This window comes from Stylophora pistillata, chromosome 4 (assembly GCF_964205215.1).
Source record: "Stylophora pistillata chromosome 4, jaStyPist1.2, whole genome shotgun sequence".
Taxonomy (NCBI): Eukaryota; Metazoa; Cnidaria; class Anthozoa; order Scleractinia; family Pocilloporidae; genus Stylophora; species Stylophora pistillata.
The window spans coordinates 7,074,676-7,146,220 of NC_142522.1; the positions used below are offsets into that span (position 1 = coordinate 7,074,676).

Genomic DNA, 71,545 nt, shown 5'->3' on the forward strand with positions numbered 1-71,545 from the left:
ATTTACTATGTAAAACAAACAAACAAACAAAAAAACAGCCAAAAGCATTTCCTTGATTAAGAATGACACTCCAATATTTGCGAAAATACAAAGCCACCAATCTGCTTTTGCAGAGTAGTTAAAGAGATCTGATTTCATCTTAACTTTGATTTTCTTCTTGGGTCACAAGCAACACTAAGGCCATTATAAGCCAGCAGTTGGTCAGTAAAAAAGGACCCTGAATTTTCAATGTTCCTAGCATGATGAAACCAGCAACCTTCCTCGGGTTATTTCTTGTGTTACTTTTCTCTGCAAACGTTGGTGCAAACCCAACTTGGTGGCCTGTTCCTTCTGGTGGCGTTACTAGTGGTGGTTGTTGTGGTGGTGGCAGTAGTGGTGGTAGCAGTAGTGGTGGTAGCAGTAGTGGTGGTAGCAGTAGTGGTGGTGTGGGAAGCCCAGGTGAGTCCTTGCTAGCTAGATGCAGTTCATACGAGCTTAACGGTACCAAAATTTTCCTTCACTTTACATGAAATATTGGTCCGTAAGTGTTACGTTTTTCTCGAACTTTTTACTGTAATTGAAAAAATGGCACTTTTAACTAAATTTGGGACTGCGGCTCAAAATTTTAGTCAACAAAAAAAAAAGTTTTAGTATTTTGGAAGCCAGACATAACATTACTATCAAAGCATTGGCTAAGAAAAATCTTCCCCGTACATGTAAACGTGATTTAGGTAAGAAGTGGATGCACTGCAATCTAATAAAGGATAATGTCTCGTCCCTGGTTGGAAAAGTATAAAAGTTTGAAATTTTGTTAATGAAGATATTTTGACCGATTTCTAGGTCAACACCAGAGCTTTGTTTGCGATAGGATTGTAATGAATAGAACAGGACAAGAGTTTATGTCGGGATAAATTTTGGGCACACAAAATGAAGACAAGTGAGACGAACGCACAGAAAATGCCACGCGTTATACTGATCGCTGAAGTCCTACTAGTTTTCAATCAAAACTTGTGACTCTTGCGCAAAGAACATTCTATTGTTATAAAAGTCAGCTGATAGTCTTGTGATTATTGCCCAATCAATTTCGGATGCTTCATGAATGAGCCTGTCCCACTTTAGTTCGATCCTTCAATATTCCCTGTCTTTCCACATTGACTTACTATCCCAGTTACAAATTAACTCTATTCCGAAGCATAGTAACTATTTCCAAAGGTAGGAGACATAAATAGCATTTGTCTTTTGTTCGTTTTTAATCTATTACCACAACAATCAGATTATTAACTACAACTGGGTAATGATGCGATAAAGACCGCGCCCTCTCAATCGACGCAAATCAATCATTCCTTTTTTGAAGTGAATGAAAGAATAACTTTATTAACGTGTCAATCGTTCTAGTTTTTACAAGTAAAAACTAACTGGGGACACCTACTACTTAGACTAAACTAATAATTATAATAAAAATAAGAAGAAAAACTATATGCAAACAATATAAAATTGATAAAATTAAGTTTTACATAACTCACAATTTTCACAATTATTTTTCGATATAACATTTGATAGGTCAAGGACTCTGACTTGATTTTTAAATGCAGTTAGAGAGTTAGCCATTTTGATTGACTTGTGGAGCTTCGACCAAATATAAGGTCCCATGTACCTTAAGCTATGTCTTCCGTATGTAACCGTGTTGTACCTTGGTAAGGAGAAATCGTCTGCATTCCTAAGATTGTACCTACTTATGCCGCAACTAAAAAGTTCAGAAATATATGGTGGGACTAACTTAGTCTTAACTTTATACATAAATATAGCCATGTCCTGGAGTTTGCGATTACATAACGTTGGAAGTCTTGCTTTATCTAGAAGTGCTTCATAAGTGCTAGCCCTGTCACAGTAAATAGCCCTCATTGCACGCTCCTGCAGCCTTTCAAGCTTTCTCTCGTCTGACGAGCGACAATGGTGCCATACTATATGACAATATGTAACTTGGGGTAAAATAAAAGCTTTAAAAATTCTTAATTTAGCTTCAGTAGGCATTAAATTCCTAAACCTCATAAGTACTCCTACTTTCATTGCCCCCTTAGTACAGACATTATTGATATGCTTAGTAAAGTTCAAATCATCATCAATTGACACTCCCAAAAGATCAATCCCGGAACTTGATTTTATGTTAATGTCCTTTATATTTAGGTTCATTCTCTTTTTCTTGTGTCTTGGTCCTAGACTCATACCTTGAAATTTATCTTGGTTACACTTAAGTAGGTTTTGTTGATACCATTCAGAGGTACGGGTTCCCACGTCGTTCAGGATTGTTTCTACATCCTCAATCTTCTCTCCAGCAGAGTACACTTGATGGTCTCATATCAAATGTTTCACTCAGTTGACTTAAATATGTTATTACGCTGGTTCTTCTGGTAACTAAATCTAATTGCTTTAAAAGTAACCAAACAGCGGGTGGTTTTGGACCATATATAACAAAAAGAAAAAAACGCTCAAAAATTGGCCTTTAATTTATTCAATTTTTAAGTCATATTTGATGGCGTGGGCAACTTGCCTTCTTCTGTTCCGTTGAATGACTGCAGCTGTAATTACTCGTCCTTAAGCCGAACGCTAGAGATTCTTCATAAGCAAGAGAGGCGTATCAGGCCGTCTTGTGATTTGTTAGTCGAGGGAAGCACAAAAACCCAAACGTGTGTTAGCTTTCAAATTTGACAGCCTTATCAAATCTGTAACAAGTGGCTCCTTAAATTGGAACAGTGACTTAACTGCTTAATGACTTCAAAATTATTCAACAGTTAGCGATTCGGAAAAATCAAACAATAGAGCTTGAGTTCGCGGGCTTAACTTAAACCTCGGGAGTCGGAATAATAAATCAAGGGAATTTATTTTCTTGGGTATAAGTATGTTAACTAATATCATCCCTTTGTGGGCATTGATAAATACACAACACAGCCTTAGTATTTTGGTTGCGAGACATAACATTACCATCAAAACGTTCGTTACGTACGCTAAAATAAATTTTCTCCCTATATGTGATGTTAATGTAGATAAAAAATGGACATAATGTAATCAAAGAAATATTTGTCTCCATCTTTTTTCGGAAATGTATAAAAGTATAAAATTATACCAACATCGATATTTTGGTCGATTTCAAAGTCAACAGTTGAGCTTTGTTTGTAATAGGACTGTAATGAATAGAAACCATGACCAGTTTGTTTCGAGATAAATTTTGGCCACGCAAGATAAAGACAAACAAGACAAATGCGCGAAAAATGCCACGCGTCATATTGATCGCTCATGACCTAATAGTTTTCAATCAAAACTGGTAAATCTTACTCGAAGAATATTCTGTTGTTTTGAAAGTCGGCAGATAGTCTTGTGATTATTGCCCAATCAATTTCGGATGCTACATGTATGAGCCTGTCTCCCTTTAGTTTGTGACAAATTAACACTATACCAAAGGAAGGAGACATAAATAGCATTTGCCTTTTGTTCATTTTCAATCTAATACCTCTTGATATTTTCACTGTAAATTCTACAACAATGAACAGATTAACTATAACTGGGCAATAAAGCAGTAAAGACCGCACCCTCTCTATCGACGCTAATCAAACATTCTTTTTTTGAAGTCACATATCAAAGTTCATGTTGGACTAAGTTGACTTAACTATGTCAAGAGGCTGTTACGAAAAGAGAAACATGAGCAATCATTGATGACGTGCGGTTTGAAGTACTGATAGGTAGTTCGGAAAATAAGGAATGCCAGAATTCGGAACCGGAACCGGAATACTCGGAATACCCGGAATTCCCGGAATGACCGAAACATAACAAATTAAAAAATAAATAAATAAAAGTAAATGAATAAATAAATAAGAACATTGATGATTAAAAATTAATGATAAATTCAGAACTTAATTAAAGAATTTAATACGAAAATTGTCACTGAGGGTCCCGAAAAAAAAAACACTCACCGGCACTGTTCATGGAGATGCACGCATTAGAATTAAAAAAAGTCTGCGTCAGGCCAGTAGCCCATACAGCCTAAGTGACGAAACATTTCTACTTTCCCTTCCCCCTGGATGGGATGCTAGTCCATCACATGGTTACTCCCCGTTTTAAATTCGCCTCCACCCATTTACACACCTATAGGATTTCTAGCCAGGGCGCCATGACCATTAGGCCTGGACGCTTTTCCAGCCGGAACAATTGCAGAAGATTAAACAAATGCAATATTTCCAATTAGTTTAAAAATCTCCGAACTATTACAAATTAATACTCTACCTCAAATAATTATTAACCACACATTGGGAGCAAGCAGCTACCATGAAGACCAGCCGTCTACAGTTAAAATTGAGAGATCGTCGGTTACTCGACACCTTTTCGCGTCTATTATAAATACCTTGAATTTATACCTTTGAATATAAACCTTGTTTAGAAGAATCCATCAGTACAAGATATATATTTAAAGTTATATATTCAAGGTATTTATAATAGACGCGAAAAGGTGTCGAGTAACTGACGATCTCTCAATTTTAACTGAAGACGGCTGGTCTTAATGGTAGCTGCTTTGAAAGCTCCCAATGTGTGGTAATAATTATATAAGATAGAGTATTAATTTGTAATAGTTCGGAGCTTTTTACAATTGAACTATTAAAATAATTGGAAATATTGCATTTGCTTAATCTTCTGCAATGATTCCGGCTGGAAGAGCGTGGCGGCCTGATGGTCACGGTGCCCTACACATCCTAGAGGTGTGTAAATGGGTGGAAGCGGATTTAAAACGGGGAGAAACCATGTGATGGACTAGCATCCCATCCAGGGGGAAGGGAGAGTACTAATATTTCGTCGCTTAGGCTGTATGGGTTACTGGCCTGACGCCAGTAACCCAGACTTTTTTTTACTTCTAATACGTGCATCTCCATGAACAGCACCGGTAAGTGTTTTTTTTTTTTTTGGTAATTGCTTGACAAAAAGGCGTGGGTTATCAGCATAACAGTACGCTTTCCAATGCTAAATTGTAGCCATAGGCGACATAACGCTACCGCTTCTCGCTTGTTTACAGGCCAGGGGATAGATCGGTGTAGTCTCGTGTCTCTCTTCGCCAACTTCGGGCCAACTCAAAAGTGCGCGTGAATTTTTTCTCCACCAACGAAATCGCCTTGCAAGAGGCTCTCGAACCAGAACCGAAACTGATTTCGCGGCCATGCCCACGCACGTCTCGCCTGCCTCATATCTTTTAAAGTAATTTCAAGTAAAACCACCTGTTTTCGCTTCGACCGTTTAAGGTTTTGTAACATTAACAGCTTGTGAAACGTGACGTTTCTGTTTGCGACTCACGAATAAAGAAATAAAAAGCAATGGCCACGAAAGCTATTACTTTTCTTCCTGAAGCGAGCATGTTTTTAGAATTTCCCACTGCTTCGATTTCATGACGTTGATAATGCAGCGGCCGCGAGTGTTGTCAGACGCACTTGAATTATTTGAACCAGTATAAACGCTGGACGAATGTACCAAGGTTAAAGTTACTTGCCCTTAGTAACTATTTTACCTCGGTAAAAGCTCAAAATGTAAAGACAACATTTATCGCGATATTTCTTAAACGGCAGACGCGCGCCAGGCCATCAATTAATCGATTTTAAAATTGAGTCTTACTAGTCATATCAGTGATCTATGCTCTAAGGCCACTCAAAAAGTAGGGGTCCTAATGTGGCTACGCAATTTGATACCCTGTAATGCTAAACTATCATTTTACAGGTATTCAATAGCGCTTTATACTATTACTAAAAATAGATTTTGTTACGTGATAACCTATGAGACCCCCCGCACAAACTCAGACAAACATTGCGACCAGCTTAAGGAAATGTATGAGCGAGAGCTCTAAAATTAAAACAAAACGACGGAAAATTTCGTCAAAAAATGACTTGGCGTTCTGAAAGGAAGGGGCATGGTTAGTACCAAACACTGTTGTTGGGGTGAGTGTAAGACAGACTCAAGATATGCAGATAAATGGCCAAAATCACTCAAAGAGTGAAAGGAATTAGGGAAGAAAGTATTCATTCCTTTCCCAAAACCTTCGCGAGACATGGCAAAGTGCAAGCGTTGGCTGGTGGCTTGTTCGCATGAGTTTTTTACGGAGAAAAACATAACAAGAAACACTTAAGTTATATTTGTGCTCTTCACTGGCCCGGCGGAAAAGGTCCAACAGCCGAATTTCCCGATCCACTAAAGGCAAATCTAAGACCAGCGCAAGTAAGTTGAGCACATGCTCCTTAGAGGAAAGCACCGAAAGAAAGAGAAAATTCAGCGTCAAAGAAACAGAAATTATTCAATGACAACTGCCTGAACATTAACTACATAAACTACATGAACTGGCATTTAATAGAAACACAATCAGTATTGAGCGAAATATACAAAAATCCGCCGCTCGTATCTTACAAGAGGGCGATCGCTCAAAAACATGCTCGTGAGAGCCAAACTTTGAATAGGCTATTCTAAACACGCGCTGGGGAGTCGTGTAGGCCTGTCAACCCCCTTTTTACATTGTTTACATCAGAATTTTCTTGAAAAACTTTGGCAGCAAACCATTTTCCATGATCGATTGCCGGATCAAGGGTGTGATAATTCCCGCATCTCACACAGTCTGTACAAGATCTTCTCGTTTACCGCTTAATTTTAAGCCCCTACATTTTAACCACCGTTTTAGCTGGTCTACAGTGTATTCTTCCGGTTCTCTTTCAAATTTGGAGCCAGAAACGCCGTCCTCTTCGGTCAGAACTGTAAGGGAATAAGCGAACTACTCGCCATTTCCCTTGTAGCTCTCAAAGAAGTGGAGTTTGTTTGTCTGAGTCACGCGGGGGGTCTAAAATTTCATGACGTCATTAGTATAAAGCGCTATTCTGCCCCATCTAACCTACTGTCATCTAGTATGGCACTTTTGTAATGCATCGGATCGGAGAAACCTTGAGCGGATTCAGGAGCGAGCACTTAGGGCGGTGTACAAAACTAGATCAGCGTCCTATCAAGAACTGCTAAGTCGCGCCAAACTACCGACGTTGTACAATCGGCGCCTACAAGACATTGCCACTTTGATGTTTAAAGTTAAGCACAGTCTCGTACCCGAGAATATTTCTGACTTATTTAATATAAAGAACACTCAGTATAATTTACGGAACAGTGACTTCGAACTGCCAAGATTCGAAACTGGAAGATTTGGTAGGAATTCTATTAAATATATGGGACCTCTCATCTGGTCGAAGTTACCAAGACACCTTATAAGAACGATAGAAACTCTAAATTCGTTCAAGAAGAACAAAAGAAAAGTCGACCTTTCAACTCTCGTTGAAATTTAAAACTTAACTAAATAACTTTATAATCTTTTTAATTATCTACTGTAAATAACTACTATCTACATATGTAAATGTATTTGACTTTTAAATTTTTTAGTGTCCCCCATTAGCTTATAGCTGAAAACATAGACACTTAAATTAAGTCTTTCATTCATTTCATTCATTCCTATAGTGTGGCTGCGTTTTCACGAGCGATCAGTTGAAGTCGCTTAGCTAGTGACAGCCGAAAATCGCTTAAAAACATCTATTTTTCCGACCCACTTAAATGTAAGTTAGTTCGAAAGAGGAATGCTTCTATTGGATAGATAAGACATGACTTTGACCATGATACTTCGCTAACCGAGGGAAGCACAAAAACAGAACATATGTTAGTTTTCAGATTTAATAGCCTTATCAAATCTGTACCTAACTGCTTGATGACTTAGTCATGTCAAAAGGCTGATAAGAAAAGAAAAACGTGGATAATCATTGATAACGTACAGGTTGACGTAATCAAACAAATATATTTAGAGTCAATAGCTATTTAACTACGCAAGATTTTACACGAGGTTCATACTCTATTGGGTAAAAGCGGCGGATGGTTTTCGAGTTATTTTTTAAACTTGATCGGCCATCGATCGATTAACGGATTGTGTTGCCGTGTGTGGGGAGAGATTTGGGAGAGTGAAACAAACAATTTCAAACGAGGCTAACCTACGAACACCCGTGAATACATCAAAGTTTAATTTTTATATAAGCGTTAGCCAACTGACATTAGACGTTGGCGAAGTGTTCGTTGGCGAATTGACGCGTTGGCGAAACGACCGGTTACCGGTTGAAGTACTGACGTGTGTACATTTGATTGTTCTTCTCTATTGTTTCAGCTACTTTAAGCGATCATTAAGTGCCCAATCGGTGGGGTTTTTTGTTTGACAACACATGAAAAAAAGGGGAAAAAAAACACTCAAAGATTGGCCTTTCAATTCATCCAATTTTTATGTCATATTTGACCACTTAGGACAACCTGCTTTCCTCTATCTCGTTAAACGGCTAAAGAAGGAGGGCAAGAACATTGCTATTACTTCTTGATTTTAATTGGCTGCTTTCAACGGAGGATTTTTTTACTATAACTTTTCATTGACTTGTATCAGTGGGCTGAAATGCGATATTTTTCATTTTAGTCCGCAAAATGCGTACCCGCGAGCAGAGGCACTTTGATCTTCCTAGATTAGTCGGGAAGAGAAAGGAGCCTCTGCTCGCCGCCTGGACTTTCCCTGTTGAGCATGCGTTAAATTCATGTAACCGAGCCTTGCTTAGCCTCGATTCCGTTAGCAATTAACTATTCACTTTGTTTCATTCCAAGTAAAGAAAGTTCTTTCACAACAAGAGGGCAGAGTTGGTAAATTAGCGACTTGCCATGACCGGTAGGCAAACAGACAAACGTATATTTACCGCACAGGAAATTAAGCAATGCCTTTGACTGATGTTTAGTAAGAGCATCTATTCCACGAGTATTTACCTTATCGAGAGCACTTCTCACAGCTTTATCAAACACATCCTTCGGAAGAGAAACTGCCGCCATTTTGTGAAAGTCATGAGCGTAAACAATGAACTGTGGGCGCCTATTTAGTCAGAAATTTCTAACAAAACGTATGCGCACTGAGCCGAAGAAGGGAAAACTGGCTTCCAACCGGACTGACTCATCCGCTTCGGTCGAAGAGCGGCTCCACAGGGAAGTCGAGGCGGCGTACAGAGGCTCCTTTCTCTTCCCGACTAATCTAGGAAGATCAAAGGGCCTCTGCTCGCAGTGTACAAAATGCACCAAAATGCTCGACAACAATGATAATAATAACCGTTTTAACGAGACTTTGGCTGTTTGAGAAATAGCTCGCGGAAGCGCGTCCCATGCGAGAACCGTTAGCGTAACCGTTAACGAAAAAGAAAATGGAAAATAAAAAAGGATTCCTTTAACGGGTAACGTACCGCGAGAAAAGAGAAGCATCCATCAGAACATCACGCGGCTTCACAAATGTTTTACTTCATCTAATTTTTGAACAGCCCTTTGCCCGACTCCAATATCCGCAGCTAAACGATGCAACATGAACCAGTTTTGAAACACCACATCCCAAATACCAGTTACGCGTGTGCTCTTATGACATATCTGCCGTGTTTAGACTTGAACGGTTTACTGAGGTACGAGAGTTTACTTACCTAGGTAAACATTTTCCGTGTGTAAACGCTAACTGATACTTTGGTAAATGCTGCAAAAGACAAAAGAAGTTTAACCAAGGTAAAAGTTGTAATTACCCTGTGATCAGGCATGGTTAGAGAGTTGGCAACCAAGGTCAAGATGACATATATCCGCTTGTGGCGGTGTAATATGTCACATCCCGCGGTGAGCAGATCGTGCGACTGCCACGTTTTCGGCCAAGCGTTGCTATCATGGCAGATAACAGAGAAGTCAGAGAGCGATTGGACAAACTTCTATCCTTCGTTGTGTAATAATGGTCGTGGTATTTTCCCACCAGGGAGGATGCTGCATATTCACAATATCCACGTATATGCAGATAGCGGGAGTGTTGACAGATCAACTTGAGTTATTTGAGCTAGTGTAAACACTGGACGAATGTACCAAGGTCAAGTAACTTGACCTTAGTAAATTTTTACCTTGGTAAAAGCTCAAATGTAAACACAGGGATAGTAGGTCGCCGAAGTTTTACTTTGGTTTTACCGAGCGACTGACAGTTTACCTCTCCGTCCGACTAACGCTTCAGCAAACAAAGCTGATTTCATCCTCAAACAAGGCCCTCAAAGAAAACGATTTGAAGTTGTTTTGTATTTTTGTCTAATGAGCTCTTCAGGCAGCTCAACTTTACACGGGAATTCCCGCCATTTTGGCGATCGATTGGCGAGCGATTAATACCGCTTCAATTCACCGACAAAAATCATTTTGCCAGTGCATCAGGCATGAAGTTAGTAAAGACCCCTATTATTTGGAGGGGGGGGAGAGCCTCTTGAAAAAGGTTGCCAAAGTAACATCTGTCGCCCAAAAAAGAATAAAACAAAAAAACATCAACAACTAAATCAAAACAGCAACACCCCGAAAACACTGCACTTACCTGTTGATATATTAGCTCCCTTACACATTTACTTTGTAATTTAGTTATGTATCTATTTATGCATTTTTCCTTTTTAAAGTCATTAATGGCAGTTGGACTGATTGGGGTCGATGGAGTCAGTGCAGCCAACTCTGTAATACTGGCACACAACACCGCACACGAAGTTGTACAGATCCACCTCCCAGTGGTGGTGGTAGTGATTGTTCTGGGCAACCTAAAGAAACCAAACTCTGCAACACATACAAATGCTCGGGTGAGTACAAATAACTAATTTGGTTCTTACTTTACAGTTGTTACAGTGTAATCCGTAGGAGAGCGAAAAAAGAAAGCTCAGTAGGTCGGGGGTATTCTTTTATTATCATTATCATTATTATTGTTATTTTTAAATTGACAATGCTATGGCAAATATAGGTTAGACATTTTTAAAATTTGTTTTTATAGTCTTTTAGAGTAGGAGTGTCATTTCCCTTTTCATATATTTTTTTAAATGTAATTTACTTTTATAAGGATAATTTCGATGCACGTTTTCGAAATTTTTGTATGTAGGTCGTTTTTGTTATCAAAGTTAGTTTGGGTCTGATACGAGTCTGATCCTAGAGAACCGAATTGAACAGATGTGTTCCGTGTCAATTAATTTGGAAATGTACGAGAGGAAAAACCATTACCCACGCGAAGTTATTGTAAAGTTTTAAGTTTTGAAGAAAGTTATTTTTAATCATTATTATTATTACTATTACTATTATTATTACTTTTATTGTTACTATCTGGGCAAAATCCTATCAGGATTAGGGCAGAAACTTCGTTTGCATGATTAAGATCGGCCCTAATCTGCCTGAGAGGATCTAGAACAATTTGAAGGCCCAAATTGGATTTTACTAATTAAAAGATCAGAGGCTGCCATTTGTTAGGATCTTATCAATAGGATTACTGCTATTATCACTATCAAATATTTTAATATTCCTCACTTTTGGTACTATTGTCAATTTCTTTCTTTTTTTTTTTTTTTTTTTCTCTCCTTCCTTAAAGTTCAACAAGTAAACGAAGCGTGCACCAGTTAGTTTTTTTTAGATCTTTTGTTAGTCGACATTTTTATGTATTTTTCGATTTTTAAGGATTTTATCTTAATTTGTTTGTAAATATATTTGATGATTAGAGCGAATAAAATATGTATTGTTAAAAAAATAATTATTACTATTATTATTACTATTATTATTACTATAATCATTTATTTCTTTTACTTTTTTACTATTTATTTATCTATTTTAATTTCCAAGACCGTTTAAATCAAGACATATGGTTCTTTTTAACGATTACTTCTATTATAGAAGGCCGACTTAGACCCTCTCTTTACTTGCGGAATATTTAACTCGATGCAAAGAAACTACTATAACCTTATTTGTTTATTTGCCATTTTCCCTTTTTCCCCTAATTTACTAACAACTTATCGAGAGTTTAATATACCGCGAGGTGACCTCTAGAAACCACCAGACGTATAGCTGAGGCCACCTCGTACGTAACAATAATTATGCTCACATGGATAGTGCTATTATCCTTGGCCAGAGAGCTATTCCCCTTCAGGGTTACCAATAATATATGCGCATTTGCGACAACTTTATCAGATATTGGACTATAAATTCGAAATTTCTATCGTGTGATAGCTGATGTGAATGAAGCCCGAATCAACTATGATGGATATAATCGAGATTGAATAATCTACTTGTTTAAATACAAATGTACTAGTGGTCAAGTGATTATAATCTGTTGTGTAGCGTAGCCAATCAGATTGCACCATTTGCCATGGAAAGCTAGTAAATTTACACTGAACCCATAAGATGTCAATCTATGCGCAGACAAACCTTTCTCTAATACGAACAAAACTCTTTGTTTCATTACCATTAATATAGCATTACTAATGATGTTTATGTATGCCCCATTCCCTCTTATTCTCGCAAAATGATAGTTTCGATGACAGATGCAGCCATTAAAGACTTTTCAGTAAAAGATCCTTTAAGGGTCAGTAGTCGCATTTTTCCAAAAATAATTGCTTAATTACTTGTTCAAAGCATTCTGATCTTACAACTAGGACTGTAGATGGTAAGAGCGCCACAAATGTTTACCTGGTGAAAATTTAAATTGTTTTAATGTACACAAAATAAATTGAGGAATTAAGTTTCTAATTTAAAAGTAAGCAAAAAGGTATAGGGTCCGAGACAGATTTGAAAGAAGGATTATAGAGTTTAGTCATCATAACTGCTATCTTCGTCACATTTTATGAGATAACCCTTCTTCCATCGCCATTTCCTTCCACACTCTTAGAGGTCTGCGTGAACCTGAAACCATGTCATCACATTTGCACCGACTTGAACAATGGGGGCTACATCTGCAGCTGCAATCCTTGTTATACCCCATCAGGAGGAACATGTAATTTGGAGCAGTGTAAAATAAACAACAAATGTTATCCTTTCAAATACATCAATCCAGGCAATCCCTGTCAGGTGAGAATAATAACCATCTCACTACTCAATGAATGAATGTTTTATAGGTAACATGGCTGATTTTTTTCAATTCAGGACACTATTGAAAAGTTAACGCCACTCGTCTCTTTCCATCAATTTACCATCTGTTGAACGTTGAAAAAAAATTGATTTAATAGCCCATGTAGCAAAATCCCAATTTTGTTCGTATCCCGGACATGATAAGTTATGATTGCATCTTGCCCGTGTGTTCAAATAACGTTATGAAAATTATGCTCTGGGTCTGTAATAAACCTGCTGAGAAATATTCAATTAACACATTGCATTACTGATTTCAAATGACTTTCCTGTAGAAATGTGATAGTTCCAGAAAGACATCATGGACAAACGATAATGCCTTGTCATGCGATGATGGCAATGCATGCACCAAAAATGATCGCTGCTCTGCTGGAAAATGCATTGGTACACCATTCAACTGCTTGTCGCCTTGTGAAGAGTGTTACAATGATGTCTGCCGAACGAAATCAGGATACTGCGTAATCTTTGAAAGAGGGACGAAAACATGTGTTAGCGATGGAAATTCAAGGTCGGGGCGTCCATGTCAGGTAATGTTGAATAAACAATAGCCTCCATCTGGCCCGAAAATATACATGTATATTTGTCCGCGGACATCTGCTCCGAGAACAGTTTTCCGAGAGCAAACCTTTTTCTTCTTGTTCCGTACACAAAATTCCAGCAAATTCTAGTTTGACCTAGACTCATCCACGATGTAAGAAGTTCTACTTTCTAGGGTTGCTGGTGCTAAGACCTAACTTCCTATATCTATTGATTAAAAGTATTAAATTTGATGTGATCGTAGAGAACTTAAAGTGTTGTATTTCAGAAATGTGACACCAGTAAAAGCGTAAGCACTTGGTCCGATAATGATGGGGCAGCTTGCGATGATGGTAACATATGTACTCGACGTGACAAGTGTAGCAATGGCCAATGTAAGGGTACACCTCTCACCTGTAACTCCATATGTCAGAACTGTAATGGGAACAGTTGTGGTCTGAAAACTGGGTATGGATTTTCCAACGGCAAATGCAAATGTAAAATCAACGGTGAGTCCTTTTTTTTTTACCATAAGAACGTAAAGAAGTTCAAAAGACGAAAAGGAAACAGCTTGGCTTTGTGTTCAGAGCACCAGTCTTTCAAGAAATGGAGTCTTCTCTTCTCCCGTTTAAAAACTGATCGTGCTCAGAATTTTCTTTTTTACCAGGCTTTTTAAGGTCATGAAAACGGTGTCCAGGCGCAATGCGGATAGTGTGGAAAGTCGCAAACGCTAAATCCAAAAGTTTTCTTAGTCATAGAATACAAAGTATAAACGTTCGAGACAATCCTTTACTTTTTATTCTTTCAGTACATCCAACATACTCCTACGTGCATAATGGTGAATCGTTGCTTCATTTCTAGTTTTTATATATATTTTTTTTCATCCACAATCTTCTTTAGATTACTTGCTTTGCTTAGCCAAGCAACATCAATTTCCATACGAAGTCAATGCAATGAAATGTTATATCCACACAACTAAGATGTTTTCCACTGCAACCATAATTTATTCATACCTATCCAATCTATGCCTGAGATATTGATAATGTTTAAGGCGATTACGGCTGTGACGACGGCGTTGTTGACGGTATAAAACATGATCGGAATAGATCGGAATAGCTCTGAAACGCTAAGTAAGTCCTTTATGAATAATAACAAAGATTTTGATAGTAATAAATCTTATTTTAAATTTCAGGCCGCGACTATGACCATCACATCCTTAATCCATCAAACCCGTGCGAGTGGTGTGATCTGTTAGATGTGACAGCCCGTGCTAGCAGCACATGGTCTAATCGCAACGGCGCTTATTGTGACGACAAAGACAAGTGTACCAAAAGGGACGTGTGTAACGCAGGAAGGTAACTATTTTAAAAAATAATCGTTTCGAGGGACCACGGTGAAGGTGCAAGACACCACACCCATCCATCGTCGCTATTCTAACCACTTAAGGGAAGTCTGTTGACAAACTTGCTATTTACTCCCAAGTCGAGATTCAGGGCGGGAACGAAATTAGACCTCTGCTCTCCTTTGCCTACTTGTAAAAAAAAAAATAGATAGATAGACTGAACAAGGTGCACCGTAGAGCAGCTTGTTATGCAATTTGTGGAAATATAGTATGAGAACTATTTCGCAAACGATGGGTATCCTCTGCCAAGCATTGCATAAAAAAATTATACCCATCGAGACTGAATTTTCCCCATGCTCATGCATTGTGCTGAGAGAGGAAGCAACAACTGTTTTGTACCTTATTGAAAACTCCACGAGATATTCTTCGATAAAAAATGCTTACAAAATTATTTTAAAACTCTTCACACCAGTAAAGGTTGAGCAGACTTTTGGTATTCTGTTTAAGTCTCTTAGTTGCCATTGCCTCCTTAATACACGTGTTGCAGGAATTTGTGGGTGTTGATCTTGCCTTGTTCACCAGCCGCGTTTTATTTCTAGTTCCCATCATGGCATGGTTCTCATTTCACAGAAATCACTTATTGCTAAGACTCTGATGTGTCAAATCATCTGTCTCTATCTTTCATCAAGATAGTTCCGTATGGATTTACCTTTTCTCTTCATTTCGTTAGTTGCAAAGGACAGAGTTACAGCTGCCAATCGTCTTACCCATCCTCAAGCTGCATTAGAACATCTGAATGTGTTGGAGATGGTAGTTGTAGAGATATCATGAGGACAAAAGGGACAGTATGTCGATCTGCTAATGACATGTGTGATCAAACAGAAAAGTGAGTACTTCAGTCTCATCACTTCATCAAACATGTGGACAACGAATTCTCCCTTGGCCTCCAAGCAGTTTGAGACTGCCGATTGCATGAAAACAAAAAAGTTTGTGTACGTGCAATATAGAAGGCACACGTAACATTCGTGTCACACAAGATTAGTTATCTTCAACACTTTCTGGAGACAACGGTGAATTAGAGTAATTTCTTGAACAATAATCGAAATATACGCTCTGCTCCAATGACGGTTGAAAGTTAAAACATCTAGATAGTACACTGCAGCAGCGTTTGGTCTGATAAAGTGAGTTTAAGTTTCGATCTGCTCGTAGAGAAGAAACGAAATAAAAAGAAATAGCCTATTTAAACGCACAATCCTCTATGCACTAATTTAAGCACCTACAACATTAATATCTTATTACACTTATAAATCTTTACCTCCATAGGTGTGACGGCAGGCTTGGGATTTGTGCTGCCTTTGTAGTTGATTCAGTTACCGTTACGACTGGCACTGTGAAAATCGTTGACCAGAATTTCCACAACACAATTTTCTACCAGCATGTCACCGATAAACTTTTCATTAGAATCTCTGGTTTCAATGTATCGTGTGGAAAAATGAATCTGAGATGGTTTCTTCTGCCAGGAGCGTCCAGTTGCTCCGGTTCTTCACTCGCAAACGGTATCATACAAAGCACCAACAACTTGCAAACTTTATCAGGGTTGACCTTGCAAGATGGTAAAAGCTACAAAATTTCCATTGCTGCATCTGACTTGAGGGACAAAATACAACATCGTGAATGCAGTTCGGCTGTAATCGTCGACACTTCAAAACCCACACATGGATGGGTTCACGATGGGGAAGCGGATGACTTGGATTATCAATCTTCTAAGCTTTTCCAAGTTAACTGGGGAGGATTTCAAACCAGAAATGGTATTGACAACTACGATTGGAAGGTTCTTCTTACCTCATATGGGAGTTCTCAGAACACAGAGTTAACCACTTTCTTTAGCGCGAACCTGAGTACTCATATGGACATCAGAATTAGCAATATAACAGATGGCTCAAAAGTCCAATTTGTCGTCCGTGCCTACACGAAAGCAGGACTTTATGGAGAAGTTAAGAGCAATGGAATAATTTTTGACAACACACCACCTGTAGCAGGAAAAGTCTTCGCAGGAACTGATAATAATGTCAAATACGCCACCTGGAGAAAGAAGTTTTACACAAATTGGAATCCATTCAATGATCCTCACACGACTATGTGGCGATACACATGCGCAATTAAAAAGCAAGGTAACCAGCTTAGCACTGCTTATAGGGACAACGCTCTCAATCGAAGTGCCACATTTAGTGAATTAGCCCTAATCTCCGGAGAAAAATACTGTGCAGTCGTGAGAGGCTACAACAACGCTGGTCTTTACACTGAAGCCACTTCTGATTGGGTGTTGATAGACTACGACGCTCCCCTGGCCGGCAACGTTAACGATGGAAGCTTCGATGATATAGACTACCAGTCAAACGACACCATGCTGACAGCAAACTGGAATGGTTTCACAGATGGAAACAGAGGAAGTGGAATTAAAGAGTATAAGTACAAGATTACACAAGAGAATGGAAACACCATTTTAAACTGGACATCAGCAGGGAATGCAACAAACTTCATCCTGTCTGGTCAGTCCTTGAAAGGTAATTTGAAATACTTTGTTACAATAAGTGCGATTGATGCTGTGGGCCTAAGCATCAATGCAACCAGTGATGGAGTCCTTGTTGACACCAGCCATCCACTGAAAGGACAGGTTAATGATGGTAGTAATCCAGGCTTAGACATGAGGTTTGCCTCATGGAATGACACATTCAGCGCGAACTGGGAACCTTTTACGGATGCACAATCTCCATTGTTCAAGTACTCGTGGGCCGTACAGCTACTGAACGGTACTTACGTCTCCTCTTTTAGCTCCACCGAACTTTTCCGCTCGGCAACAGTAGGTAAGCTAGATTTAGTTTCTGGAGAACATTACTGTGCGGTTGTTAGAGGCTACAACCAAGCTGGTTTATTTACAGAAGCCATGTCAGACTGCGTGCTCATAGATCACGATCCTCCACGAGCGAGTACTGTCAATGACGGGCATGGTGGTGACTTAGATTACCAGTCAGACGATACCACCATAGCAGCAAACTGGAATGGTTTCACCGATGGAATCAGAGGAAGTGGAATTGTTAAGTATGAGTACAAAGTATCAAATGGGGATGGAAACATCGTGGTTCCTTGGACAAATGTTGGAAATGCGAAAAACATAACTACCAACTGCTTGTCCCTAAGTAGTAACACCACGTACTTCGTCACCATTAAAGCCACAGATGCCGTTGGTCTAAGCTCTAGAGCGACCAGTGATGGGGTTCTAGTTGACACAAGTCCTCCGCAAGCAGGAAAAATCTACGACGGAGATCACCTCGGTTCAGATACAAAATATGAATCATGGACAGACACGTTCAGTGCCAACTGGGAACCTTTCACTGATGTACAGTCTTCTATACTAAAATATGCCTGGGCGGTGAAAGAGATGAACACTGGTTATATAACTTCCTTCTTAGAAATCGGACTAAGCTGCATTGCGAATACAACAGGACTGAAACTATTTTCAGGACAGACATACTGCGCAGTTGTAAGAGGATATAATAAGGCTGGTCTCTATACCGAAACTACATCAAATTGCGTATTAATTGACCGTAATGTTCCTCAAGCTGGCACAGTCAACGATGGATCCCTAAGTGATGTAGACTACCAATCGAATACCACCTTGATAGCAGCCAACTGGTATGGCTTCTCCGACGGTAAAAATGGAAGTGGTATTGTAGGCTACAAATACAAGGTTGTGACCGAGAACGGAAGCGTGTTTCTGGACTGGACATCTGTAGGGAACGCTACAAGTTTTTCCAAAGGGGGCTTGCTCCTGAGAAATAACACTAGGTACTTTGTAATTGTTAATGCAACTGATGGTGTTGGCTTGAGTACGACTGCAGCTAGTGATGGTGTTCTAATTGACACCAGCCACCCAATCATAGCTAAGATTTATGATGGAAGTCAAACCGGATCTGATGCTAAATATGCAACGTGGATCAATACCTTCAGTGCAAATTGGGAACCCTTCCTAGATATACACTCATTCATCTTGAAATACACTTGGGCAGTATATCATCTCAACGTCGGCTTCATAACACAATTTACCTTTACTGGTTTCAATCGATCTGGAACTGCAAAGAACCTTAAGCTTGTTTCTGGAGAAAAGTACTGCGCTGTTGTAAGAGGCTACAACAAAGCCATATTGTACTCTGAACGGTCCTCAGACTGTGTACTAATTGATCGTGACGCACCTCAAGCAGGGACTGTCAACGACGGAAGCTCTGGAGATGTGTCTTACCAAGTTGATTCTACCATGATTGCAGCAAATTGGCATGGTTTCACGGATGGCACAAAAGGTAGTGGAATTGTAGAATATAGGTACAACATAACAGACAGCTGTGGAAGGGCTATTGTTCCCTGGACATCTGCTGAGACCGCAAAAAGTATAATCCACACTGGTTTATCTCTGACGATGGCCGAAAAGTACTTCGTAAGTGTCATGGCAATTGACGCTGTAGGTCTCACGGCTGTTGCCACAAGTAATGGTGTTATCGTTGCTGTAGGTAAGGAGAGCAATTTAAGCCTTAGTAACATTTGAATAGTGCACGGGGCGTGGAAAAAAGAGTCATGAGTAAAAATCTATGCTACCCAAGAAAGTGTATTTCATAATTCTCAAACATCGTAACGCGACGGGAAAGGTCAAAACGAGAGCGCGCGCGGAACCCTCAGGGTGCTATTAAGGGAACAAGTTACCTTCCTAAACACCAAAACACAACGGCATTTTGTACGTTTTTACGTCCTATTAACAACGAAAAACGGCTTCCTTAGCTAATTACGTTTAACATTCACTCGAATAGTTTAATAATTTCATCTCTGCGTGGCTTTGGAAAGAATAGATAGCGCCCTGAAAAGATTAAGGCAATTCGCAATTTTCGAATTGGAAGACAACTGTTTATTTTCAGACTAAGCATTGTGACAGTCTAACTTCATCACAATGTTTGGCAATGGTTACGTTAATGACATTGAACATATATAATGTGAATGTCATACGTGACTGAATACATCCAATTTTATTTTATTCCGACTGGAATGTTATAAAACTGGGGAGGAAATCACGCTGGAAGACGTAGAAGCCAAAAAGTTATAAACAATCTTATAACGTGTTGGTATGTCAATAGATTTGAAATTTTACAGATAAGATTTCAAATTTTGTTATCAATCCCTCTACTTCTAGCATCTTATAAAGTTGAAATCGGAAAACATTTGTAGGATTCTAGCTAGGGTGGGACTGCTACATGGTGAAAAGAACCTTTTCACTTTCATGTTATCCCACCATCACTGACCCTGCAAAGATGTACTCATTTTAAGAGATAAGGCAGTTTACATTAAATGTAACTTTCATACAATTTACTGATTATGTTCTTTTCTCTCTTTAGAAGGTCTCAAGTTACCACTTTCCAAACTGTTTACAAGTTACAAATGGTAGCTGACCTAGTAAAATTAACTTGCCAAGTCTGACAAGAAACAGGTTTAGAAATCTTCATAGCTAGCTTCATTTCAATTAAGTCACCATTAGATCACAGAAAGGAAAGAAAACAACCCAAATTTGAATTTGATTTAAGGTAGATCTTGGCGAGTCTATCTTCATAAATAATTACTTCAGTTCATGTTTTCAGGAGCCAGTTCCTGCCAGCTTTGTTATTCCAAATCCTGCCTTGTGAACAAAAGCAAAACATGAGTAATTGCACCTTAATAAGTTGGCGTTCTTCGGGAGTTTTCATCCACAGGACTCTGATGCAATGATAACGTCTGACAGGCAATATGTTATAGACACCTGGGATACCAAGAACACGTCAAGAATGAACAGCACCAGAGCTTCCAACTGATATTTTGGCTCGAAATTTCTCTGTCCTCTGAAAGTCGCCATGCAGAAAATCGGGTCGGAAGAGGAGTACTCTCGAGTGAAAATAATAGTTGCGGACTGTCACATGTTACAGAAATTATGTAGGTAAGGTAGAGAAAGATACATTGTATAATTTCAAATATATTTGCCGAATACTTTGCGTGCTCTTACGATCCTTATCCAGTCGAGCGTAAAGCGACTTCAACTCTTAATATGGTTTAACTGGGCACTCTTGATCTCCGCGGTATAAACAAACGCTTCTTATTTAGCCAATTTATTCTTGTTTTTTTTTTTCTCGTTACCATGTTTTCACTAATAGTGTTGCTCTATTTTTATGCATAGAGAACGAACACAACCCAGAATTCCCCCATTTGCTCTGAAGAAGGACCAACGCTCAAAACGTCAGCGTTAAATACTCTGCGGTGGCCAATTTACATGATCAACTCAGTTTATTGCACCATTTATCTTGTTATACCCCTCACCGAAGCAACACCACAGTCTCTTTAGAAACTTACCCTACCCCCTTTACTTTCACGTATGAAAAGTGATTGTTGGATTAACATTTAAGTCCTACCACAAACGTTCACTTAAGCTTTTTGCGAAGTCTCTTCGTGATAAAGTGTATGTAATGGTAAATCTTAGATAACAAATTTTCCATTAATAGCATTAACAATTTTGTTTTAGAGCAATACTTCAAAACGTGGCTCAAATGATGTTGTGATCGAGCTCCACCCTGAAAAGATCTTGCTCAAAAACTTTAAGGTGTGCATATGTAATAAACTAATATTTCACTTATAATTTACCAACCGTGTGGATGCAATGTCAATAAAGATATAAATAATATAATAATGATAATGATAATGATAATAATAATAATAATAATAATAATAATAACAGTAATAATAAAATAATTATAACTTTCTCTTACCATCTAATGAATGTACAGTAAGAATCTCCTAACCAGCAGAAAAAAAAAAAGACTCAGTGGAGTTATCTTGTGTGGCACTTATGGCAATTTGATATAAACGTTTTTTTTCTCAGAGGAAAAAGAAAGAAAAAACATGATAAACTTGAACAAAAGAGGAAACGTGTTAAGTAGTTTGCTCTTTACAAACAACGAATAACAAAAATGTTTTCTTCATCACAGGACCATAAAAGATGTTGTTTTACCGTCTATCTCCAATGAACCCTACAAGAGGAATTCTACGACTCCCTGCAACCAAATGAGTAGATCTGTGTACCTATAAGAAAGCGGACCTGAAAACGTCCATTCTGGCAGTAATATCGAATAACCTTTCAAGATCGAAATCTGTGATAAGCGAAGGCAGCGATCTCTAACTTCATTATAACATTATGCAATATATTTCCGTTCACAAACAATACATCACCTATACTCAATATACGCTATAAGTTTTAGTCAGAGGGGAGAGAATATTTTATAGTAAAGATTTAGAAAGTTATATAATTTTTAAATTACACGCATTTCCCTGATAATCCAAGGCAGTTTGTAAATTTTCAATGGAAATTGACTGTCAACTTTATTTCACTTGTTTTATGCGGTCATTATGTGACCGTAGAAATCGCACAATTAAGATAAAGATTCAATCGTAACGATAGAGATGAACGACATTAAAAAATAGTAGTTGATGAGGAACTTTTTGGCGCCATCGATAGTCTTTTGCTCAGTAAAAACATTCTACCTTTCGATTTTCAGAGGAAATTCTTTCGGTGTCCAATAATTCTCCGAAGTGTGTGGCTTTGCAACTTGCACAACACAACAGAGAGCTGATCACCTTTTCTACAAGTTATCATAAGTGTAACAGAAAATCCTTTTATTGGCCGAGATTTTAACCCATAAATACTTACACAAAAGAAAAATTGTCAGTGAGCTTCCTGAAGACATCTGTTCAATGCGCCGATCAACTCGAAGCTTCAACATCCTCGTCACCCCGAGAAATCCACGGGCATCTGACTTTTTTCAGTGTCCGGGGTGGGGCATTTCAACCGGATATAGGTCCTTCAGGCGGAATACACGTGTTCCATCTTAAAATGTGAAAATGTTTGAAGGGAACGAGTTCACTTTCGCGAGCACATTGCTCAGAAGAAAAGGTCTCCAAGACAGTCACGGTCGCTAATTTTGCCTTTTACAAAAATAATTTTCCATCATAGCCGATGGGAGGGCAAGGGGAGGTGAGGTAAGGGGGGGGGGGAATTGGAACATGCCAATCTTCAAATTTTCAACTATCGGGTGGGGGCCGCCCGGCAGAGGACGCTGAAGCTTCGAATTGATCGACGCATAACCCCTGAAACCTTTTAGACTGACATGTGAGCCATGGAATATAGAATTAATAAAAGTTCGTTTGTGAGCTTTTGCCCAACAATAAAAAATAACAATTATTTTTTACAATAGACCTTTAATATCCAAAAAAGCAAACAAGTGTCTTAATATAGAGCCCAACAGGAAGAAGCGATATTTTGATGCAAATCAAAATATCTCAACTACTAATGAATCGGATCTGGTTTGGTGGACTTGTTGAGATAGCAATTCTTTGATCAGGGTATTATTAGTTGTTAGCGTGCTAAATATTACAATAAAAATATAGAGATATATGTTTGAAGGAGTTGATCTATGTTAGCCCAGTCCCTATATATATACATAAACATAAACATAAACCCCACAGCTATAAAAATGTACGTAAGCACAACACAACTAAAATCCAGGTTATTTTCTTGGCTTAAGTTAGATCTTAGGCCTTTTATCAAGAGGGGGCGTCCTAAACAGAATAATTATCACCCTGGACACAGCAGCAACGCTTCAATTAATACTTTCCTTGTGCAATAGTAGTAATTCGTTCAATTATGAGTTTTCTGTCTAAACCCTCTTAGATCTAAGATCTCAGTTTTAGCTGTTGACATTTTTCTTTGAAATAGTCCCCTTTCCACTTGGCTTTTTATCAATATTAAAAGAAGAAATAATTCATTGGTCACTCGTGACAGAGTTAAAATGTAAGGATTTGGCATCGTAACGGCGACATGCCACAATACTTAACAGTTTTTCTTTATAGACAGGTTGGTGGAATGATAGAATTTGTCTAATGAAGATCACGTTTGCTGACCCCAACCCAAATTTACCTTAAAAGCCCTCTCGACGTTGTACTCTTACGTTCTCTTACAAATTAAAACTCCATGTTTACATCCGACCAGCATACTGACACGTCTTGCAACAGAGGTCTAACCACGCCCTTGTGGAGCAGAGGTCAAATATTAGCACTGCTTGACACTGCTTGCTGGAGTACTTGTCTCTGAGACACACTGTCTCTAAAACAACATCTGAAAACAATCATTTTGTATTGACTAAACAAAACTTTCGGTATTTTTTCTCATATGATTGTCATGATTTGTTAGTTTTTTGACAAAAGATCGCTTTTAGAGGTTTTCGGTCATTACGTGTCCCTAAAGAGCAGACGCGTGTTCCCTCGGTCCTTCCGAAGTAGTGTTTTTAGTGGAACTACTGAACATCACTTGCCTCATTTGCATAGCACACAAAAAAAAATACGAAAAGAAAACAGTAAATCAGAACAAATCCTCATCTAAAAAAAGAACATGATCACCAACTGAAAAAGTTCTTGATTGTCAAGCAAATTCTTTTAATCTCTAGCTCCGGAAATGTATAGAGGCCAGTATGGAGAGTGTCCTTAGTGAGTTCACAGTTAAAAGATCTCGTATGATAAACTTTCTTTTTTGAGAAAGGGGTGGGGGGTGGGGAATTGTTTTACCTGTCATTACTATCATTAAAGAGGCCGAACAGTTTCCTTTTTATTTTGAAGAAGACTTGCAACTACGAAAGCGGTTTAACTATTGTTTCATAACTTAATAAATTAAAGTAATCATGACCAGTCTCGGTTAACTCTGCGAAATGTAGGGGAATATGACAAAGATCTTGAGATTTTTGTCCAATAAAGACGATTTTAATACGTGATGAATGGCTAACTAAGAATACCAACCTATTTTCTGGCATTCCTTGAGTTTGCACTGCCTTTGCGTTACTGGTTTAGAGCCTGCGCTGCATGTTTTACCGACTCGTCTTGTTAATCTGTGCAAACAAGTCAACGACCGTCTTTGAACTCCTGAACCACAGCCAGCGGAGCACTGACAAAAAAAGATAATAGTGATAGTAATAATGAAAAAGGAAAAGGGAGTCAGGAGATGGTTTCCTTAGTGAGGACTTTGTTCCAACAAAAAGAATCAAAGCTGGCACCCCTTTGTGCTGAATGACGTCTTCGAAGAAAAGAAGAAGCAAATATCATACGTCGTCAATAGGTGCATAAATCAGGTTGAGTGTACCGTACAGGTCGCACGGACTTTCAGAGGTGAACGTTGATCGATTACTAAACTTGCTCGTTAGTGATGCAAATAATTTGGATATATCAACAAAGTTAAAATGGTAAATTGGCCACCGTAATGATTACAAAAGCTGACGTTTCGAGCGTTAGCCCTTCGTCGGAGCGAATAGAGGAAGTGTGGGTTGTGTGTGCTTTTAAAGGCAGAAAATGGAGCTACGTTATTGGTGGGTGCATGGCAACGAGAAAAACATGAATAAATTAGTGGAATGAAAAGCGTTCATTGATCCCTGTGGGATTGAGACTGCCGGTTTGAAAGATGAGCTTTTGTTCAAGATTTTTACGGCTTTCCGTGCTACCTAAGTGCAAGGAAAGACCGCAGATTGCCATATGTTGCTTAGAATGATTAGGTAAATTAAAATGTCTAGCGACTGGTTTAGATGTGTCCTTGCCATTCCTTTCCACGTCTCGAAGGTGTTCTCGGAATCGGTCACCTAGTCTTCTGCCCGTTTCGCCGATGTATATCTTTTTGCAATAAGTGCAAGTTATGCAAATAGTTGAACGCAAGTGTAGATTTATCCAGCGGTAGACCCCGGTCACAAAGAAAATTGACCGTGAATTGTTTCCAACTTGCATTAGTTGCTGCTAATTTTAGGTAATTTATGGACTTTATATCAACAGAATAGATATGACTGTTCATTGCGTTCCATCTCTCATACTTGTAACTTGATAAATATTCCAGTCTTAGAGGTACTCACACTGCTCCATGGTCCAGTATTCCACTGATAGCATGATCCTCTGAAGCAGGATTTTCTGCTGAGCGGCTTTTTCCCGTGAGCACACTTTCCAGTGACTGGACAGCGTACATTCCTTACACGGTGTCCAACGCTGCAGAGACCATGGCACTGTGAGATGCCACAAAGGAAACAATCAATCAAAGTGTTCTATGCGCAAAAAAAAAAAATCAACCTTTCTGACATATTGGTAGTTTTTTAAACTCAGCTCATATCATTTTCAAAAGTACAAGGTTCCTTCCTATAGGAGAAGAATTGGGGTTCTTACTACTCATTTCAAAGTTCGTCCTCTGGGAATCAAGTCAAAATGATAGGAGGGTTTTTGGTTTACGCGCACTTTGTAAGTACATTTACTAAGAATAGCCGAACATTTTACATATTATATTGTTAGAGACGACAAAAAAACAGAAAGAAATTCCAATTCGTGAATATGGAGGAATATGTGGGCCGCAAGCTGGTTCATCACTCCACAGAGCCGAGTAAAATATCAATACTTACTTTCAGCTAAAAAACTTACATGAGACCATGGACCAACAACCCAATTCAAATGACACGCTTTCTTGATGCAGTTTTGGACCCCAGAAGGTTTATCGCTGGGACACAAATGACTAGGGCTCTCCACAGTGGTGCCATTTCTAGTTTGACGCATACATCGAACTGAGCGGTACTGTAGACCCTTTCCACATGTCTCAGAGCATGGTCTCCAGGGCGACACAGCCCACCTGCAATAGAAGAATTTTATCAGGGCTCTCGTCAAAGATTACTGTAGACCCTTTCCACATGTCTTAGAGCATGGTCTCCAGGGCGACACAGCCCACCTGTAATGGAAGAATTTTATCAGGGCTCTCGTCAAAGATTATCAGTAACAAAAGGGTCCTTTTTGTATCAACAGTTCAGAAGATCATGGACAACAGCTGTCTACGTCTATATGGCGACAAAAAGTGATTGAAATAACTTATTTCAATCACTTGCACCTCTCATTCAGGGGAAGTGTCCCTCTAAAAGGACTGCACCCGCAATCGAGCAAACCAGTATATGAGCTTTCTTGGAATTGACTCACCATGCTTAACATCTATCAGGTTGAAATCATCACACAGCAGGTAAAAGATATCTTCTTATTATCTAGTAGCATTTGCACTGAGGCAAACATTAGGACAAATTTCATTGACAATTATGCTCCAAAGTACAAAGTACAACTGTGATTAAAAATATCATTTTCAACTAACGATCTGGTCTTAACTGCACTATAATCATTCATTCCTTGTTTAGAGGACTACATATATATTTCCCCTAAGGTAAGTGATCCACGTCTATTGGTTCAGATATACTTATCAAGTAGTTTCCTGAATTAAAAATATTGATATAATTCTCATGCAGAGAGATAATTGTCCTTAAAAAACGCGAAAACGAGAAGAACCTAAATCAGTGGTGTCGTTACCATTGAGTCAATCAAATAAGTTTTTGCCCAAAGTCATTTACGGTTTGAATACAAAAAAAATAGTAAATTCAAATGAGGAGACGCATTTAGACCAGCACTGGGAACTGGCTTATGAGAGACAAAGAGACCTTATCTACTAGTTATTGAGTCCCCTCTTTCCACAACACAAACGGAGAAACTTATTGCGGAAATCCTTGCTATAATATGCATAGATTAGAGGATTTCCCAGTGAACTTAAAAACGTCGCAAATTCAACTGCCCAGTTAGCAAATAGGATGACGTGAAACGTAGACCTATCAAGAACTCATAGGATCTCAACATAGCGTGAATAACTGCAGGACCAAGAGAAAGGACATATCCAGGAACAGTTATTACGAGCACGCGTACTGCTTTAGACTTTGATTTCGCTGCAACTCTATGCATCATTCCATTGCTGCCCCGTTTGTGCAAGAAGATGGCGATTTACGCGTACAATGCAGTGATCAGAGCCAGTGGAAAAACAAATTCGAGAAGAGAATATAACGTGGTTGTAAACTGACCAAGCGTGTTTTCTGGGATGCTACAAAGCGCTATGTCAGTAGAGTTGTTAAATTCCATACTTTGGGCTTCAGGAATGCTTGGGAGAGGCACGCTTTCAACACTTATAACCAAGGGAAACGATGTCAATGTAGCGTACAACCAGACCATAGAGACTAGAGGAGCGCGGCTTTGCTTTGTTGATTTCAAAGGCTGGAAATGATGAACGATGTGCTGGTATCGATCGATAGCAATGGCAACCAGGCTGCCAAATGTGGTTGATCGCCTAGTCTCTGAGAAGAAAGATACCGACTTGCAAGGAATTTTCTCGATTCCAGACCTCGGAATGACAAAGTAAATAGTCAGCGGAAAGACAAGCAAACGATAAACCAACTCTGTTGCACACAGGTGAAGTATAAAGAAATTTGAAGCGTTTCTTTGGTAACACTTCCTTCTCACCATGATCACACAAATTCCGACGTTTAAAACGATTCCCAGAACTATCAAGAAGACACTCAAAAAGAGATAAATACTAAATAAATCCCCTGCTTCTACATACGAGCAACTGGTAAGTAACACAGAGACTCCCTGTTCACTTGACTCACTTCCGCTACCGTTTTGAGCTGTACCATGAAGAGTCTGCTCAACCTGACAGTCACAAAGCAAACGTATGAAAATTTAAAAATTCTGAAGGAACTTCTGAAACCAAGAATTCGAAACACAATAATTACTGTGGTGCTGCGTCGGTGAGAAGTATAACAAGATCACTTGGTTTTATCGGCTGAGTTGATAATGTAAATTCACCACCGTAAAGAGTTTCGAAGCACAAGTTTCGAGCGTTAGCCCTTCGTCAGAGCGAATATACGGGTTGTAGGTTGTGTGTGTGAGCTTGTTTATATACGGAAAATGGAACTAAGCTATTGAAGGGAACATGATAATGAGAAAAACAAGAATAAATTAGTTGAATGAAAAGCGTTCGTTCGTTGCAATGATAGAGACTTACAGAGTACATGTTGGTAAGCCGGCGGAAAGAATGAATTAGTTTTCTGTTTTTCCATGATTTAGGGGAGAGCAGACGTCCACCAATAGAATAATCTGTGAGACTAACATGCTTTGTTAGATTGCAATTTGTATAAAATATTTTGTATAAAAAGATGAAAGCCGCTTATGTCAAACAATAAGCAAAAACTAGAAAATGAAACTGACATTTCATAGCAAACCCTACCAATCAAATTGAAGGCCCGCGTTGTGACAAAATTCATCACTTTAATTAAAGAGATCACTTTTTATCTAATCAAGTTTGATTGTCTTACAGTTATACTTACTGAGAAGAAATGATGTAGGCTTCGATGGAGTAAATTTTATTAGACTCCCGTGTTTAATGTAAGTGAGACTTGCAGGACACTTCAGTGACTGACAAGACAGAATTAAGCATGGGAAAAATGTATATTCATGTACAAAGTAAAATCGTCGAGCCAGAAAAAAAATAAATTGTAAATACCATTATATCAAATGTTAGCAGTTCAGGTTTATACCCTTGAATTTAATTTAGGTGGTTGTAAGCTTGACTTTGGAAAAGCATATAATGAAAAGTTAATTTTTTTTTTACTGTGCACCATCTGATTGTCAAAGATTGTTTACTTTATATATTGTTCGTCAATACAATTTACAAATATTATTTAGGAAGTCATCATACAATGCATTTTTACTTTTTAAGCTAAGTGGCCTTGATCATATTAGCTGTTGCTCAAACATACGGCAGAAAGTCTCCTAACAAATGATGTTTTTCCTTCTGGACGGCTAGGTAATACGTATTATGGCATTTTTACCACATAATTTACTGTTACTAAGCAACAGTTACTTGGCACACTTGATAACATTAACGTTTGTTGAAACATTATTTTAAATAAACACAATTAGAAATATAGTATGTCCCTGCCTTGTAAAGTAAACATAGGCTCATGTTCAATTTAAAATGTTAATCTCAAGGTAGAAAAAAATGTATTTTAAAACACTTTATTAAACAAAAATCGTTTTGGCAAAAGCAGCTAGGGTTCGCTAGTTTTTAAACTAAACAAGAGAACTATCAAAAGGCCAAACTTAAATAATCATGGTAATGGTTTAAAATTTATAAAGACAAAATTCATTTCTTCGACTCCATTATTGTCATTAATTACAAAACTTTATCATGCAGCTAATGGAAACTGAAGTGATTCCCCTATTTCGCCTTTCCCAAAGGTAATAAAAATGCTAATATTACAGAGTCGTTGCTTAATGTCGAACATGTCCTACGTTTACTCAGCTTGCCCCTCAACATTTGACGAATCATACTATACATCTTAATGAAAAATCGCCTCTGCTTTACAGAATAACCATGACGACTGCCCTCGGTACCAGTTTTCTCTCAGACTTGTAGTAATTCACAAAATGCTTTGCAGCATATTTAACAGTTTATACAAATAGTCACAAAGGCTTACAGGAGGATTTTAGAACTAACACCTGGTTCGTAGTAAATGATATGCACTCTCTAATTGTGCTCCTTTTTAATTACCACTTGCCTTATCCCTGCAACTGAACCAAAACTCAAAAGAGTGATGTTTAGCTTCCCCTGCAAGCCGTTCACTGTCTCCCTAGTACTGCCACAGGCAAGGGAGATAACTAAAAAACGTAGGAAATAAATCTCTCCTCGCTTTGTACAACTAAGTACTTGAATGATGCTTATCTTAACCAGAAAGAAGTACCTATATAATGGATTTCATTAGGGCCAATTTTTCGCTTAAGCAACGCTCTTTCCTCACTATTGTTGTTTACATGGTACATAAATTGGTTAGTTCTTTTTATACCAAAAATCGAAATCAATTGGTTACTTGTTATTGTTTGAATTTACAAATATCACTGCATATGAAGCTATTTTTTGCTCTTTTTTTCGACGACAAACTTGGACGATTGCCTTTCGAAAATCTCCATTGTAGTACGAATAAATCAACGGATTCCCCAGTGAGCTTGAATAACTTGCAAAATCCACCAAAGCATTTAATAGAAACATGGTCCCAAATGGAGTTCCGTTAAAAATACCGTAAGATCTCGATACTGCCACAACAACACCAGGACCAAGAGAAAACATGTATCCACATACCGTTATTATTAACATTCGTATTGCTTTGGACGTAGATCTTACCGCCACTTTGTGCATCATTCCATTCTTACCTCTACAGTGCAGAAAGATTGCTATTTTTGTATACAATATGAATATCAAGGCCAGTGGAATAACAAATGCGATAATGAAATACAACGTGGTTGAGGATCGACCCAGCGAGTTTTGAGTGATGTCACACAGCTTCTTGCTAGCACAATCGGCGTCGCAGATCATACCTTTAGCCTCCGGAATTTTTAAAACTGGGACAGCTTTCACACTGACAACAAGTGGGATTGAAATAACGGTAGCATACACATAAACCATAGATAGAAGCCAACTGGGCTTTCTGTTTGATTTCAAGTTCTCCAAAGGATGGACAATGTTGCGATATCTATCAGCAGCAATGGCAGCCAGACTGACAAATATGGCCGATGCAGAGATGTGGGTAAAGAATGATACAACTTTACACTGAAAACTTTGAATTCCCGATGCTGGAACGGCGAAGTAAATTAGAATGGGAAAGATAACCAAGCGATATACCAGTTCAACTACTGACAAATGGGTAAGAAAGAGATTGGAACTGTTTCGCTTGTAGCGATTCCCACGTAGCATAACACAGCATATGATCGCGTTCACAATTATTCCCAACACAATGAGGAGTAAATTTAAAGACAGAGATACGGCGAAGACGTTTCTTGCCTCTTCGTACGAGCGAATCAGCAGTACCGTTGATCCCGGTTTCATGCTCAGATGCTTTGTTTGATTCCAATCCTTAGTTCCCATTGTATCCTCGTCCGCCATTACAAATAACTTGTGTTTCAACATCAAGCCAGTTAAAAAGTGGTGTGAAAATCTTTTCCAATTGATGAGCAGTTACCAGTTTTACAAAGATCCTTTAAATTTTCTTTTAGAGTAAGAGCTTATGAAATGATACCTGAGTGTTGTCTTTTCCGCTGAACGACTCATTGTTGTGTGTTTTTTTTAGTGTGTTGTACGCCAGCTTTGAACATTACATCTCCATAAGGTTTCATTAACATATAAATCAAACGCCATTAATAAGTGTCCGTACCTGTGCCTGATATGGCAAATATGCAAATCAGTCCTCTAAGTGCAGCAGATATAATTACATCCCGAACTTTTAATTTGTCATTAACTTGTTCATAAGCACGTTCCCATGGTTATCCACATGTTTTTGAACAATTTTCAATTACATCTAAAACTTGAAAGACATAGCGTACTTGGGGACCTCTAATCTATCAGATTTACCTGTAAAAGTCTATGGTTATACAGTCATATCAGTAGTTGCTATGAAACAATTCGTGTAAGTTAATTAAACCTTATAAATAAAGATTTGATAGATTGGTTTAATTGACTAGCGATATCGACCAACCAGTGAACCCCCTTAATCGACGGTGAGAACCACACCTAATGTTTTAGCTTACAATGAAAACTGCTTCCCTCTTCTGGCGAAATAATATCAATAATACACTATTTACGCTCATCTGAAATAGATGCCATCGATGAAGTTCTACGTTTTCCGAAATTAAATAATCCTAGGCCAACTTGTCATTGTTTCGTTCTCATGACGGTTGCAAAGCGCATGCAAAGCTTCACAAATTTAGAAACCTTTAATTCCACGGCTGGCATAGGGTCCAAGTCCTGCCAATGTTTAATTTATTGGCAATGTTTTCAACCCTTGCGATGTAGAACTAACCAACTGTTTAATAAAACTGTGCCAACCATTGCTGTCTTTCTCAAGAAAGAAAAGGATCCAAATGTGTTTAATTATTCATTTTTGAATTATCAAATGCCACCGTATAGGAGGCCACTTGTCTACCTTTACTTCTACAACAAAGCCGGACGATTTCCTTTCGAAAATCTCCGTTGTAATAAGAATAAATCAACGGGTTTACCAGTGAACTTGTCAAAGAGGCAAAATCGACCAGCCCATTAATTAGAAACATGATACCAAATGGAGTTTCGTTGAATAGTCCGTAAGATCTCAGCATTGCCACAACAACATAAGGACCAAGAGACAGCACATACCCAAATACAGTTATTATGAGCATTCGTACTGCTTTGGACTTTGACCTTGCCTTTACTTTGTGCATCATTCCATTCTTGCCTCTACGATGAAGAAAGATGGCTACTTTGGTGTAAAACCAGATAATAACGGCCAGTGGAATACCAAATCCAAGAAGAAAATACAACGTAGTTGAAGATCGACCCAGCGAGTTTTCAGGAGTATCACACAGCATATTGTTGGCACAATCGTCGCAATTCATACCTCGAGCTTCGGGGATCTTTACAACCGGAACAGCTCTCTCGCTGACAACAATTGGAATTGACACGCTTGCAGCATACACCCAAACAGCACAAATGCGCAGAGTGGGCTTTCGTTTTGATTTTAAGTTCTTGAGTGGATGGAGAATGCTGTGATATCTATCTGCAGCGATGGCAACCAGACTGACGAAAATGGCTGATGCAGAGGTTCTTGAAAAGAATGATACAACTTTACAATGAAAACTCTGTATTCTTGATGATGGAACAGCAAGGTAAATAAGTAAGGGAAAGATAAGCAAGCGATATACTAGTTCCACCATGGACAAATGCGTGATAAATAGATTGGAACTGTTTCGTTTGTACCGTTTCCCACGAATCATGATGTAGCATACGAACGCGTTGACAAAAAACGCCAACACAATGAGGAGTAAATTGATAGACAGAGAAAGAGCGAAGAGGTTTCGTGCTTCTCTGTACGAGCGGATTAACAACAATGTTGATCCAGGACGGGTTTGGGTCCCTGTATCAACCGAGACATTCTGGTTCATCGCAGCTCCCGAAGCCATTTTGGAAGAGTTTCGTTTTAAATTCAAGCCAGCTGAAACTCTTTATAAAAACCTTTTCCAATATGTGGATATTTTTCCAGAGAGATCTTTCAAATTCGTGGCTTTTTCACAACTTCACCCTCCCAGTACTACTGCATAAGCAGGAATTCAATTTTCCGTTCGGCGTGACGTGAAAACTTGGAACACTATATGTCCTTGGCAAGATGAAGTTTTGACATAGAAAACAAATATCAATAGTACTCAGTGTCTGCAACCTGTTATGAGACATGTACCGATCAGCCTTCTCTGTGGGAAGATTTTGCTATAGCCAGCCGCATTGCTAATGATACCCAAAGGCGCGTCATTGCCGGCGGTTATATATACACATAATGTACGAGTCTTGATTAGGTTTCAAACACATCATAACAATTTTTGAACATGTTAAGGACGTACCTTTTTGCATAAGGTACATTGTTAGAAATCATTCAAGCCTAAAGAACACTTAAGTGTTTCGGAAAATGTAAAAAAGAGCAAACAAAAAAAACACAAAAAAAATTTTAAAAAATACATAAAAAAGATGAGGACTTTCGTTTGCGACCTTTTATGGACTTTTGATTGTCATTCCCAGTAGAAAAAGGTGACGAGTATTTTAGAATTGCTTTCCTTTAAATTTACAAATGTATCCTTGATCACTATATAAACAAAAGAAAAAGAAACGAAAAATTACTTGCTCTCAGCGAGTTTTTATGGGTTTGGATTATTATCTCTAGTATGATTACGAGTAGTTTTAAAACTGCTTTTCTTTAAATTCTGAAATGTCTCAAATGTGAAACCAATTTTCCCCTTCCCAACGAGAAAGGTTGCATGATATGTTCCACATTATTACTCACTACACCTTCCTCGGCCATTATGCATCAGTTTTATTATTAGTTCACGCCATCTGAAACATGGCCAGAAAATCTTTTCCAATTTTTGGATAGTTTCCATTTTAAAGGAAATTCCTTACAAATTTTTTAACTAGAAAAGCTGAAAAAATCCTGAAAAGGTGTGCGATTCATTGCTGGGTTATACACCGACTTTTATCGCTATTTCTTGGTAGGATGAAACTTCGTAAGCATATAGATCAACTGTAACTGACAGTTGTCTGAAAATGTCGTAATGGAAATATGCTAATTGGTCTTAAAGAGACAAGATATCCTTAACACTCGCAATGATAAAAAATTTATAACGATAGGCCTTGACACTTTTTTCGTGGTTATCTACTTATATCACAACATAATGGCTGAGTCGTATGTTTAAGAGTACCATTTTTTAGGTACATTTTCAGTTGTTTTTTTTTTTTTTGCATGTAAAAAGGTGTACGCCTCCCTCAATGATTCACTGCTGGGTTATACGTGTGTCGTACGCCAACTTTTAGCGCTGTTTCGTGGTAGGATGAGAGTTCGTTCTCCCATAAATCAGCTGTCACTAATGCATGTCTGAAAATTTTAATGGAAATATGATAATTGATCTTAAAATGAGTACATATCGTCAAAACTCGCAACGATCACGTTGAAAGAATTTTTATTGATAAGGCTTAATTGACATTTTTGTGTTTATCTACGTATATCACAACATGATGGCTACTTTGCATATTTACGACTATTATGAAGGTTTCTTTAAACGTGTAAAAAAAAATAATAACAATACACGTTTTAAGTTTAAAGTATCGGTGTCACGAGATCTGAATTAAAACTTACTGACTTGAAAGATTCACATCAACTGAGGATGTTGAACGATATCGAGTTGTATCGCAATTCTCATTTGTTTGTTTGTTTTCTGTCTCTTTTTTCCTCCAACAATTCCCGCATAAGCACCAATTTCGCATGATCGAATGTGGTGTTTAATGAATCTTGCTTCCCGTAAAAGCGTTTAACCGGGGAAGGCTTTCAATGAGGTTAAATTTCGGAACTTTGACATGCAAAAAAGAAAGGAGTAGCCACTTCAAGTGTGCGCTCATATGTTCCATCTTTGCGGCCTTTTCAATAGCTTTTTACATTCACCTAAGTAAACTAGTACTGCGTGTATTTTATGGGCCGCGTTTTTTATCCTCCTCTCTTCTCCCCTACGACAAAGGGGGAAAAACACTAGCGAAAAGCAAAGAAATATTTAATAAAGAATTTTCATTTATATTTCCGCTGTACAGATGCTAGTAAAAATTAGTTTTCCAATCCTTAATTGCTTCTCTTCCATTGTAGTACACTGATTTTAACTCTAAAAAAGACCAAATCCGTATCGAATCATTTTGCACTCTCATCGGGGATGAATAATCATTCCGCAGGTGCTAACGGCTTTTAATCTCTTCTAAAGAAATATCAACACTCGACTTCCATCATCCTTCGAAACACAAAAACTTCAGTTAACAACCAAGAGCATAGAGCATTAACGTGAAATATGGAAATAATGTAATATAGTGTCAAGAGGGTTTAGCAGGCCATTCGCCCGTCATGTAAGTCGACCTGGCCGGATTACAAAGCTAAGCCTAAAATTGACATAAACATAAACGAAACCTGCATTTGAACAATCGATGTAATTCATTGTGACAGCGCTTTGAGTAATTTCTTACTAAGGTCGATCTAAAAACCTATTATTCAACGGAGAAACATACCTAAAAACGATATTTTGATTAAACACGCACTTTTCTGATAAACATACATTTTCATTTTGTTTTCTATTGTGTTCATGACTGCTACTATGTTATTTCAAATTGAAGACGACTGAAAAACTGGCGAAACATCATGGGTTCTCTTTAAATAACAAATGCTGAGTCGATAAATAAAGATATAAAGTCTGTTCCTTTACAGATCCTATGTACGTGCGATAATCGAGTGATGGCAAAGTAAAGCAAGAGATTTCGTGCATGTGAAACTAAAACGGTACACCACCAAGAGAACATCATCTCTCGATTTCAATTGGCAGAGTCAAAATAACCAAAATTATCAAATTAGTCAATCCAGAATAAAGACAAGCATATCATCTATTTGTCTTTGTTTTCTGTTTTGTCTGACGAGATGGCACGAGTTTAATTTACAGGCTCAGGGTGGTCCTACTATCAATGGGAGCCGTCAGCTTAGTTACATGAAATAAATGTTCTATGACAGTTGTATCAAATTGATTTTTACAGATACATGATATTGAAAAACTTTAACTCAAACTTAATGCTTTTACAATACATCATCATCTAGAAAATGTATTAAAGCAACACATCCGTTGTAATAAAAAGATATCTTTGCGATTTCCGTTCTGGCAGCAGTTATATGAATCAGATTACTTTGTCCAGTTACGATCGTGTGAATCATATCGTTAAAAGTAAAACAATTCTTTAAAAAAGCGAAGTTGACATTAAATTGCATTTTTTCTACAGATGATCTTTGGGGTACTTTGCAGAAATGGCCAGTCTCTTGGTTGCAAGAGCGCTACCCACACAAAACAGTTTCAGTATCTCTTTTCTAAAGTCACCATTGTAATACGCATAAATGATCGGGTTCCAAAGTGAACTTAACAATGTCTCAAACTCTATTACCCAAGTGACTGTTAATATGCCAGAAAAGGACATATCGTTAACGGAGCCATAAGACCTCAGCAAATTAAGCACAGCCGAGGGGCCAAGAGAAAGTATATACCCTAATGAGGTTATAGCGAGCATGCGTACAGCTTTGAACTTTGATCGAGCCGCAACTTTGTGCAAAACCCTATTCTTGCTCCTTTGATGTAAGAAAACCGAAATTTTTGTGTACAATGTAACAATAACGATAAGTGGAACAAGAAAAGAAAAAAATAGGTACACTGCTGTGGACAGGCGACCCATTGCAGTTTGAGGAATATCGCAAATCTTCTCCCCAGAACAATCTTGGCAATCAAAACTCCGGGCTCCTGGAGTCTTGTTGATGGAAAGACTTTTGACACTGAGCACAATGGGTATTGATATGACTGTAGCGTACATCCAGACCGAAAGAACGAGTTGACAATATATCTTTCTCTTATATTTCCTCGTCCAAGCTTTCATCGGATGAACGATGTTTTCGTGTCTGTCCTTTGCGATGGCAACTAAATTTACAAACGTAGCGGAAATGAAGACCGTTGAAGCGAAGGTCAGCGCTTTACAATATTGTCGACAATGGTTGCTGGAACGAGAAAGTAAATAACGAGAGGGAAGACGAAAAGGCGATAAATCAGTTCTGTCACTGACAAATGCAGGATGAAGAAGTTAGAGATGTTCCTCTTGTAGCGTTTGCCACGAAGCATAATGAAGCAAATAACTCCGTTCACACAGATTCCCAACACAATCAAGAGCATGGCCAATGATAGTATTGCGGAAAAAGAGATCACCGATTCCTTTCGTGAATGAATAAGAAGAATGATTTTACCACTTTTCGAAAACAGAGAAAAATTCGAGTTTTCTTTGTCAGTTACATTTAAAAATGGCTCCGTAGTTGTTTTTACCATTGTTGAGTCGGTGTACATCTGTACTTTGCCCTCGATCGTTTCGCTCTTTCTGCTAAAAACTGATGGAAAATTATGTTTTCGGAAGTAACTTTTAATAACTTTGACATTTTTTTTAAGATGAGGCATTCACTTTACTATTCTCGTTTCCTTGACAGGTTTCCTGCTCAATGATGGGCATTAAAACTGATTAAAAATCCTGCGAGCATGCAAATTCTAAATCGTTATCATTTTGCAATCGTTCAGAAGATATCTTCGGTCTGAAAAAATTGCAAAGTCATAACTGCGATAATTTTGCACAATCTAAGGCTATAACTCAGTAGAAGGTGAATGAAACCCGAGTCGAACAGACAAATTAGAAAAAGAGTCCATATCGGAGAACAATTTATCAGTGCACACTAAAATGAAACCTTCAAAATCGATTGTCTAGGAATTTTCATTTGGTTCCACTTCAAAGTTCATTGCGAAGTTTGCGCGGCGACCTTTCATTTTCTTATGCAATATAGAAAACTTTCATGAAAAGTATTTACCTAAGGAAGGATACCCGTCAGTAAACTTACTTCATTTCCGTTAATGGTCTTAATTTCGTTTCTGTGTAATGAGAAATATGATAATTTTTGACCTCGCACTTGGAGAAAAGAAAGACTTTATTAGTAATGTCAAGCGCACGGGACAAAGAAAAAAAATTCAGTTTACATAAGGAATCGAACAACAGCTACTCGGATTCCAGGTTCCACGTTCACGACAAGAAAAACCCTTTTTGAATTACATTTCTTTTGAAACTCCATGTCTTAAATGCAGTGGGATGATCTTTTGGTTGGTGACGTCTCACTTCATTGCAAAGAACATAAATTTGGGCAGTATCATATATTAAAAAGGCTAGGGAAGCATCTTCGTCGATGCTTGCCTAGGGAAAAATGAGTCAAACACACTCGAAGAAGATGAAAGTTTTCAAATCTGTTTGAATTATATGAAAACTACGAGGCGAACAAAGTCTTTATTATACCAACGGATGGTTGATTACTTAATGAAATGATTCGTAACGAAGCAATTTAAGCCTTTTTTATCTGCAGTTTTCTGGAGGGATTTTTATTAGCCTACGGACAAACGAAAGCCAACGATCCTTAATCTGCGTTAGTTTAATTAACTGCTGACCCCTACAAAATGACTTTAAAAATTCCCTCCTTTAACAGGCTTCAAAATTTAATTTATTTTTTTTTCTTTTCGGGGAATGGAAAGAAGCCTTTTCTTTCTTCAAGAAAGCTCTCACTGGTTTTATCTCCAGAGGGAGTTCATAACTTTTAATTCTAAAGTCGCTGCTGTGGTGTGAATGACTATCGTAGTTTCTGATATTAGGCGGTGTCAACCCCTGCAGCAGATGCGTTATTTTGCGCGATATATGAAAAACACTGTACGCACCATATTGGACACTGATGGACATTGCAGACTCGTTCTTCTTGCCGTGGTTTCGTTGCTCCTTTGCAGAAGACGTCGTCGACCATGGATATATTTCCACGATAAAAGCGAATGCATTTTACGCGCAAACTCTTCCTGATCCCTGTAATAGTAAAAAAAAAAAGATTAAAGTTCTGAAAAAATTTACGAAGAACTGAAAGTCAACCTTGAACTTTTAAATGACAGCATCACAGTATTAGACTGACAATTTCAATGCGTAGGGTGTGATACAAATCCCCCCACAGTTTATAGCAAATGAGTTATGAAGTGCAGCTATGGAATGTACTCCATTCTCACACTAACCGGCATGATTCTAAAAGACCATGAGTACCAAAGGAATGTCTTCACAATCAAGTCCCAAATTTGCCTCTCTTCAACAGTAAAGCCCAGACGAATTTCAATGAAGGATGCTATTATTAGGTTGTAATATCCCCATAGAAATCGATATTTTTCGATAGAGTTCTTCAAATAATGTCAGTTTAATGTAACATAGTATAAGCTTACTTTTGAATTTTTGCGGATAAGTTCATCGTTTTGGTGTGTTAGAGTTCAGTTTCGTACTATACTCTCGAAATTTCTGGTGAAAACGATTTTCAAAGTGAGCAAGTTGTTCAACTTAGCGTTTTCAGTTACTGGTCAGTGCCGTGATAAAACCTAAAAGAGAAAAAATGATTTCCATTCTTTTGCCTTACCTCCTCCACAGTGCACGTTACACTTTCCCCAGCCTCCATGCACCCATCCATACGAGGCGTCGAACAGTAAACGGTGTTTCTTTGCGTCGTCCTTGTCCCTTTTGCTATCATGGAGGGGTACTGCATATCGATACTCCACTCCAAGGTTAAATCCATAATACAAAACCTGAGAAACACCAAACGTTTTGGCTCGTTCTGTATGAATTTCAGAGTATTTACTGTTTCTTATAAAAGAAACAGTTTGAAATTTTTTGAGAAAAAAGAATTATGCAAGAGGCATAAAAGCTAACAAACTGAATCACCCTTAATATTTTTATTTTATGTTATGTTTAAGTCACACGTGTTTTTTGAGATTCCGGAAGGATCTTACAAAATGTGCTGGGACATTTGTCAACGGACAATAGCTGTTGAAAGTTGCAAACAGTTTCTCCTAATGAAAGGCTTTAGGAAAACTGCGAGAGGAGCATTGTATTCATGATCCTTCAAACATTTGTACGCTTGGAACTAAAACTTTACTGGCTAGTGAATTTCTTAGTTTAGCTAGAGCACATTTTGTCATGCAATCGCGTGTGAACCAAAACACTCAGTGGATTATAAGTAACATTATTCCCAGTAGAACAGATACCTTGAGTCTGAAAATATTTTTTCTAGGATTCTCTTTGGAACATTGTGAGTATGGAACACCCAGTCTCTAATATTCCTCATATCTTGTATACTCAAAATAGCTAGACAAAATCACTGTTTTTGTTCAGTTAAAACACCATTAAAACAGTGCGTACCAAACAAACAGGTACATTTTGTTACTTTTTTAAATCGTCGGCGGGAACTTCCCCGTTCTAAAGAGGAAATTATTGTGTACCAATCTCGAAAAACCGCTTGCATTTTTATTGCCGAAGATCGAAATGCTAAAAAAGGGAAAATCCGCAAACTGCAACAAAACCAAAACCGAAAAACCGAGCTAATCCTAAAGCTTTCCCTCTCCCAAGCTCGCTCGCTCGCGAATATAGTAATATCAAAATCTCGTGTCCGTGAATCAAAAGTATATGCTGCCATCAACATTCGATAAACCATATTTATCTTATTCCTCTAGCCGTGAGCCGTTAAATGAATAAATCTCATGTTACGCTATGAAGACTCGCAATTTCGCGTGAAGCGTGACGCGTTTTGCCGAGAAAAACTGGGCATAAGGGTAGTAAAGCCAACATGGCGACGTGGCCAGAGATATGAGGTAGTGATGATCAAATCTAATTATTTTTAATACAAAACCAGAGGAAAGGTGGCCATGCGAGTATCAGCTGCCTCTCAGAACATATTTTTTTCTCGTGCTGGGGTTTTTGGATGGAACAATGGCAACACTGGTTGCAGAACATCAAATGGAGATCAAGTGTGTTGTTGGTAATTAAGCTCGTTCTCAATTCGACTTTAACTCGAAAACTGCATGGAAATTCGTTTTTCCATCCAATTTATTTCTATAACAAGTTGTATTCTGTGCTTCTGAATAAGCTTGTAGCCTTGTTGAAATATTATAATGTTATCTGAGCGTTTTGCGGGAAATTCAAATAATATTTTAGTACCTTGATCACGTGCGCGCTCTGTTTTGCGATTTTAGCCCTTTACATGCTAATCTGTATACATCTGTATGCAAAATTATTATCCATACATTTCCTATGGTACTGTTAACAACAATATGTTGAACAATCAAGACCTTAAGTGATCATTTTCTTTATTCTTCTAACCTCAGTGTGTGATTCAGGGGTGTTTTGTAAGGAGAAATTGGAAGCGAAGTCCCCCTCAGTGGGTTATAAGCAAGGGTTGAAAACACGAGAGGCGCTGGGTTTGTAGCGGGCAGACATAAAACAGTGAAGGAACACAAACTGTCCTTGAGCAAGAGAGAATGGTATTGATGGTTCCTGAGGGTCAGTTGACTCTAATGTAGTTTTTTTTAAAACACTTTTAAATTATTTTGTTTCCTGTTGTTGATGCAATCAGTTAAGTTTTCACCCTTTGAAAATTTCTTTGAAGAAAAAACAAAATGGAACTGTTCATTTTATCAGAAAAATGTGTTGGTGAGCAGAGTTCATGCTATTGTTTGGTCATATAAAATAGTCAATTATTTTTCTCCACATACCCAGCCAAAACTGCTCAAGAGGGAAGGGGGAAGCACTTGAAAAACATAAGACAGTGGCTTTCCCATGCAAACATTTTCTTGGAAAAACTAAGGCCTAGTTTATACGTCGCACTACAGTCGAATTTAATTCAGACGAATTTAATTCAATGTCCCACAAGCAATTAAATTTGACGGTAGCGCAACGTCTGAAACGAATTAAATTCGTCTGGTAAATTAAATTCGTCCTTGATGCTTTATCCGTCTTGGTAAGATGGATAAAATATCAATAACACGTCTTCAGTTTTAACATCGCACTAGCATTGCGTCAAATGAAATGGATACATTTTCTCAATGTATTTCAACTGCACCATGTTTGTTTCCAAATTACACCTCTGACCAGAGGCACTGCATTTGGGAAGAGAAATAAATTCGATCATATTGATTTCGACGCATAAAACCACGCCATGATTTACGTCGACGGAATGACGAATTTAATGGAATTAGATTCGTCTGAATTAAATTCGACTGTAGCGCGACGTATAAACTAGGCCTAACTCCTTTGGTTTTCTGCTTTTATCTACAATGTCTGTAAGCGTTCACTTAAAAAACACAATCCATAATTATCACACATTCTGAAATTAATTACTTCAATGAAAGCCTATTCTTACCAAATCAAATTTAGCTGGTTAGACTTAACTTTTCAATTGCAAGATTTGGTGTTGAAATGGTTAAATTTCTACCATACCTTGGCTCCAAAAGTACCTTTCTTAACATAACCTGTCGCGAATTTGTCAACTATTAATTAAATTATAAATTTTTTCAAGCCCGTTTTCACAGGTTATTGATTTAATCACTGATATTTACATGAGGTTTTCATTTATTTTCAAACTATCAGATAGAATCACATATTAATGAATATAATCTTGCATTCTGATTGATTAAGGTAGCCAGATGATTATTCAGCTTAGACTTGCAAGTTGAAAAACAAAGCTAAGTGATATTGTTTCTGATCTCTTGTTTTGCAGCACTCAGGATAAGAACAAACAATGTTGTTGCTGGTTTTTATTTTTTATTCAATCATGCAATTCAAGGAAAATCCATTACCTGACTTATGAATCTGTGGTTAAATTGCACTCAAAAAGCGATATCGCACCTATTCTTTTGCGATTCTATTCATGCAATATTGGTTTTTGTGTGCAGTTTCACCCGGAATTCCCTTCTCAGGTGATGAATTTTCCCATGATATTTCCCAGTTGGTTCCTGTGATTTTGGAGCATGGAACCAAAAAAGCATTTTTCAATGGGATCATAAGTCCAGGAACTCGTGCATTGTAATGTAGAGCTACATGTACACTGAAGTAATATTTGGCTGATTAAAAATTTGTGTTGTACAATGATGACCTGCTGCAGTGCAGGATGATAGATCATGAATGTGTTAAGCAATCGTTCTGCATTAAGTGGTCAGTTGTCAAAGCGCAGAATTTGTTACCCACAAATTACAGTAATTTTCACCTCCATTTAGCAGCTGTGCTCACCTTTCAGTGAGTCCCAATGGCTTGTTTGTATCATCTTCCACTTGTACTGAATGGTCATTTAAAGCAGAACCACTTATTAATAAATAAAACTAAAAATAATATTTCAAGTAAAATTTAATCCATGTTTCTCTCCCAAAGTCAATGGTACTTAGTATTATTTTCAAGCAAGTTTTTGTACATTAAGAGGTCTGTTATGGCACAAATGACACTTTTTTATATCATTAATTTTTTTCTCTATTACCTTATTCTATGGAACGTGTATTTAGCACTCAAACTTTTGTAAGGGGTCACCCTGCTATTTCCCATAGGTGACTACATAATGCAGGTTTGACTGTATTTAGTACTGTCAGCTTTCAATTTATTATTTTCAATTTTCAAAACAAAGTTTATTTCCAAAGCAAACAACAGTATCATCAGCATGTTCTCTACTCTCATAAAGGTCACGATAAGCCAATCAGAATCCTTTTTAGAATGGTTCAAGTAATATGATTGGTTGAACAAGACCAAAGCTGTCGAAAATGTCTAACAATCGAAGTTCACAAATTTTTAAGGTTCACAATCTGCAATAGGCTGAAATAGTTTGGCAGGTCGAATTAATCACTTTTGCCTGAAGTGTTTTAGTCTTAATACACAATCTGAAAGTGAAATGTTCAGAGAAATCCACCTGAATTGCAGCTCTTGAAAATATGCAAGTTTTTTTTCACATGACAATTAGAAAAAAGCTGCTCAAGTGAATGATAGTGGAATTCACAGGAACAAGAAGATTTCTCGGGATGACAATGCTGCAAAGCTCAGCTGCTGCGACTGATGTGGCCTTCCACTCAATGTATCAGAAAGGATATCAGAGCAAGCTCTTAGTTCAGTTCAATCAAAGGGCGACCAATGCAAATTTCTGAGGCTAAGCTTTGAACACGGCTATTTTGTTCTCTATTGTTTTAGAACACAAAGGTAATTTTTATACCATCAGTAGGTTTACAATCCAACTGAGCATGAAAACCTTCAAACCTTAGACTGTCCATTTTGTTTTCTTTGGTGAGGATTTTTGTCTCTGGACGCATCATCAAAACTGCAAATTATGGTGCTTAGGGTGTTCTCAAACCTTTGTTTGTTTCTTCTGTTGCTACTTACTGGCTTGCTTATTCCAAAATTTCACTTTCAATTAAGGAAAATAAGCTGGACCTGTAGTACAAATTGGCAGATGGCATGACAGCTTTAGCTCAGCTCCCAGCACTGTACTCTTGTAGAGCATGCCCTTTCAACCAATTATTACAAGAAGAATTTAGGACTTAAAAATCCTATCACTCTGGCAACCACATCATGGCTTGTGCATGGGCCTTAGTTATCTAAATATAGGATCAACTTTATTACCTGAAGGAAAATATGAAAATAAAACTACTGGCTCAAAATTCCAGTCACAGTCATTGTGAGCCCACCCTATAGTTGGATTTAAGCTGATACTTTGTCATTATTTTTTTTCATGTTTACATTTGCACTCCTGGCAATTACTTTTGAATTAGGAGCGAGTGAAAATATCCACAACCCCACACAACATTAATTTTGGCAGACCATATTTTCCCATACAGCAACTGAAAAAGAAGCTTTAGTTGCCACGTGGTACACACTTGGAAAACATTTATTTTGATTCCAAGACAAACGTTTTTGAATAGATGATGTTTAGGGTGGAGTTTTCGGTGTATTCTTTTGCAATGATTAGACCAGAAAAAGGACTGACTGTTTCAAAATTTCTGTGCTTTTTTTATACAATTTTTCATGTTTCTCTAGACCAAATCTTAGAGGTGATTATTTTTTTTCCTATTAAGTTGTGTGTTATTTAAAAATGTATCATTATGATGGAATTTACATTGGTTATAATTAAGAGGGTTGCAACCAGATAACTCTGTTTCAGATCTCACTATTCTACAATAATTATCATGTTGATTAATTGACTTCCTTTATTTTCCACTTCCCCCAACCCATTTAATACCAGAAGCCCATCTGTATTGAGGAACTGTCAACTCAAAATTAATTATGCATTTTAAATAGTTATTAACAGGGCTAAACACTAACTTTTCAACTTATTTAGCCAAGTGGCTGGTGACATCTCAGATGTTACGACAATTTCAGTTTGTTTACTAGCCAAACTGGCTCGTGGAAATAAAAACCACTAGCCAAAACTGAATTTCTACCAGTCTGTGGCTAGTGGGCTACCGATAGGGTAGAGCCCTGATTAACCATTTCTCACTGTTTTCTACTTAGGTGACATGGGTGTTTGTCTTTTGGCTGGTTGTTTGAACTCGTAGCTGCAACTTGGAATAATTCAAGAAAAGACAGAAAGCTTTTTACGAAACTGAACTGTTTTGGATCTTGAACTGTGTACAAGAGATGGTGACTAACAGTTGCTCCAAAAATGGAGTCAGCTTCACCCACAAGAGAAGTGTGTGAAAACTGTTTTGAAAACTGGACTGTCTTAATGCGCTGAACGGATCTTGAACTGTGTACAAGAGATGGGTGACTAATAGCTGACCCAGTAATGGAGTCAGCTTCACCCACAAAGTCTCTTCCTCGGCCTTGATCTGGGATGACAAGACCTGGTCCACCGAAAAACAAAAGAGAAGTGTGTGAAAATTGTTGTGGAAACTGGACTGTCTTGCTGCGCTGAACGGATCTCAAATTGTGTACAAGAGATAGTTGTCTAATGGCAAGCTAATCACGTCCTGTTGGATTGAAGATGCTATACCAGTGAGAAGTCGATCCCCTCTGAAATACTCTAAACAAAAAATTTTGGATAGCTCCATCTCATCATGAAGCTAGAAGCAGTTGGATCCAAAGGTTTGGCATACTGTCAAGAGGAAAGACATTTGGATGAAGGTAACAGTTCGTTTTTTATGTCGTCATGTTTCCCTATATTTGTCATTTTATTATTCCTGCTATTCACACATTGGAAGAAAAATTATACCAATAGAAAACCAATTAATTAACCCTATTAGGGCGGTGGATGGTGGAGCAACAAACTAGCCACACCGAACGATCTAATGGTTTTAAATAATATTAAGTACATCAAACTATTTGTTGGTCATAAAGAAAACTCTCCTAGTTTCCTTTGTTTTGGTCTTTTGCGCACGCCCTATGCGATCAACACAATGCTCAGATGAGGCCGTAAGACGCATTTCGGAAACTACAGTAACTCCAGTAACTGCAGAAGTAATAGTGGGATAATAAATCTCTTAATAAATCCCTTTTACAATTTTTCAAAACATAACACATGGGAACACTTTGCTTGTTATTCGTACTTTCCGTAGCGATAAGGGGGCTCAGTAAAAAAAAACTACGCAACCTGCAAAATTTCCGCGGTTATTATTTGTATTATTATCGAATTAAGTGTATCTATCGCGCAGTGCATTCGGCCTTTCAGACTCTTTCACCCAAATGATCCACAGATATTTAGCCAACAAAAATAGCTAGACTTTAATCACACTCCAGTTTCGATTCTCAAAAACTCAGATTATTCGCAAAACTTGGATACTTAACCACTACTCCATATCGAAAAGATCCGAAAATAGAACAACGTAAGGTTGTGGGGTACTTTCAAGAATCACCTCAATGCTTTTGACTTATAGGACATGGAACTAGTTGATGTAAATTTTAAGAATTTTGATGTCGTCAAGTGTTGAACAGACCTGTGAACGCAAGAAAGGTATTGTTACTGGTTTTTTATCGCAAAGCGTTTAATTTGTCATAACGTACACCTATGAAAAAATTACCTTTTTTTTCCAAGGGTGCTGCACCTCTTTTATATAGGTCTCGCCAATTTTACCTTTATCGGAAACAACTTACGTCAAGGCATAAAGAACAATTGTTGCAAATCGTTCTTCTTGGACCCAAAAAAAAGTTTATCCTTTCCAATATTTCCGCGAAAAAATTGGTTAAAGAAATTTTCTCAGGTTCCATATGAACTTTTGATATGAAGCTTAGATTTCTTACCTTGTCCCAAACCATTGTGCCAAATGATCAAACACTGCGAAGGCGGTGAAAAGTTATCATAAAAACCATGTGTTGCCTTTTGGCAGTTGGCCAACTCACTTGTTGTTGTTAAAGGAATCCAAATTTCCATTTGTCTTTCGTTTTTTTGCATACTCCATTTCATCAAGGTAAAGACGAAGTCGAGAGGTGAGATGGCTTTGGTGATAGTTTGCTTGCAAGTTCTCAGATGGATATCGGGAGCAAACTGGAGTAAGTTTTTACCCTTACTTTGTCGTTTATATTCATCCCTGAAATTTACGAGCTGTGTGCTTCATTATGCCACGGACAAGACTCAAAAATTTTTAATGAAACGTTATTGGATTATTTCTGAGCAGTCTAGTTGGTCTGCACATTTACATTCAACTTTGAGGAGAATGTTATTCAAAGTAGAACCAGGCCTTTTATTTTGAAATTGTTTTACCTTTCACTTAGTTTTTGTCAAGTTGAAAAGAAATTTTTCTTATCTTTTGTTGTATGTAGAATTTCGTTTGGAAGTAAATAATTTTTAAGTCGTCCAGCGGAGTAGGAATTCTTTAACATCTTGCGTTTTTTTTTTTTTTTTTTTACATGTAATTCTTGCCAGTAAAGCAAAGACTACTAGTTGAAAAGGTCAAGGAGACCAGGATACTTAATAACTTGGTGAGTATAGTTGAATGGAAATTTGTAATTTCTATATGTAGCCATCTAAAATAACATTATAGAAATTGAGAATTTCGTTTATTTCTCTTCGCCTCTTTCTACCCCCTTCACGAAAGAAGGCAAAGAAAGATTTCAACCGTGAAAAGATGTGTTAAATGGGAGGCTGGAAACTACCGTCAACTTTTTCCTTGTCAAGTACGGTTGGGTATCCATGCAGTAATTTTTTAAGTCTTCTGGCGGGAAATGTTTGTATGGCCTCTTTGAAGCTCTCTTTATCATAGCTTTTAGATGTCATGAGAAATGGCCATCTCAAGTAAGGGAGTGAGGAAGAATGTCAACCAAACGAAAAATTGGGGTTCAAAATTTTGTCTCCGTTTGTGTGTTTCCGTTTGTATTCCGAAAGTCTGGTAAAGTATGGTATTAATTTTTATATCCTTGTTTCACAGGTTTCTTCGACCACCCAAAACTGGATACCAACCCAGGAACCCGATCAGCTCGAGACCAGAGACAAATATCAATCTTCGAAAGAAGCTAAACACGATTGAAAAATTGGGGGTGATCCGTCCCCTGCCTCCTTCCCACCCCGTCAATTTATACGTCAATTTATACAATCATATACAGACAAGAGAAAGGTGAATGACAAATCTAGAACCCTATGTACAAGGCTGCTAAAAAGCATTAAACAATGTCAATGGCTCCCTCGCAGCTGCGATTTCAACGTCACAATTATTATGGTCATACGCAGCGCGGCGCTTCACCCGCGATCCTCGAAGGCAAACTAAGGCCGACCGAAGGAGGGCAAAGGATGTCTTTGCTCAGATCCAGGAAATTGTTTGCGAGTATCGTTCCCCTTTCTTGGCGGCTATCAGCTCAGCCAATCGGCTGTGGTATCTTATGCATTCCATCCCCATCCCTCCCGTAGTTGTAAATACAAGCGGCGTGAACGAGCCATGCTCAACATCCAACACTCTCCTTGAGTACAGCCGCTTCTTGTCGTTTTCATGGATGCGATAAATCTGCTGTTATATTATCATTATTATTATTTAAGACAGTTATAATATTACAATAGTTTTAGACAGTTATATTATTATTACTTAAGACAGTTATAATATTACAATAATTTAAGACAGTTATATTTTCACCCAACGAACCTCCCCCACGTCGCCCACATTTCAGACAGATTTGTAAAGTATTTCAATAAGTTTTCTACTTTGTGGTACAGACATTTTTCAAAAACGCATGCGTTTTCTGTAAGCAAATGTCTGTCTTAATACACTTGCGTATTACATGAAATATTCAGCTATTTTCAGATTTGTTATTTGCTTATAATGGTCGTCCCTAACGGCTGACAGTTACATTTTAAGCTCTCTGACGCCTGACGGTCAAACCCTATTAAGACCCTCTTATTAGGCTGGGGAATCTTCTTAAAAGGCATCCTGTTGCTTTTCCAAATATGCAAGGATGATGGTCGTAAGATGTTAAACAAAGAGTTCATGTCAAACTGAAGCCTGAATGTCTCGCCTCTCAAGGCTAAATATTTCACAAACTATTATTTCTTGGACCATCCATTTTCTTCTGTCTTCCTCTTACAATCTGAAGGGAACTGTCCAACACAAATAACATAAATAATCTTTTCCCGTCATCTGTAACTGGCGATAAATCAGTAAAACATCTGTACAGCCTAACTTGTCCAAGTCTACTGTTTAAGATTAATTAATAACAATAAATATTTCAAAAGATGAGTATTGTACTTCAGAAAAAGGGCGCAAATCTCTGGAGGAGGTAAATGTGAGCAAGAACCATTGAGAATTTCATATTTATGATTCGATGGAAAACAATTTACTGCTCAAAGAATCTGAAAATACTTGCTGGTGCAAATGACCAAAATGGTAAATTCCAACGAATTACAAAGATTATTGTTTGGAAGGTTCCACAATAACACAACAACTATACTCACCAAAATACTCAGAACTCCATTTCAAACTTGTCCCTGATCTTTACAGTACCTGGAAGAAGAAGAACATAAGAGCAACAATATTAATAACCCATTTCCGAATTACCCTTGGCCTCATTTTCAAAGCGAGTCCTGGTGCTCGCCCTTTCATATGATAATAAGTTTTCACAAGAATGGTTGAGTACCAGGCCTCGTTTTGAAAAAGAGGCCAAGGGTAATTCGGAAATGGGCTATTACACTAATCGCAACCAGATTAGCGCGTTACCCAACTCAAAATTCTTTGCCTGCACCACATGCTAGGGACCTTACGCAACCCTGGGCGACGATGGAAAAGAGAAAGTGGCGAAACAAAAGGTTTAATGAGAAGAATAATTGCTCAGCACGTACGATTTAAATCTTGGTACATTTCCTAGTTGTCCTTAACAAAACAAAAAAGAGAAACCAGGAGGTTCACACAAATACTGAAGAGGAAGTCGGACGCTTTTAAAGACGATAGACTGCAAACCACTCGCCATATTTTAAAGACAAATTTAAACGGTTACTTAGTAATGGTTTAAAAATCAGGCAAAATGGGAAAACGGAAATATGTACATGATAAAGATAATAGTCCACCTTCCGTCCTAGGTTTGAAGTTAACTGTGACCACAAACATTTCTCTTGGAAGTGGGGAAGCTATAAAAGGGGGCACCTCTTAGTCTATATTAAATAGAGTTTAAATCAAATCCCAATCACAGTAGAAAAAAAAAAAAAAAAAAAAGAAAACTTACTTGGTCCTCCTTCCTTCCTTCCTTTAGACGTAGAAATGAACTTTATAAGGGCAGAAGCTGGGCAACTCCGAGAGCGGGTTCGGGCAGAAGGAAATCCTACTTCGCTTCAAGATTCCTGTACACTGCTAACGAAACAAGAACCCAACAACTCAGCCGAATAATTCTCGGAGGGGATATCCACAAAACCCAGGTCCAACGGAAAAGAGAACCCCAAAATACCCCTGCAAGGAGTGTGGGAAAGGAGTTCGCTCGAATCAAGATGCTTTGCTATGTGCTGAGTGTAATGCCTGGTCGCATGCAAAGTGCATACACCTGAGCAAAGCCGGCTTCAAGTCAGTACTACCTGGACTACCCAGATATTGAATGGACCTGCTCCCTATGCTCGCTTCCTTTTAGGTTTGAGTAAACTTTGGTTGGAGAAGAAAATCTAATTCAACATGGCGGCGAAGGCGAATATGCAAATGAGGATATCGCTGGATATGCTAATGACTTGCCTGAATCGTGGATAATACAAGAAAGGAAACAGAACACTACCGATCTCATGATGATTCATCGAAACATCAATAGCTGCCAAAACAAACTGGATGATCTGATATTACTCAATAAGGAATTGAAGCCACATGTAATTTTTCTGCCAGAGACTAAGATCGACTCTTCTTACACCAATGCACAGGTGGCTCTTGAAGGATATCATACCTATAGGAAGGATAGAAAAAAGGGTGGTGGTGGCCTGATGGCATATTTCTCATCTAAGATGGTATCTCGTCGTGTAAAGCTTCCTAAGCAGTATAAATTACTTGAAGTTCTGGCCATAAATGCAATAATAAACAACAATGATGTGTTGTTTGTTAGTATTTATCGAACCCCAAAAGTTACAGGATATCAAGGTTTTTAAAGCGACAGAATAAGCTCTCTCGTAATAAATTCGTACGTTTTACGCTTATAACAGCAAATCAAGGACTGTTTCGAATAAAAACTGTTGTCCCGAAATTCTTCCTGGTCATTTTCATCGTGCTTCCTATTAATAGATACCATGAAACTTGAGATCTCTTCACAATCAATCAATCAATCAATTTATTTAACGTGGTCAGAACGCTTAGCTAAAAGCTAGTTTACAGGTACGCCACGAAACAAAAAGAGAAGAGGAAATTTTAAAGCCTTGTGAAGGTATATAAATTTAAATAAATTAAGAATTGAGAACTAGAATATATAAAATGTAAAATGTAATAATTAAAAACAGGCTAATATTAAAATATAAGAATTTAATAATGTAGTCACCGAGTTGAAATATAATTAAAGATAGATCCTCACCGCGCTAGAGCCCCGTGAGATCTAATGTTTTTAAGTAATTTTTAAAACTAGTAAATGTCTGTATCTTTCGAGACTCGTCCGGTAAAGCGTTCCATAGTTTCGATGCAGCATATCTCCATGACCTTAACCCGAAGGTTGTTGATTTTACTTTTGGGAGGTTCAGTATTGTGGTGCCCCTAAGATTATAAGTGGAGCACCTAACTGTTATAAGATCACGTAAGCTTTTTGGTCCTGCATCACTAGTTAATATCTTAAAGACAGTGGACAAAATTTTCGCTAATCGCTGTTCACGAAGACTTGAGAGACCGATACGCTTACAAAGTTCCTCATAAGGGGAGGACTTATCTCTAAAAACAAAACGGAGCGCACGTTTGTTCACCAACTCTAACTTGTCAGCTGACTTCTTATCACAGAAGTGCCACGTTTCGGAGCAGTAATTAAAGTGTGGTAAAATGAAAGCTTTGTAAAGATCCCTTCTAGTCTCAAAAGACAACATTTTCTGCATCCTTTTTAACACAGCCACCTGTTGACTGACTCTTCTACATATTTTAGCAATGTGCTTTTCAAAATTCAATTTATCATCGATTGTCACGCCAAGAAGTTCCATTGTGTTGGATATGGGAAGTGGTGACTCCTCACACTTAAACACTGGTTCATCAGTTCCTTTGTGTTTTCCCAACACCATTGCCTGGTATTTTGAACTGTTCCTCTTCATACCATTACGCGCGAACCATATATCAGCACTAATAAGATCGTTGTTGATTGTTTCTTCAACTTTGGAGAGTTGATTGTCGGCGTAAAAGATTTGAGTGTCATCAGCGTAAGTGGACAGAGTGCACTTCTCGATGACATATGAAAGATCGTTCATGAAGATGTTAAATAGTAAAGGGCCGAGGATGGATCCCTGTGGTACACCATTGCAAATAGGTTGCCAATTTGAAAGTGTATCCCCTAGTCTCACTCTTTGGAATCGATTTGATAAATAATCTTTTATCAGGGTGGTTGTTGCTTCATCTGCTCCATATTCTTTTAATTTAATTTCAAAACAATCAGTTCATGAGGTAAGGTGTCAAAGGCCTTGGACAAGTCCATAGAGACCAGACCGATCAATTTGTTGTTATCAATTAATTTTTTCCATATTGTTCGGTTAGACTAAGAAGTGCTGAGTCGCAGCCGTGATATTTCCTATAAGCAAACATTTATTTGTGATAAATTTCTACAAAATACGGGCTTATTCGAAAATGAACAATTTTTTCGAAAACCTTCGATAAAGCTGGCAGAATCGTTATCGGCCGATAGTTAGTTTTTAATAGGCTGCAGTCTTTTTTGAGAATTGGAGTGACCTCGCCAAGTTTCCACTGTTGTGGTATCTTAGTTGAAGTTAGAACATGATTAATCAGTGTACTAAGAGGGAAGCATAAAACATCCATCGATTCTTTAACTGCTAGTGGAGGGATCCCATCACATCCAGAAGCCTTGTTTGGAGCAAGTTTCCTCATTACTTCGTAAACTTCTGTTGGATTAGTGTTGCTTAGCGACACATTCGGCTTGCTTCTTAAGTTATTTGATATGTGCGATAAATCTACTGGATAGCCATTTTGATTTTGTTCTTTGGTACTTTGAGTACAGCTTGTGAAGAAATTATTTAATGTCTCGGTCACCTCATGAGGATTCCTGATGATTTTGTCACCCTCCTTTAATGTTATTCCGCTATTGTCTACATTCTTTCGGGAATTAACATAAGGCTTGATGGCACCCCAAAACGTCTTTTGATCTGCATATTTTTCTGAACACAGCTTCTCAAAATGTCTACGTATAGATTTTCTCCTCATGCTAACTACTTTGTTGCGCACTAGACGGTAGCTCTCCCAATCACACTTATTACGTGATCTATTAAATTTTTTCTTATGCCGTTTTCGTTCCACCATTACTCTCCGAATTTCAGGAGCGATAAACTTCGATTCTGCTGAAGATCGTCGTTTGAAAGATCGCATTGGTGCATGGTCATCTAACACCTGGTTGTATAACGTCTCCCAGCACCAGTAAACATCGTCTATATCATCAAAAACGTATGCAGCATGAAAAGGAACTCGACTGAGATCTTTCTGAAAATCATCTCTGTTAAAGGTCTTGAATATCCGTTTCTTGACGACTTCGGCGTTAGCATGTAACATTTTAGTTTTGAGAACCGTGTAGACTAGCAGATGATCACTGATTCCTGTTTCGATAGCGCCAGACGATTTCATAAACATGGGCACATTTGAAAGAATGACATCCAGGCAAGAAGCTCTAGTTGTTGAAATTCTTGTCGGTTCTTTAATTAATGTGTCGAGGTCATAGATATCGCATATATCCAGAAGGCATTTGCCTTGGTTATTATTCATAAACGGATGAATTATGTCACAATTTAGATCGCCAAGACAAATCACGTTTACGCAGAGAGATATCGCTTGATCCAGGACTGAAGTCAATTCAGTTCTGAAGGTAGCATTGTTAACAGAAGGAGGCTTGTAGGCACTGACTAAAGCGAAGCGTCTTTGTCCGATATGTAGGTCGAATAAGAGTGATTCCACTGATGTTGCTTTTCTTACATGTTGCGGCGATGTTATCGCGAATAAAGACGGCAAGACCGCCACCACCTTTCCTCCTGTCACGGCGAAATAACTTGTACCCGTTAACATGAATTTGAGAGTTAGGAAAGGATCGATCGATCTTAGTTTCCTGTATGGATAGAATGTCGAAGGCTCTGTTCGTTAGCCACTCCTTGATCTCCTCAAATTTGCTAGGTAAACTGTTTACATTTAGGTTTGCTATAATGCATTCCTTGCGATTTTCGTTTCTAATTAACTTCATGTCCGAAGGTTGTGAACTAAGGTCCAGCTCAGTTTCACTTGCACTTTCATGCGTGGAACTATTCAAGGTGGAAAAGAATGAATCACTAAACTTCGGCAAGGCACAGAAGGAGCATATCTAGTCAACAGATGGATTATTAAGGTAGTACTGAAAGGTCCAGTTCGACATATTCAGACATTTTGCATGCGACCAGGTGTTGCACTCAGAACATAAAATGGCGTCTTGATTGCTTCTTACGGATTTAGAACATTCACCACAAGGATATTTCGTAGGCTTCTTTCTCGGACCAGGGTTTGGTGAAACATCTCCAGAAATCAACAATCTTTGCGCTTGAAATGTATCTACACCAGTAGCAGTGTATAATAATCTTCCTCCATTAAAACGCCTCGACGCGAGCTTAAAAGGTGGTTTGTAGTAAGCACTTGACGTTGTTAAATGGAGTGGAATAACCAGTCGCGTACAGCGTTCGGGATGCATAAAACTGCAGTTTGATGACTCATGAACTTCTCGTAGAAGTGCGACAAGGAATAAAAGACACAGTAGTGTGCCGCCCATACGGACGTGTCTGACCGCCATGATCTTTTTGCTAGCCTCATTTTCCCTTAACATGCCAAAAATTTGATATGCAAGAGTATACCACGGTACACCACGACCACACTCGTACCGATCTTTTTGAGCGAAATTTGACCACATATGGTCAAATTTGCATATTCACTTTAGGATTTGATCTGCACGCCTATTTGCACACATGCGAAAGTATCTAGCGATTTTTACCTTTCATATCGATTTTTTAGTGAAAAATCAATCGGGGAACAAATAATCGCAGCAATGCGACAGAAAAACTCCATTGGGGAGCAAAATATTGGATGTTACTAAAACTGGTAACGGGGAACGGGGAACGGGTGTACAGCGGTAACCCACCTAAGAATTCAAAATGGCGGAGTGAGCGATGTTTACAAACACTGATTCTATCTCGTCATCACTGCCCCAGGGATCCCATGAGATAGCTAGACGCATGCGCATAACCAGTGCTTTTCGTGCGCAAATCAGTTTAGCACGGTGACTACTTATGCGAAGAAAATCTTCTATTTTTACCTTCAAGTTTCTTAATATCGGGTCTGCAATAAGATCACTGGGTAAAAAACACCTAGAATGACTAGATATTCAGTGCTTGAACGATGCTGTAGACCAATCTTCACAGGACACCATGGCGGCGATCCTCAGAGGACTTAACGATACTTTGGCACAACTGACCAAAGCTTCAGAAAAGCAGACAGCGACGTTCACCAGTCTTAAAGACGACATCCTCCTTCGTCCTGAATCAGACGAGAAGGCAGAAAAGGAAGACTCAAACATGAGCAATACACAACTAAATACTACTGCCACGTTAAATAATGTGCTCGACCCGAGCGACTCTTGCATGGTGAAAGAATCTGCAGGCTGACTCAGAAAAGCAGAATGATATCCTCGAAAGCCTGAGTCAGGCATTTGTACAGACCAACAATAATTCTCCTGCCATAACAGAGGTTGCCTGTCCAATTGATAATATGGCTTCTGGAGGTCTTTCACCAGAAACGGTGAAGGAAAGAGTTGATAAATACCCTCCACCAGAAAAATGTAAGTTCCTGTGTACTGCAACAATTAACGAGGAGGTTTGGGATCTGCTTCCCAGGAGGAGCAGAACAGTCGACCTTGCTTTTCAGAAGGTGCAAGAATTGCTTGTTCAGGGTTTATCATCCCTGTCGATTTTGGGGGACCAGTTGGTAAAAGACCTTCAAACTGGCAAACCCACTAACGTCTGTCAGGTCCTGGACCAGGTCATGGAGAGCATTACCCTTCTGGCTAATGCCAATTATAAACTTAATATGAAACGACGAGAGCTAATCAAGCCCGACCTCAACCCCCCTTTCACAAGGTTATGCAAAGAGGACATCAAGCCCTCTACAAAGCTATTTGGGGATGAATTGTCAAAACATCTAAAGGATATGGCAGACGCAAAGAAGGCGGGCCAGCAGATGCAGAGGACCTCTGACACCCGCATATCCAGCCATAACTATCTAAAGGCTGGGAGGCAGAAATTTCGACGCTCAAATTTCAAACCATACCACCGGACATCTACTGGCCAGAAAACATCTCAGACACGCTCTTTTTTAGGGTACAGCCGGGGACACAAGAGTGCCCCGAAAAAACACAGCCAATCCAACAACAAAGATTAAACGATAACCAGGTGAGGACACATCCTAAATCATTTATGGATGGGGATTATTTGCATCAAATGGTCCGTATTTTTTCAGCAGGACAGCTGAAGGACCATGTTGGTTCCTGGGAATCTTTGACAAATGACCAAGTCATACTTGATGCCATAAAGCACTACCATATTGAGTTTGAAGCTAATACCCCCGTCCAACCTCAACCACCAAAACAAATCCACTTCTCACCTGATGAAAGGGAGATAATTAGTGAAGAAATATCTACACTTCTCCGTAAAGGAGTTTTGGAACAAACTGAATATGTATAGGGGGACTTCCTCTCAACTATATTTGTGCGGCCTAAAAAAGATGGCAGCTACAGAATGATTTTAAATCTCAAACCTCTTAATGAATTTGTCTCGTACCACCATTTCAAAATGGACACTACTCAAACAGCTCTTAAACTCATGCGTCCGGGGTGCTTTATTGCTTCAGTTGACCTAAAGGACACATACTATTCTGTCCCTGTTGCTAAAGAAGTCAGGAAATATTTAAAATTTGAGTGGCAAGGGAGTTATTATGAATACACATGCCTACCCAATGGCCTCGCTTGTGCCCCCAGGCTGTTCACAAAAATTTTAAAACCTGTTTACTCTCATATCAGATCAATGGGCCATCTTTGCATGGGGCACATAGATGACTCTTCCTTATGAGGATATGACTACGCTGCTTGTAAGAGGAATGTCCAGGACACGATTGACACATTCCAAAACCTGGGATTCGTAATTCATCCTGTGAAATTAGTTTTTATTCCCACACAAGATATAGAATTTCTTGGGTTTTTACTTAGCAGTATTCTTATGACAATTAGACTTCCCCCTACCAAAGCTGCATGCGTACGTATAGCCTGTCAGAATTTACTACTCAAAACTGAGGTGACCGTCAGAGAAACTGCCCACGTCATTGGCTTGATAGTCTCAAGTCTACCTGCAGTGCAATTTGGAGAATTGTATTACAGGAATCTAAAAAAGAATAAGGCCCTTGCACTGCAGGCTAGCAAGGGTAATTATGATGGGCCATTATATTTGTCTAAGGATGCCAAAGTATATTTGTCTTGATGGATAAATAATGTGGACTCTTCTTTTAAGAAGATTGTTCAGCCTAACCCTGACATGACCCTGACAACAGATGCCTCAACTAAGGGCTGGGGGGCAGTGTATGGGGAACAGAAAACTGGTAGCCCTTGGAGTTTGGAGGAGCAAGGGTTTCATATTAACTACCTGGAGCTAAAAGCAGTTTGGTTAGGTCTCAAATCTCTGTGTCATCACGTGAGACAGAAGCACATCAGGATTCAATCTGATAACACTACCACAGTAGCTTATATCAATGCAATGGGGGGTATCCAATCTGCAAATTGCAACAACATGGCCTAGCAAATTTGGCTGTGGTGTATTGAAAGGGAACTTTGGCTCAGTGCCTGCCACATACCAGGCTCCATCAATGTAGTAGCTGACTCGGAATCTAGAGTGTTCCACACCTCCACTGAATGGTCTCTACATCCAGATGTCTTTGATCACATTAATGAAAAGTGGGGCCCTTTTGAAATAGATCTTTTTGCTTCCCGACTTAATTTTAAAATACCTACGTATGTGTCTTGGAAACCAGACCCTAATGCAAAATGTGTAAATGCATTATTCATGCAATGGAAAGAACATTATTTTTATGCTTTTCCGCCTTTCAGCCTGATAGCAACTTGTCTGCAAAAAATAGAATAGGATCAAGCTACTGGTGTAATCTTAGTCCCTTTCTGGCAGACACAACCTTGGCTTACAACGCTCCTTCACCTTTTAATAGACAAACCAGTGTTGCTGCCTCAGCTGGACTATCTCTTGACACAACAACGCTCTACACCCCCTTCGCAAGCAGCTAAAGTTGATAGCTTGCAAGGTCTCGGGAAAAGCCTCCAGCAGCGCAACATATCAGAGAAGGCTGCAACAGTCATCTTGCAGTCATGGTCAGATGGGACGCAGAAACAATATAAACTGTACATCAAGCAGTGGATTGACTTTTGTTGTGAACGACAGGCTGATCCCTATAACCCACCTTTAACATCAGTATTGGATTTCTTAGTCAGCCTCCATGAGAAGGGCTTGAGCTATACTACCATTAACACTGCTCGTAGTGCCATATCAGCAATTACCCTTTCTGAAGACCAGAATACTATTGGTTACCACCCACTTGTTTCTAGATTTATGAAAGGCATATACAAAGGCTCACCACCTGTTCCACGGTACCACTCGACTTGGGACATTCAACCAGTGTTAAATTATCTGGCTTCCAAAAGCCCTGTGGATGGCCTTGACCTCAAAATGTTGACCCACAAGCTGATTACGTTGATAGCTCTGGTGTCTGCACAAAGAGGACAGAGTCTTCACATCCTTGATATTGAACCAGGCTGTATGAAAGAACTTCCTGATGGCTACGAGTTCCTGCTTACTGCCCATATCAAACAGAGCAGGCCACGCTACAAAGCACCTACAGTTGTTTTGAGAGCATACCCAGCCAATCCATCCCTTTGTGTTTGTACTTGCTTAAAAGAATATCTTAAGAGAACAAAGCCTCTCAGGGGTACGGAAACTAAACTTTTTATCAGCTTTACTAAGCTATATAAACGGGTGTCCAGAGAGACTCTTTCTAGGTGGCTTCGCACTGTCATGACCTCTGCTTGGGTAGACACAACAATATTTAAGCCACACAGTACGCGAGCAGCAGCTACTTCAAAGGCTAAAACAGCCTCTGTTTCAATCCAAGAAATCCTGAAAACTGCTGGGTGGTCATCATCGAGATGTTTTGTTAAGTTTTATGACAAACCTGTGGAGTCCTCCACATTTGCTTCTGCTATTCTCAAGACTATTTAGTCCTGAAATTGGACTTGTTGGCAAATGGTTTTTTGTACTACTAGCCTTAACGAAACATCTTCTAGACAGAAACTTTATTTAACATTCATGTTTCTTAACATTACTTTAATGTTACATACACCTGCATATGGTGTTTTAGCTTCCAATTGATACATAGATTGTAATACCTACATCACTCATTGCTCCGTTCCTCATGCTTTTTATTGTGGGGAAGATACTTAGACCCTCATTTGATATTTGTCATGTAAATCTGTTTGACTTACTACGTTTCAGTTAATAAACTGATTATAGTGATTCATCATTCAGTGTTTGTTCCTCATGTGACTGTCTTGGCTTTGAAATCTCATGGGATCCCTGGGGCAGTGATGACGAGATAGAATTGAAAAATTAAACGAGACTTACCTGTAGGCTGAAGTTTAATTGGAATTCTATCGAGTCATCAAACTGCACCAAGGGATCACATGCCCACCCTTGGGCAACAAATCATTCTTACATTTGATTTTACCCACCCATTTATTTGTAGTGCTATTGACATTACAGTTCTTATACAATCTACTTCATGGTGATCAGACTGTCACTTTCGGCTGTAAATACTGGTTATGCGCGTGCGTCTAGCTATCTAATGTGATCCCTTGGTGCAGTTTGATGACTCGATAGAATTCCAATCAAACTTCAACCTACAGGTATGTCTCGTTTAATTTTTCAATTTTATCGCTAGGTCGCCGCTTGCAGCGAAATTAGACGACTCGCTTTTATTTAACTAGTGCCCAGGCGAAGCCACGAAGCCTAGTATTCCGAGGCGAGAATTCGAATTCAACGTTTCTGCAATGGCTGCCATCATTTGTTCTGACTTCTCTCTTTGTTTTCCTTCCTGAAAACTGCATCTTTTGGCAGAGTTTGGGTATGTTGGTTGTTTGCATTGCCCAACAGCATTTTTTGCAGATAAGTAGCAAGGAGGTAATATCTTAGATTAACAGAAATGAGCCAGGAAACGTAATAACCAGCCTAGTTATTAAAATTACTACATGCAGATATCTGCTTACCTTGCCGCAAAATAACATCAGGAACACATCTTTGTATCGACCCATAAACTTCCATGTAAACAATAGAGAAATCAAACATTGACAGAACTTTTAATAACATTTAATTTAACAGGAAAACATGAGTTATGTCTTCAAGAATGTAGGTGTATGAATTCACATTCATGCTAATGCTTACAATAATATTTACACTGCATTGATCATATTCAAGAGAAAGTGATTCCCATAATGTGTGTGAAAGTCATTCAGCTGTTTGCTTTACAACGCTATTGATATTGCTAGGTTGTAACAGTGAAGATATTGGAGGTAAACTTCATTACTTTGCAGTACAATTACTCTATGAATATAAGAATAAATGCCGCGAGCTTGCAGTTCAGAGTTGATTGTTGAAATATTGTGCATGAATTGTAAGATACTCACCTCTCCGAGAATTTGACTTCTATGCAACCTGCAATGTGTGCTAGACAAAAACTAAATTTATGAGGCACTCAACATTTCAAAGTAAAATCCTTCAATAAAACCTACACTTACCGCCTATGCTTTTTGCTCCGACGATCGCGTTCGAAGAGCAGGTGCTCAAAACTAGTTGCCAGACCCTTTTAGTTCCCTTTACTCCGCCCGCGGATCTGCCCTTCCCGCATCGGTCTGGTCAGCCACGAACGTGCCTGCAGCCGATGTCAACGTGGACAACCTTTTTAACCTTTGCTCGCGAAGTCAAGCCAACAGACTCCGCCATTTTGAATTCTCAGGCGGGTTACCGCTGTACACACGTTCTCCTTTCCCCATTTCCCGTTCCCCGTTACTAGTTTTAGTAACATCCCAAATTATTTCCTTTGCGGAACAAATAATCGCAGCAATGCGACACAAAACCTGCAGGAGAAAAAAACTGCGATCACGATCGCCGACGCGAGATACGAAATCGGACGATATCGGAGAAGACCGAACTGACTTCCGAGCATTATCCAAATAGTGCGTTCCTAATCCGCGCATACGTTACATTTTAAGAGAGAATGTCCACTAAGACCGAGCGAAAATGGAAATTCGTGGCACATCTCGAAAAATCAAAATTCTTCATATTTTCTCTGAAGATACCTTTTAGTGGCTTAAGAAACGTGATAGGATTTTTTTCTAGTAATATCTTTTTAAACCTTCATAAAATAAAAAAAGCCGGCACGAGCCAAAACGTCCTGAAAGGCAGCCGCAAAATACGCGATAGGTACCTTCCCATAAAACTCGCCCTTTTGAATTCGTATCATAGAAAGAACCGTTTCGTGCTTTCAACATTGCTGTTGAAGTCTTTGCGAGTAACTTGACTCCAATTTTACTCCAGTGAAAAATATTTAGAGGTAATGTAAGCCGATGGAATTAACTAAAATTCACTTTCGAATAATTTGTAATTTAGCGTGTTTTATTAAAGGACATTTTTTGTACCCAGTAAAACATCGAATAACTTGAATTTGATATTCTTAAGAGAATAGATGCTGGTCTAAAATGGGATGTAAAAATTAGTTTCGGGCCTTTTACCAGCTCCGAGTAGGAAGCCTCTTAAAATAGCGGTTATCACAAAAAAATCATGTCAACCGGAAGTAAAAAAATGCACATTCTCCAAACCCGTAAGCAGAAGATTGTAAGATTTTTTGCATTCTAATAAATCTATGTGGTCGTCGGTAATCCACAGCGCTGAAGAACTGCACTTTTAGATCCTTGGAATAAGATATTGACTAAATATCTGTTTCCGTGAGTATTTATCGCTGGAAGATTAGCCATCTCAGGTAAACTTACACGAGTTTATTCAGCTCTACAGGTCTTTAATTTAACTTAAAACTTGGTTCACCTTCAAAGAGACATTTCTATGCTTAAAATAGGGTTTTAATACGATGCGACTCAGATCAGAGCAGATTGTTTGAGAGGGTATGAAACATGTTTATTTCAGCTGTATTCATGACACGTGGGGTGTTCTAATTTTTTTGTTTCTGGTTTTAAAAGGTATATTAAAACAAATTAAACCCAACATGTTCCTTGGCCTACCATAGGGTGTCTTTAAAAAAATTATCAAGGAAATTGGTTTTCTATAATGTGCCACCTCCAGCTCGGTGTTAGTGGACATTCGCTCTTTTCTGTCCGAAAAAAAAACACACACACACACACAAAATTGACTGTATCAATGTTTTATTTCATATCTCCGCAGGTATTCACAGAAAAGAAGATTACTTTATCTCATTTTAAAGTGTATAAAATGGGGTTTTCAGGAAAAAAAAATTGTAAGATTTCATCCCAGAAGATTTCAGTAAAAAATTCTGAAAGAACATTAATTAGCATAATTTCTGCATCGTTTTCGAAGAAAAAGGAAAACTCCTCCACTGGGTTGTAATATCTTCCTAACATACGTAAGAACAAAATGTTCCTTATTTCATTAGCAAAATGACCTGAAAATCTGAAAGAAAAAGACCAAAACTGACAGTAGTAATGAATTTTCAAAGAGAGCCTCATCCACCCACAAATTTGCGAACATGAATATGTATGATTATATATGATATATATGAATATATATTCAAAATAAATGATCAATGGGCAGAGTGGAATAAAAATAACACACCAGTAGCCTCAGGCACATCCACAGAATTGTCTAAATCCATCTCCTCCTCTTTTTCTGTTTCAAATTCTCATTGATCTTGTTGATCTTCTTCCTCCCTACAAGGAACACAATAAATAATTACTTTTTCGCAATTGGGATCCAATATTTTGCCAAATAAAACAGGAAAAAAGCAATAACAGACGTTGCGTAATCATGGACGCGACCTCATTTCTATGTACCCTGGTCCCAGGGTAAATCGCTTACCTTGAAATTCCGCTTTGGTAATCCAGTTCTCGGTCAATTTCACTTTCTTCGTCAAGAGACATTCTCAAATTATCTTCATCTCCAGTAAAAATTACTTCTAAAGCCTCTTCAACAGAGTAATTCGCCGATCTCGGTCACAGGCTCTTTCACAGTGAATAATTAAAGAGTTTGTATCGTGGTTTCGTTGGACTTGCTTTTGAGCTCCGTAAATGTAAAGTTGTGTGAAATAATCAAAGAAATAAAGTCTTACCTTCGTAGAGAGTAGTCTGTGGTGTTCTTCTCGCTATTTGAGGCCGTTTTGATGTGCTTTAGCTTGACGCCCTAAATTACCGTGCATAAAATACGGGAAGGTCGGAAACTTCTGTTGACACATGCTCGCCAAGATCCCTCAAAAACAACACTTAAAGACTTTCCCTCGGATCAAAACTCGGCAGCACGAAAGCCAAATAGTTGCCCTTTAAGTTCACCGAAAAAAATCCCACAAAAGTCGGTTTGTCGAGCAACCAATCCAGCGAGAATTTCAAATTAACGGCCGTTCGGAATTCTTCTAATGCGTGGAAGGAACTTCTTGTGCAGCTGAGAGACCATTACTGCGCGGTCAACCTGGAACCTAGTCAAATCTCTCTCAACGGGCTCTCCCCATAGTCTTCTAAGACCAACTCTTCACACATACTAAGGTACCCCGGGTAAACTCAACGACTTGACTAGATCGTCGATACTGTCCATCTTCACTGTTTTCAATGGATTTTTACAAATATCCTCTTACCCGGGTACCTTAGTATGTGTGAAGAGTTGGTGTTAGAAGACTATGTGGAGGACCCGTTGAGAGAGATTTGACTAGGTTCCAGGTTGACCGCGCATTAACGGTCTGTCAGCTGCACAAGAAGTTCCTTCCACGCACTAGAAGAATTCCTAACGGCTGTGGTTGGCGAAATGGTGCAAAATTCAGGAACATTGTATACATTCACATTCACCAACATATTGATTCACAGTCACGATTTATATTTTCACTCACGAACAAAAATCATCCACATTCAAGATCGCTAAATACATGAACATTAAAATTCATTCACATTCAGGAACACTCCATTCAACATTGTTATTTTCATTCAACGATGTCAATTTCATTCAACAGTTTTCATATTAATTCAGCAACTTCTGCGCAGCAACAGTTGGGCATTACGTCAATAGGCGCCGTCTTTTGGCGGCAAAATGTACTGAAAAACATTATGGCGAGCGGGTCGAACGAGGATATCGGAGAGACCATAAGAAGATGCGTTCGTCACGAAATGAGTAATTTTCAAGATGGACGAAGCGGAGTACAGAGTCTACTTAATCGAAAAAGATCACTGATTCGAACAGCAACATATTCTACCGCAAGGGAGATGGAAGGTAACTCAACGCTTCGGGCTGAGAACTCAGCTAGCCGGCGTCCATCAAAAAGGGAAGTGCTTAGTTCATCTGTACGAGGGCATCCTTATCGTCCAAGAAAAAAGGGAACAGCAAGTAAGCCTACTGCAATTCCAAAAAGTGTTTATTTGATTGAAGCGAAATGGCTTGAAGAAAAGGACGAGCAAGATTGTGACAGCGACCAGACTGAAGTTACTTTCCGTGAGAGCAAGGTTCTTTTGAGGGGAGAGTTCGATCTCATCCCTGGCCACACTGAAGACCAGATAAGAAATGAACTTGTTGGTGTTTTCAAGACTAAATTCCCCTTCGTTGGAGAGTCAGACTTTCATTTCTTAAAAAGGGCCAAGCCACATTTCTCCAGCAGAGCATTCTGTAAATTAAAAATATCGGTCGGAGCGTCACGTAACATTGCGTGATTTTCGAAACGTGACATGCAGTTGCTGCATTAAACTTTAGACATCACATGGCCTTGTATTAATTTATGAGGGCTCCATTCACAAGCATTGTAATGTTCAACTTAAGAAGAACTTAATAAAAAGCTCTTTAGATTTTATTTCAGTCTCTAGTCGTCCACCTGAACTGAGCCTGAACTGACTAAATGAGTTTAGTCAGCGGAACGAGTCAGCAGATGACTTAGTCCTCTCCGGAATATCGCTGAACTAGAAAGGTCTCCCCTTCGTTATGTAAGTAACCATCTCTTGTTTGACACATCAGAGTTTTCAGTCGCATTAATATTTCACTGTTCCGCTTGGAGACACACGGTTAAACAATATTCACGTGCAAGGAGTTAAGATGTACCTTATTAACTTTTACAAACTTTTACTATTTTTATCATCCAATTACAGGCCGGAGTCATTCCTGTATTTAGTCGCTAGTCTTCGCCCTTTCGTCCGCCATCTTCATCAATCGAAATACCGTGGGCTCGGGGCGCCATACTAATCATGTGACGTATGCGCAACTGTTGCTGCGCAGAAGTTGCTGAATGAATATGAAAACTTTTGAATAAAATTGACATCGCTGAATGAAAATAACATTGTTGAATAGAGCGTTCCTGAATGTGAATGAATTTTAATGTGTATGTATTTAGCGATCTTGAATGTGGACGATTTTTGTTCCTAAATGAAATTATAAATCGTGAATGTGAATCAATATGTCGGTGAATGTGAATGAATACAACGTTCCTGAATTTTGCACCATTTCGCCAACCATAGACGGCCGTTAATTTGAAATTCTCGCTGGATTGGTTGCTCGACAAACCAACTTCTGTGGAATTTTTTTCGGTGAACTTAAAGGGCAACTATTTGGCTTTCGTGCTGCCGAGTTTGATTCGAGGGAAAGTATTTAAGTGTTGTTTTCGAGCGATTTTGGCGAGCATATGTCAACAGAAGTTTCCGACCTTCCCGCATTTTATACACGGTAATTTAGGGCGTCAAGCTAAAACACATCAAAACGGCCTCAAATCGCGAGGAGAACACCACAGACTACTCTCTACGAAGGTAAGACTTTATTTCTTTGATTATTTCACACAACTTTACATTTACGGAGCTCAAAAGCAAGTCCAACGAAACCACGATACAAACTCTTTAATTATTCACTGTGAAAGAGCCTGTGACAGAGCTTGGGCTACCTGTGTCTCGGTCTCTTCGCTGCAGCCGCCGTACCGTAGCTCGATCGATAACAACTCACTCTTGGTTTGAAAAAAAATCGTTATGTACGCTGAATTAAGCATCTTCCCTACAATTCGGCATGTAATTGGCTTAATCTGTTTACTTCGTGTGTGCCAAATTTGACGTCAAACTAAAGTAACGCAATTTTTTAATAAATTTTCTCCGTTTATGGGACAGAAATGACCCCATAGGAATAGGATCGGCTTGAGATCGATCGATTTTAGACACGTTTGGGATGAAAAAAATTCGTCGTGAACGCTGAATTAAAGCAATTTCCCAAAAATTTGGCCAGCAATTGGCAAAATCTGTTTACTTCCTGTGTGCCAAATTTCGCGACAAACTAAAGTCACGCAATTTTTTGGCAATTTTATACTCTTATGGGGTCAGAAATGACCCCATAGGAATAGGATCGGATGGAGAAGAGTTAAGTTTGGTCTGACTGATCAGTATATGATTGGTCAAGAGCCCCTTAAACTACTATATATGGTCAAATATGTAGAGAGAGCCGTTTCAGCTTCCTTTAAGCAGAATTAGACACTTTTTTGGCATTTGATATGGGAAAAAATAATAATATTAACAAAAGCATCCAAAAACTTTTCTTTGATTAAAAGTGACACTCCCATAGTTGCGGAAATATTCTGGTTTCTATTGAGCCATTAAGCCAATTGTAGAGTAGTAAAAGATGTTCCATATTCTTATTGGGCTAAGAGCAACACGTAGGCAAGTATAAGCCAGCAGTTGGTCGATAAAATGGGACACTGAATTTTCAATGTTCCTTGCATGATGACGAAGGACAATAGGAAAGCAGCAACTTTCTTGGGGTTATTTCTCGTGTTACTTTCCTCTGCAAACGTAATTGTTGATGCAATTTTATGTGATGCTCATGAAATATGTCACTGGGCAAGTTGGGGATCCTGGAGCAGTTGCTCCGGTGGAAAAAATACCCGATCTCGAAGTGAGCAATCGAAGGGTAGAAATTGCGATTGTGGTACCCCGCCTCAGACTGAAACTAAATCGTGTGTTACAGGTGAGTCCTTGTTAGTTTTGCCATGCTGACCACAATGCAATTCATATAAACTTAAACGGTACAAATATTTATCATGCACTTTAACATGAAATATCGGTCTGTTAGTGTTATATTTTTCTCTAACTTTTTACCGTAATTGACAAATGGCACTCTTAACTGAATTTGGTATGGCTCAACAGAGCTTTAGCATTTTGGATGCCAACATTACTGCCAAAGCGTTCTTTGAGCACGCTATAAAAAAATCTTCCCCTTATATGTGAACGTAATCAGTGTAGAGAAGAGATGGACCGCACCCTCCCTATCAAAGCGAATCAACATCCTTTTTTGAAGCCGCACATCAAGGTGATCATTGATTACGTACAGTTTGAAGAGCTGAGGTGTGTATATTTGATTGTTTTTCTCTATTGTTTCAGCGTCTTTCAGCCATAACTAAACGCCTTCTTATTTTGGTAACTGATCCAAACAACTTTTAATCGCGTTAAAAGTGCCCAAATGGCGGATATTTTGGAACATAAATGAAAAAAAAAAACACTCAAAGATTGGCCTTGACTTATCGATTTTTTGTGCCATAATTGACCGCGTCGGAGAACGTTCTTTCCTCTATTCTGTACTAAATACGACTGCTTGCGCCGTTCGTTAACCGAACGCATGAAATTCTACATAGACGGCAGAGGCGCGCTAGGCCATCAGTTATACACTTTTAAAAATCCGCGAATTTTGAGGTCCAATCGATTAAGCGACAGCCAAAAATCTCGTTTAAAAAAGTTATTTTTCAGACTCGCTTTAAGTTAAGTTACTTAGCTTTAGCTCGCTTAAAGTGAAGTCAATTCGGAGGAGTCCTTCTTTTGAACGGATAAGACATATCTTTGCATGTGAGATTTCGCTGGTCGAGAGAAGCACAAAAAAAAAACGTGTGTTAGCTTTTAAATTCGACAGCCTTATCAAATCTGTAACACTAAGTTATCATTATTGGAGGGAAGTGAAATTGGTTAATGACTTAAAAATTGTTTAACTGTTTGCGATTCGGAAGAATCAAACAGTAGAGTTTGTGTTTGGGGGCTTAAATTAATTGACTAATTGCTAAACTTAAAGCTAGTGAGTCGGATAAATTGAACAATTTAGTTTATGTTTACTATCAAGTTGACTACGTCGAAAGAAATCAGCCCTTTACACGTGAACAAGAAATGCGCACAATGTAATCTAATAAATATTCGTGTATTTATCCTTGTTGGAAAGGTATAGAGGTATGAAATGATACCTATGTCGATATTCTGGTCCATTTCCATATCAACAGTCGAGCTTTGTTTGCAATAGTGCTGTAAGGAATAGATATCAGACAAGAGTTTGTGTTGGGAAAAAAATTTGGCCACGCTCGATGAAGACAAATTAGACGAACTCGCGCAAAATGCTACGCGTTATGCTGATCGCTGGAGACTGAATAGTTTTTAATCAATACTTGTGACTCTTGCACAAATAACATTCTATTTTTATAAAAGTCACCAGATGGTCTTGTGATTATTGCTCAATCAATTTAGGATGCTACGTGTATGAGCTTGTCCCCCTTTAAGTTTGACCCTTTAGTACTCTGTGAATGTAATCAAGTACCGTTTAATTAGGTATAATTTTTTGGTCTACAGTGCTCTTAAATATCATTTACCTTTTTCTCGTTTTCAGTCTCATGCCATTTGACATTTTTAATGTAAACTCTACAACAATCAGATTAACTGCAACTGGGTGATAAACCAATAAAGAGCTTGCTCTCCCTATCGACGTAAATAAAACATTTTTTGGAAGTCACATATCGAGGTACATTTTACGACTCAGTTGAGTAACTATGTCAAAAGGCTGGTACTAAAGGAGAAGCATGTTAATTCGAATCGAGGAATGGCCCTGTTGAACGGATAAGACATGCCTCTGCCTGTGAGATTTAGCTAGTCCAGGGACGCACACCAAGAAACCAGAACATGTGTTAGCATTCAATTTTGACAGCCTTATCAAATCTGTAACCGCAAGTGGCTCATTACTGGAGGAAAGTGACTTAACTGCTTAATGACTTTAAAATTCTTTAACTGTGTAGGATTCGGAAAAATCAAACAATAGAGTTTACGTTTGCGGGCTTACCTTATTTGACTTAGATACGATGAATATATGAGGTTCATATATTTTTTATTTGACTTAACTGCTAAAATCTAAGCTAGCGTGTCGAAAACAATTAAACAATAGAGTTTATCTTCGCGGGCTTAACTTAACCCTTTACATCCTAACATCAGTATGCATATTCTCCATACTGTTCTCTATACATTACCTTGGGTGCTGAAAAGGAGAATTTTTTTTTCCAATCCTGTGTTTATTTAGTTGATGATCATAATAATTTTCTTTGTCTACGGTGATCTCAAATATCGTTTGCCTTTTGTTCGTTTTCAATCTGATGCCTCTTTACATTTTCACTGTAAATTCTACAAAAATTAGACTAATTACAACTGGGTAACAATGCACTAAATACCGTTCCCTCCTTATCGAAGGAAATCAACATTCTTTGTAGAAGTCACATATCCAATACGCGTTCGACTCAGTTGACTTAGCTTTGTCAAACACAGGCAGCCTAAACTCACTACTAGAAAAGCGGACGTGACTCTTACCGTGTTGCGCAACGTGTTATATTTATAAAGGTTTGTATGGGATGTTATCGGTTTGCCTTAAAAGAGAGAAAAGAATGTCTTGTTTTGAAATGAAATGGACTTTCCTCATTGCCTTGTAGTTTTCTTTGTTGATTCCTAGCGTCTCAGGCCATTTTGAAGCGTTTTCGGCGAGTATGTCAGGCAACTGGCGCTTACGCAACTTTTTGTGCACGCCCGGCTAA

General features: G+C 38.5%; 6 protein-coding genes, 1 long non-coding RNA gene and 2 pseudogenes across 11 annotated transcripts in view; 4 read left to right on the forward strand and 5 right to left on the reverse strand.

Annotated features, from left to right (window-relative positions):
- Positions 1-239: 239 nt before the first annotated feature.
- Positions 240-22,436, forward strand: LOC111319013 (uncharacterized). The gene is made up of 11 exons (XM_088756846.1): positions 240-438; positions 10,458-10,670; positions 12,734-12,912; positions 13,245-13,496; positions 13,775-13,994; positions 14,678-14,840; positions 15,558-15,713; positions 16,151-19,389; positions 20,263-20,834; positions 21,414-21,491; positions 21,877-22,436. Exons 1-9 carry the CDS (start codon positions 240-242, stop codon positions 20,310-20,312), a joined length of 4,671 nt encoding a protein of 1,556 aa, XP_088612972.1. The 3' UTR covers positions 20,313-20,834; positions 21,414-21,491; positions 21,877-22,436.
- Positions 22,437-22,540: 104 nt separating this feature from the next.
- On the reverse strand, positions 22,541-41,115 carry LOC148732185 (A disintegrin and metalloproteinase with thrombospondin motifs 17-like). Its single transcript, XM_088756847.1, has 7 exons — positions 41,036-41,115; positions 40,411-40,634; positions 39,683-39,821; positions 26,381-26,585; positions 25,828-25,974; positions 24,734-24,878; positions 22,541-24,059 (listed from the first exon to the last, which is right to left on the reverse strand). The coding sequence occupies exons 1-7, from the start codon at positions 41,113-41,115 to the stop codon at positions 23,920-23,922; spliced, it is 1,080 nt and encodes a 359-aa protein (XP_088612973.1). The 3' UTR covers positions 22,541-23,919.
- LOC148732186 (galanin receptor type 1-like) lies at positions 26,581-33,802 on the reverse strand. Of its 2 annotated transcripts, XM_088757645.1 has the most exons (2): positions 33,000-33,792; positions 26,581-26,681 (listed from the first exon to the last, which is right to left on the reverse strand). In XM_088757645.1, exons 1-2 carry the CDS (start codon positions 33,782-33,784, stop codon positions 26,624-26,626), a joined length of 843 nt encoding a protein of 280 aa, XP_088613771.1. In that variant the 5' UTR covers positions 33,785-33,792; the 3' UTR covers positions 26,581-26,623. The 2 variants fall into 2 exon arrangements, with proteins under 2 accessions (XP_088613771.1, XP_088613770.1); XM_088757644.1 differs by lacking the exon at positions 26,581-26,681 and having other exon boundaries at positions 32,385-33,802.
- On the reverse strand, positions 26,675-28,492 carry LOC148732187 (neuropeptide FF receptor 2-like; annotated as a pseudogene).
- On the reverse strand, positions 29,158-32,670 carry LOC148732188 (galanin receptor type 1-like). Its single transcript, XM_088757641.1, has one exon. It carries the CDS (start codon positions 31,776-31,778, stop codon positions 30,681-30,683), a length of 1,098 nt encoding a protein of 365 aa, XP_088613767.1. The 5' UTR covers positions 31,779-32,670; the 3' UTR covers positions 29,158-30,680.
- LOC148732189 (neuropeptide FF receptor 2-like) lies at positions 35,334-38,485 on the reverse strand (annotated as a pseudogene).
- A 486-nt stretch (positions 41,116-41,601) lies between the features above and the next one.
- LOC111337486 (uncharacterized) lies at positions 41,602-50,395 on the forward strand. Of its 3 annotated transcripts, none has more exons than XR_002695507.2 (6): positions 41,602-41,805; positions 46,308-46,919; positions 47,669-47,745; positions 48,200-48,281; positions 48,655-48,710; positions 49,157-50,395. It is a non-coding gene; the product is annotated as an uncharacterized LOC111337486 (long non-coding RNA). The 3 variants fall into 3 exon arrangements; XR_016000235.1 differs by having other exon boundaries at positions 48,660-48,710; positions 49,157-49,244; XR_016000234.1 differs by lacking the exon at positions 47,669-47,745.
- Positions 50,396-57,870: 7,475 nt separating this feature from the next.
- On the forward strand, positions 57,871-60,702 carry LOC148732190 (uncharacterized). The gene is made up of 3 exons (XM_088756848.1): positions 57,871-58,107; positions 58,933-59,182; positions 59,639-60,702. Exons 1-3 carry the CDS (start codon positions 57,871-57,873, stop codon positions 60,700-60,702), a joined length of 1,551 nt encoding a protein of 516 aa, XP_088612974.1.
- A 7,565-nt stretch (positions 60,703-68,267) lies between these two features.
- LOC148732191 (uncharacterized) overlaps positions 68,268-71,545 on the forward strand; it is an 18,629-nt gene continuing 15,351 nt past the window's right edge. The window contains exon 1 of one of the 2 annotated variants that reach the window (XM_088757635.1): positions 68,268-68,685. In XM_088757635.1, coding sequence (XP_088613761.1) covers positions 68,439-68,685 — 247 coding nt within the window. In that variant the 5' untranslated portion in view covers positions 68,268-68,438. The remainder of the gene's footprint in view (positions 68,686-71,545) is intronic. The other variant, XM_088757634.1, reaches the window with a different exon arrangement.

Coding starts and splice junctions, on each gene's coding strand:
- LOC111319013 (XM_088756846.1), top strand. CDS start 240: ATGATGAAACCAGCAACCTTCCTCGGGTTATTTCTTGTGTTACTTTTC. Junction 13,995..14,677: donor ATGCAAATGTAAAATCAACG/GTGAGTCCTTTT, acceptor TTTAAATTTCAG/GCCGCGACTATGACCATCAC. Junction 15,714..16,150: donor ATGTGTGATCAAACAGAAAA/GTGAGTACTTCA, acceptor TTACCTCCATAG/GTGTGACGGCAGGCTTGGGA.
- LOC148732188 (XM_088757641.1), bottom strand. CDS start 31,778: ATGTTGAAACACAAGTTATTTGTAATGGCGGACGAGGATACAATGGGA.
- LOC148732186 (XM_088757644.1), bottom strand. CDS start 33,802: ATGGCTTCGGGAGCTGCGATGAACCAGAATGTCTCGGTTGATACAGGG.
- LOC148732185 (XM_088756847.1), bottom strand. CDS start 41,115: ATGAGGAATATTAGAGACTGGGTGTTCCATACTCACAATGTTCCAAAG. Junction 39,822..40,410: donor TAACGTGCACTGTGGAGGAG/GTAAGGCAAAAG, acceptor TTACTATTACAG/GGATCAGGAAGAGTTTGCGC. Junction 25,975..26,380: donor TTGTTGGTCCATGGTCTCAT/GTAAGTTTTTTA, acceptor GGCATCTCACAG/TGCCATGGTCTCTGCAGCGT.
- LOC148732190 (XM_088756848.1), top strand. CDS start 57,871: ATGGTCCGTATTTTTTCAGCAGGACAGCTGAAGGACCATGTTGGTTCC. Junction 58,108..58,932: donor TTTTGGAACAAACTGAATAT/GTATAGGGGGAC, acceptor TCTTCTTTTAAG/AAGATTGTTCAGCCTAACCC. Junction 59,183..59,638: donor TTATATCAATGCAATGGGGG/GTATCCAATCTG, acceptor ACCTTTTAATAG/ACAAACCAGTGTTGCTGCCT.